We start from the raw sequence: 72,089 nt of genomic DNA, 5'->3' as shown, positions 1-72,089 counted from the left end.
TATTATATGTGAACCAGCTTCAATCAATTTCGAATGGTTGCATAATGTTGCAGGTTCTTCTTAATTAAAACTTTCCGATTGGACAATAATCGTCAAAAACTGCATAAGAAAAATCGTAATATTGAAAAGCAATAAATTGGGATTTTTGTTTTCTTCTTTTCCAATATGAGATAAAATACTCAAATTTTCTGTTAAATAAAGTATTTTTCTGTTTTTATATGAGTAATTTATCCTAGTTATGGATAGATGGTAGATAGGCACAATTCAATTTAGAGCGAACGCGAATATTACCTGTAATATTTATTTCTATGATAAACAGTGTACATTGACCGACTTTGGGTTAATTTACAGATGATGCATAAAATTGAAGTTCTCTTAATATCATACTAGAAATCTTTATGTCTGACTGGACAATTTGAAGGTAAGGTTAAGTTTATAGTACTTCTTTACACTGTAAAGTAAAGTAAGTAATCGCCTATTTTTTTTCAGGCGGGGCTTAATATCCAACGACTGATTAGGTGGACGGTGGCCGAAGTACATAATATATTACTACTAACAAATAAGATGTACGTAGCTACAAGGTGGGATTGATTTGAACTGGGGATTTCCTATGTACAAATCCACTTTATTGACCTCTACACCAACACCAGCCGCTCTACTTAATGGCTGTATAGATGGTTAATTTGTGCCCTTGTACTTTGTTGAATGAACACCCAAAAAAAATTAGAAACAATAAAGACTTTTGTTAAGAAATTCTGACTATAATAGAAAGTGAGGAGTTTATATGGCAGCAAGTGCCGGGTGACATTGTAGTGACTTCAGAGGCAAGAAGAGACGTTGTCTGATTAAAGTAACCCGTGGCCAGTTAGCTTAGTATTGTGTCTAGAGAGGTGTGTGTGTCCAAAGAGTTTGGCCAGTTCTGCACACCTCATATACAAGTCCGGTCTGACAACACCAACCAGAGCGTATATTCCCGAGACTCGACAGTCTATCTGGCACTTGACCCTAATAATACAACAACTCCTACCTTCTCCAAATTAAATTGTAAATACTTTAAATACTATGTAATCGTTTAACCCACTCTAAAATATTTATTAAGACCAACTACTTTGACCTTGTCAAAATATTCAGTGAAATGGATTTCAAAACTACCCAGAAGAAATGTTTTTTTTTAATTTGTATTGCTATTCCCTTTTAATTCAGTACAAGTTGGTTTAATTTAACTACTTTTTTCTTTCAGGAAAACTAAATTTCATAGTTTTGGAAATATTTGGTTTCATGCCTGGAGTTCATGCAGATAATATGAAATATTCAATACAACCGTAATTCAAGTGTCAATTTAAATGATTCTACACAAAGTAACGAAAAAATGTATCAATTTTACTAGACTTGTTTATTTTATTTTATTTACATAATGCTTTAAAGATTAATCCTTTAGCATGAAGTTTGACAATACAGTAAATACAGAAATATAAGTTAAATGCAGAAACAGTAGTATTTATCAAAATTAAAAGGTAAATAAAGGAGAAAATTTCTTACATAATTTGAGAATCTGGCAGCCACTATAAATACCTCATCCCTTGTTTGGGAGTGAATAAAGTACCCACACACTGTTGTCCTGGCGCAATAAGATTGGTACATGCTGTGCCAGAACATGAGAGATAGTTAAGGCGTCAACAAACTGACCAAGAATGGAATTAGCTTCTTCATTAACAGATTCAACAATTTGTCCTAAGTGTAAGCAAAAGACACAGTGTAAAGGACAAAACACCATTCTTTGAAACACAACATCAGGGGTCAAAAATGGCTGATGGTTACGCCTTAAACTATGTACAATCAGCACTGATGAATTTAAGTTTCCTGATCTAGAGACCCTTTTGCACCTTTAAAAAAACCAGCTTGATTGCGTTGCAGTCGCTAGGTCGCAAAATGAGATCTTTGGCACATTTAGTCCAGAGGGTATCACAATGCGAACAACTACAAAAAAAATAGAAAGGCATTATTTACCCAAGCGATTAGCCTTCTTTTGGTTACAGTGCCTGGAGAGCAAGATATACCTTATGTTTCAATCCATCTACCTAGGTAATAAAACAGTACCCTAAGAAATAGTATTTTAAAGGAAAATCCAAAGACCTAGAACTTTTCCAAATCCAAAATCAACTTTCTCGAAAAACTGAAGAAAAATTGACTGGCGATTTCCGAATAGTTAAAACACCAAAGCAAAAAGTTTCAATATTTCGCCTAGATCCCATCAGTAGACAGGTAATAAGATTTTGGACAATATTGATCAACCGGATGGTCACTTAATTGAACATTTTTTGACTTCTTTTGAGCTTTTAATAAACCATTTACTTGTATCATCTTCATTCACTCATTACGTACATGAATATCTATCTAAAATTTGTATTATATTTTTGGATGTCGCTTACTTAATAATGTATATTGATTTTAAAATTCATCAAAGCTCATTTTACTGAGGGGTTTTGGGGCATCAATGTTTCCTCAGCATTCCTTTTAAGACTCAGAATACTGAGTCTGCATTAATGCAATAAATTCAAGATTGTAAACTAGTTTTACTGAAAACTAGCAAGAGAAAATCGGGTGTAGAGAACAGTGTTGCATTAAAATGTAACACTGTTGAATTCAGGGCACAAGAAATTATTGAAAAAACACTCGGAGAATGTCCACTTGCAATTAAAACAATAATTTAACTTCCATAATAAAAAAAAATGGGTCGCACTCACTTCAGCTGAGGGCGTGTTAGTGCCAATATATATCCGCAAATCTAAGCTAGATTGCGTGCCACTAATTCTTATACTGGTTTTTTAAAAAATATCTTTGTCGAATTACAGATTCCAATTTTTAATTTCTGTTGGAACAGATCATAGGATATGTAGTTCAACATAACAGAACAAATAGAGAGCATCTTAACGTCATATCTTCCCCTGAACCCCTTTTGGCTCTTTGTAATTATGATGAATGGGAAGGACTTATGGCCCGCGAAAGGGTTTAAGAAGTTTATTAAAGCGTTAGGTTACTTTGGTTAAAAATAAATTCTCTACCTAAAAAAGGACATACTTTGATGAGGTGATCACAGTCCTCTTGTGACAGCATCTCTTTACAAGGCTTGATGAAGATGACGAATTAGCTCTTCTAAGTTGTTTGTTGTGCGTAGGGTATGGCTTACGCATTGACCTATTATATTGTACATATGTTCTATTTGAGCATTCATTTTCTTAGGTAGATGGTGCGAAAAACAAAATTTCTTTTGTAGAAAGGTGAGACAAATTCACAATGTAGTCAAACGCTGAGAGTGACCGTTCATCATAAGGATGAAAACAATGTACTGATCGGTGTAAAATAAAGATCAGTGATGACCTTGAGACAATACTTATAGCACCCCATCCTATAGAAAAATGCTCTAACGCCGCTGAGACCTCACAACAAACCAAAATAAAATCTTTCATCCAAAAATTTTCTCCTCGCCAATTTTGGATCATTTCTACAGATAAATCCGTGATTCGGCATCTGGAAAGATAATGTGATCCCATTGATAAAGATCTTGATTGATTATTAATATCTTATTCTTAACTGAAAAGCCTGAAGACGTCTAAATGGTAAGGTTAAACGCGTTAAGGTTAGAGTTAAGACTATATGACGTTATAACACTAACTGTTAACTGTTGGCTTAAACACCCTAATCTTAAGGCATTTATGAAATAGCCAGATAGCAGTTGAAGAATGGAATCTTTATAACACAGTTTGTTGCATGTACCTTGGTACAGTGTAGGTACCATTCTGAATAGTTAATGATACAAGTCAAATCCGATTAATCTAAACAAGCTATCTTGCAATACTATTCAACTGTGATACAAAATCCCATTTGCAACAAGTGGATTACATAGCTTTAGATTATGCCTTGTATCCGATTTCAGCTAAATCCGAGTGGATCTAAAGTGGGAACAGAAAGTTAATTAACTGTTAACTAGAAAACGAAAGTCCAATATCAGCAGTCTTAACGTTTTTTTCCCTAAACAGTTTGTTGAGAATAATTGAATCTGTTACGTATGTGGTGTGTTCGCGAGCGGTGACAATAGCCTGCAATTAGTGATTTGAACCAATGCCAGCAATACTAATGTTAACCGACTTTATGTAGTAATGACGCTTTCATCTGTGGACACAAATGTTGGCTTCCATCGTAATGATAGCCCTAGTAGAACTCAGTTCCTAACGAACTCTTCTTAATAGTTAGTTGTGATAACTCACACGACTTTTACTTAATTTATTTCAATTATAAAAGATAAATTTATTTTAAATTTCTAATTTAGCTCAAATAAAAATTTGTATGTAGAAGATACTGACTGCTAATTTACCTTCAGGTTTAGAGGATTAGAATGTGTTATTATCCGTGAATTGGTAACCACGCTCCTAAATATTTGGAGTTAACGTTGGAGATTCTCCAGAATTCTGAATCCACTTTAAGTAGTTTTTTTATAGGTAAGTGGTTCAAATAAAACTGATAAATAAAATGTGTATAGTTATTACTCTAGAATGAAAAAAATAACTGCCAGTTTCCGTCATGATATATTTTTATTATGCCGAGCTTTCGACCTAGGTAATCTTCAGTGCTAATTGGCAATGCAATATTTTACATCATTAGAAGGTATCCATGGAACAGACAAGGCAGAAGACATACCAACCCTCTAATGATGTAAAATAGTATATTGTAAATTAGCACTGAAGATTACCTAGTCCCAAGGTCGAAAGCTCGGCATAATAAAAATATATCATGACTGAAACTGGCAGTTATTTTTCCATCCTATTGCAACTATGAACCAGTCACCACAATTAATGTACATAGTCATTACTCTAGCTTTAAATCAAATCAATTCAGCAGTTTCCAAGAAAATTAAAAAAAAAAAATTGTCCATTTTGTAAAGTTGTTCTTTCGATTAAACAATGTCTATCGAACGTTGCTTAATCGAAGTGTTCATCTAAAATTTAATTTACTACAATATGAACAAGGATTTTGTAGCACTTATTGTAATGGATTCTGGCGGTATGTATGTTTAAAAGAGTATGATGCTTATCTACCGTACAGGGCGTTCCGTAGTCTCGTACAATCAGCATTGCTTCATCTGAAGAGAATACCAAATCTGAAAGAAAGTTGTAATTTTCAATGGTGTTCCTTTGATAATGGAACAATATCTGGCTGGTTTTTTTTTTGGTAAAAAAGATTTAATAATTTCACATCTTTATGAATGATCATTTAAAAAAAGCAGAATTTCAGTAATGCCTGTATTTTCTAAGGTTAAAATCACCAGCCATAAGGAAGTCCTTAATAAGAAAAGCAACTGACTAATTTTTTTGGCCTTGGAGAATTTGGAAGGAAATAAAATAGACAACACCTATGCCTATTCTTACCTAATTCTAAAAACTGATTGCTCCATTGTGGGCACATATAGGCCTACAACTCTGTTCAGCATCTATAAGCACCTTCTCTCTGTTTTTCGCAGTTTGTTGTACGCTCAGATCATTTCTATGGATTTCCAAATATTGATGAAATATTTCTGGTTATTAATAGAGAAATGAAGTTAGCCATATCTCAGTGAAAATGATGATATCACAGTCGGTAATGTATTACTCTCTAAAGCAGGCTACTCGTATTTGGAATGAATTACCTCTTGCATTTTGGTAGTCCACTATAGAGATTTTTGCTCATCGATTGCCATGATTATTAGCTTCTTTAACTTAATATTATTATATTTTTAGTCAATTGTTTTGACAAAGAAATCTTAATAAAATTCGAATGAAAAAAAGAGAATCTATTACGAATCTGTTTGTTGTAACATACGTTATTTGTTTAATAAGATTTGTTGCAAAGTTATCAACGTTTCTAGGGAAATAATTATGGCTTTATTTTTGGAAATTAGTTCGATGAAAATCCCTTAAAGATTTTTGTTTTAACTTCGGGTATATCGCCTGCCCAGATATAAACGAGAGACTTCACTCTTCTCACAACACTCTTCATTGTCTAATGAACCCTATACTAAAGATAAAGTCATTAGCGATTAACAAATAAGAATTTTGAAGAAAATATTGAAAATTGTGGTAACAGTAAATAATGTGAATGTTAACGCTAGCTTTATTTTAACAGAGTAAAATTGTAATTTCGAATTTACTAAGAATTTACATTAGTATGTGGTGTTGTTCTGAAATAGTTATAATTCAAAATGCATATCACCAGGCCTAGTACGTGACGCGGAAAAATCTAGCACATCCTATGGCCGCCTGGAGAATTAGTAATTTATTTGTAGATTTACGTCTGACCTAGCAGAAGTACTGGAAGAGGAAATATATATATATATATATATATTTGAAGAACCGAACATTTACCAAAATATAGGTTAGGATAAGCGGTGAGCTTCTCGCAGAGTATGGAAGTCATCTAGCATTTACTATTAGTCTCATTAAATACAAAATGGAACCTGCATACCAAAAACCTTTTCCGTCTGCAAACATTCTCACTTTGGTTTTACTACACACTATATGAATCTAAAAGCAATTTTATAGAGTTCACAACCGCTACATTTTATATAAATTGTGCCCAAGTTTGGTACATTGTTTTGTTAAAAAAAGGTTTGTGAACTACAGGAAGTTTGAATTAAAAGGAGAGACGATTTCCAGTTTTTATTGAACTCTTCCGTTGTTTAGAGTGACAGCCGAAACAGGCAGCTACAAATTAACCCAATAAAAGATTTCACAGTTAGATTCAGCCTTACTTGTCCCAAATAAAGTTAAATCAGCGAAAGCATCACGAATTTACATTTTTACACATTTAATTAGAAAGTACAACTAACTTCATCGATAGCCTTGGAATAAATATGTGGAAAATGTTGAAAAGTGTAATTTCTAATCAGAATTGATGACCTTTTACCCTGACCTTTTTATTACATAACACTATCAGAAATTAAACTAAACACAAACACCAGTAAATTAAATATACAAATCTAATTCTGCACAGAATAGTTTTGCGCAGAATAATGTACCGATATTCAGGAGCTATCCGCCCTTTAAACTGTTGTTTTAGCGATATCCTCCTGTTTGGTATTCCTGGCAACGATTATCGTAAATTTAGTGAAATACTATTCTTTGTAGAGTTAATGCCAGCCAAAACTAGGAAGAAATTATACAAAAACCTGAGTGTATTTTATACCAGAGTTTCGCAAATAATATGCCAAGGTACTCTGAAGTGACTTAAAATAGGTGATTCATTCCAAAGAAAAGCTATTTTCATTTCCTAGGTACCAGGCTTCAGCATGACTTTTAATCTTTCTCTCTTTACGAGTTGATTACCTTGTCTTTATAATTGTTGGTAGAGGTTACATTCCCTCTGGTGGTATAAAGGGAAGGCGAATGTTGGTATCAGATGGTCGTTATCCTCAACTGTCTGGATCCACAGCCTTTTTAAAACTTGCTTGTGGATGAAACTTGATCTTAATTAGCAACTATCCAGTTTTTTAAAATAATTTTGGGAAGCCTTCATCAGAAGTCATTAGAAGGAAAGCGAGTGTACTCCCTGACAACCATCTCACTTCTTTCAAAAACTCCCTGACTCTTGATCTGGTGAAGCTTCTTCAGAAAATGTAGTGGCGTTGTAAGGAGAAAGGTTTGTCTTTTCAGAGTAAGTTATCTCCAACTGCCGGCTAGGGTTAGGTTATCTTAGACAGCCTGGGTAGATATACTTGTATAATAAAGAAAGGGATCTCTAACTTATCTTCCAGTTTCTTTTTATTTTGAAGGAATCTTCTTAAGAATATCTTAGAGGGCATTAGAGGGAATGCGCATTTTGGCCCAGTAAGTGGTGATTTCTGATTTCCGGCTTCTGTCGCTCTTTGCAGAGCATTGCTGAGGACATGGTATCATCACCCAAGAGTGCTAAGTGTAGCACTCAATAGATCTATTTTGGTCATAGTACAATGTACCTCCTTAATAAAAAAAACAAGCAAAAAAGTTGATAAAAAGAATTCTGAAGGGCACTGTAACATCTCTGCTTTATAGAACAGAATTGAATATAACTGCATTAGTGCTTAAGAATATGTTCCCAAAGTTTTGAAAATACCTATTTGTAATGAAATGAAAGTTTTTTTTTGGCCTACCAGACGGAATTAAATGTAAAATTTGGTGCGTCAAATGTGAAGAAAAATGGTCTACACTGTTGTTGACTATGATTGCAGTTTTTCAGCTGTAAATCCGTTAGAGTTAATCCTAACTAAAATTATCACAGAAAATAAATTGTAGCTAACTTTAATTCTCTTGATTGTTGTACAATCTTGAGGGAGTGCTAATGTATACAAAGAAAGGAAAAAATAAGTAGGAGTTGCCTGCCACGTAGTCTGTTATTTCTATCAGAACTTTTGACAGAATTTAAATTTTGAACAATTTTAATCTGAACAGTTTTACACAATAATACTAACCAAGATATGTGACAAAATATTTAAACTTTAAGTCCACATTGGCTCTTTTTTTTAACGCTCCATAGAGAGTAGTCCATAAAAAAGAGTATAAAATATATGTTATAATATACTTTATTATCTAATTTTAGTTGTATTTTTATGAATGGTATTAAGGATAAGTAAGTTATGATTCGAAAAGTAGAAGACCACTTTATGTGCAACTTATTCTGTTATAGTTCTTTGGATTCAGGCAATAAATTATAGAGTATTTTTTTTTAAAGTTGTGCTCCCATTAATTGAGTTATACATTTAACGTCCCTGCTAGGTTATTAAGTACCGAAATACAATTTGGACGATGTCCTAAAAATACAAACAAAATCATAACCTCAGAGAGAACCTGTTTTTTCTGCCAGGTTTGTACACTTCCCTATTTTGGAATGTAATAAGGAACAAAAAACCGGACCGGTAAACATAACACTCTGTCCGAGTATGTAGATTACGCAAGCGGCGGGCGGAAGTTGAATTGGCCGTGGTGACCTACATCTTTTAGTGTCACACTTACTGGAACAACCCTCATGGACGTCGCTTACCATCCAACGTACTTCTTATTAAAAGCTAGCATTTGATATTTATTTTACTAAGCTTACCTTCAATTTGCTTTCGTGTACCAAAAATTCGGAGCATGCTTAATATTGTAATTACCTTAAAGTCTTACAGCGTTCTGCACCTTAGAAGCATGCTTTTGTTCCTCTAATATTATGTACAGAGTAAATTTGAACATTTGTAGAAGATTGTACTGATATTAAGTCAGCATTCCCGCTTAACACCTTATAGTTGTATGGTATAACTGTTAAAGAAAAAACTAAAGTAATACCTATTTTTTCAGGCGGGCTATACGTCCAACTACCGATTAGGTAACCATAAATTCCTTTTATTAACCATTTAATAAAATCCATGGTCTACACCAGGAATCGAACTCAGTACCACAATATTTCTTAGCTTTACGGGCCTCGCTTCTAACCGCTCGGCTACCGAAGCGCTTAACTAGTGTGATCTAACTGTTCCCTGTAAAATTTACACAATGAACACGAACACGAATTTTTTTTTTTACGATGAACTGATCTACTTATTTATTTATTAAATAAATATAGTGGCCAGTATATGGTAGGATCTAATGATAGGTAATCAGTTCATCGCAATATTTACTGCTCTTTAGAGAAATATACCTGTTTTCAAAGGCTCGCATCTTAACAGTAACTGGACAGTTTAATAAATCTGTGTCACTATATTGTCTCCATAGTTTATTGAAAGCTCTAATTATTAAAATTACTAATTAATACAGATAAGCAACGCTGAATGGAGTACTGATTAGCTAGTAACTCGTCCCAGTTACTAATGAATTCTCCTAAGAAAATATCGTCTATTATTCACACTCAATAAGAAGGTCAAAACTATTTTAATTCTTCAAACACTTTTATTACAATACAACTTTCAAATGTCTAAACTAATAGTTCACTATACAATACCGCCTAGATGAATATGTAGATAAATAGATAAATTAAACGCTCCAGGTGAAAACAAATGTGAGTTGTAATTATTAAAATACGTACGTGACTTGAAATATACACATACCAACTTTGATTCAGTGATATATCCTGAATTTTGATCCCAGAAATTCTATTTGCAATCGTAAGAAGCACAAATATTTGCTTACGACGTTTTAGCTTTTTTAATATTCATTACATTTCAAAAGATTAATGCATTTTTATACTTAATTCTATTCTTGATTTAACTACCCTAATGCTTTCTAAGCTACATACTACAAATACATGTGTCAAGACAGTGGCATTTTCAGCAAGGGTAAGCAAGTGTAATGCGAGACAGTAACGTAAGTGAAGTCGAAATTTCTACACCAGACTGATTATCTATCTCTGATAGAAATCCGTCAGGAATACTAAGGATAAAATTAAAGATATTAACTAGCACTGTAGACGTAAACACATTTTCAATATTTTTTATCCGCAAACTATTTGATTAGATTCTCAAAACTAATCTAACACATATCTGTTTCTCTAATTAAAACTTATTACTCTAAATTAAGTACACTGTCAAAATGTCCCACAATATAAATGTAGAAGATATAAAATCTCTGAAGCCGAGTTTTTACTGCCAGTTCACAGACAATAGCTGAATTATTTGAGTTTGCTTTTCATGAAACGTAAACCTGTAAACAAAATATTTTATCAAATCCAAGCATGTATAGACAGGGCTGTAAATTATTTTTTAAAATTGTCCTTATCTGTATGTGTTATGTTAAACCTATGAGTATACAATAAAAGAATATTTTACTATAGTAAATAATACTTTCAACTTGCTATTCAATATTTTCTAAACAGACGCATTTGCTATTAACTTTCCAGCGGTTATGATTTTTTTCTATAAGGTACGAATACAGTTCATTTCTCATTTCTCACAGGAGATGATATTTGCACAGGACATTCAAATAAGTTGTAATAATACAGAAGAAGAGTATGCACTGTTCATGTTTTTTAATTATTTGATTTTTATGATATCTGCGCCCCCCTGCAAAACTTTGATATCTCTTCATGGGAGGAACGCCACAAACTTTAGATAATTTGTATTACACATTATTTACTTAAAGGTGAATAATGATACCTAATTAATTTGTATACATTGTTCATAAATTGAATATTACTAAAGAAGAAATATTTATATAGATAGCAGGTTTACACTGAAACCTTCCGTGCCAAATTCAATTTGAATTATTCTTAATTCAACAAAGTTGAGTTCAACCATAAGATCATTAATTAATAATCAAAATATGATCACGATAGTTATTATCGAAGTAGAGATAATGCAAATCTTTGGGAGAATTTATGAGCACCTATACTTCGATGTTGAAACTACAATTCATCTTTTTGAAGATGATCGGTCTATGACCTTCTATCTCTGGCACTTTGATACAAATTTCTCATAAGTAAAGTAGGTAAATATACTAATGCACCTATCCAGATATTTTATTAATACTAACTTTGTTTACAGAACATAGAATATACCTATACAACTTTCTCTTACTAAATTTAACACAGATAAAAATCTCAATAAGTTTCAGGTGAACGTAATTGACTTACTTGTATTAGAAATGTTATTAAATATATCGTACACATTTGGAATTTTAAGCACGATTTTGAAGAGAAGGAAAATAAACTTTATTAGCCAAATTCCCAGGATGCAATTTGACACTTGAAATTTTATATCCGAAATTATATGTTTTTCTTGTCGTAAATGGCCATCAGAGGAAAATTCATTTGAATGTAAAAACTTGCACAAAAAACCTACTTGAGAGAGTCTTACTTTTGAAATTGATGCCAATTTTCAGAAGCTTTGAGTTTTTAAATGGTATCGCTACATTTCGAAACATTTTCAATGTTTCAAAAATTTAAAACTTTTGTCCATAACAACTGTATTGCGGTTAATTTTTTTTTATTTTGGGGTTTTAACAACCCTTGGTCTATCACTTGTACCGACAACGGAACGACGGAAGCATTGAAAACCATGTTTGTTTTCTGTTTTCTTCTTATTAAGAACTAAACCCTATCTAGTAAGCATCAACTAATTTCCTAATCATATAACACATTTCATTGGCATTCGAATTAATGGTGATTTGATAGTCATCATTTTGCAGGGAGAAGATACATCCCTTATCTATTTGCGCGAGCATGTCTTTTGCTAAACCTTAAGGACTCGCTCTAAATAAGCATTAAATAGCATAGGAGAAAGGCAGCAGGCCTGCTTTAATCCTTTGTTAACATGGAAGCTTTTGGAAATGCATACAGCAAACTTTACTGCTCCTGTTGTGTTTTTGTAGAGCCCTTGAATGCCTTTAAAGTTTAGATGCTGTTGCTAAAAACTATTCAAAAGTCATACCTATTATATATCTGTCTGAGAATGTACTTGAAATGCTCCAACTACTTCAGAATTATTGCAAATTATGTGAAGTATGGACCGTTCTTAAAGCACATCTCAATGTATTAGTTCCCAACATTGCCTAAATAATTTTTTAAAACTTAATTTAATTTAGAGGTACATTGTAGTTCATAACTTTTAACCATAAGTGATAGAATCAGTTGTGTTTTAGTAGAACTGAGCTGTAACAAGTACCGTTGCAACCAACTATTAAATGAGCATAAAGTCAAATTTTTTATTTTTTAAATTTTAGAACCATCAGTATTACTGATTAAGTGAGTTGCGGGAGTTGTAATCAGAAATCAGTCATTTTAAATTTTAATAATTCAAGGTTACGTTAGATGCCAGTTAGTGTTTACATAGCTTTGGTTTTAGTCTAGTTATTTTCCTTTTTTGTTTAAAATTAATAGCATCATTTTGGAAGATTAGAGATAGATAACTGAATAAAGGTAAAATCCGAGTAAATAATGCTGTAAATCAAATTATATAACGAAAACCAATAATTGTGATTTATGTAATTTCTCACCGCAAAGGTTAGAATTATGTTTAAACACTAAAACATCAATGAAAACCTGAGTTTATTAATCATTAAATTAATTTAATATGTTTTGTACTGTGCACTTTTTAATTTTTATCAAGAATACTGGTAGAAAACTTCAATCAAGTTTTATTTCATTTACAAAGGGTTTATAAAGTACCCTTGTTTCAATATTAAAGATAATTATATTTTTACCATATAGTGGTGCCCAAATTATCTTAATCTGGCCTCACTTCATGCAGTGGTTATTTTATATATTGTATTTTTTTTTTATTTTTTTTTTTTTGTGCCATTGCCTTTTTAACAGAACAATAGGCTAGGAACAAAGCGTCACCACAAATATCTTTCTGATACATGCTGTAGTTCCAAAATTGGACATATAAATCCCACTGACCAATTAATTCTTTCACTAATGGAGTGTTTCGAGTGAAATGATTTGGCCTACCTGTTTTTGTCCGATGAGCAAGTCAGACAATTATTAGCAGAGCAATCTCAACTTTTCTAGCAGTCTTAGAGTACCATTAGATACCATAAATCAGTCCCATTGACTTGAGTTGCTACAAAATCTAATAGTATGATAATACATATATATTTACTGTCTGTATCTATGTTGTAGAACCCGTAATAATTGGAATCTACAATGTACCATTCACTAGCCGTATTATGCATTATACAGGTTTAAATTTGTTAAAATGCAATATCACTGGCTCCACTAAACCTGAAAATTATTTTGTGCAGAGGCCAGAGAATCTATGAAGAGAAGTTAGAGCCCAAAAATATAAATATTCAAACATGGAAATCTAGAATAAAGGTTTAATCAGTAAAACCATTAATGAAGAAATCATAAAGAATATATATTTGCTGCGCTTATTACTCAAAGGCAATGAAACAAGAAGTTCTGTACGCTAACTCAATCTCATAGGTAAAAATTACTTTTTACTATACAGCTTCTTATATTGTCGTGGACGGTAACTACAATCTCTGAAACGCAGTATTCTTAAGTAAATAATGAACTGCGTGTAAAAAAAATATATATGTATATACTTATATTTTTGCTTTCTTTTATCCCACGTAAGAGAAATTACTAGAATCGTTCGGATTTTCAATTTTAAGATATCACCTGAAATGCAAATTTTAAGATACATGAAGTGGAGTAGGAAGAAGGTGCCTCAAATTAGTCTGTGAATTTGTGAAAAGAATAAGCCAAAAATGTAAAATAGCAAAGGTGAATTTTATATTTTCTTTAGGTACCACAGGTACAAAAACATTTTAAATAAAATCTATCTATCGAAGGGGTACTGAAATGAAAGTTCAGTTTTATGTTGAGTGTTTTATTAAAAGTATTATTTTAAATAAAAAAAATCACAGCGTTGACAAAGAGGAACATTTACTTCACGTTCTTAAGCGATATTCCAGTGGTAGAGACAACAAATGTCTATTAGATCTAATTAAGATTGTACCATAGCAGCATGAAGTTTTAATGCTTTAAAAAATAAGTTTTATTTTATTATTGGGCAGTTGCAATAAAAAAAAAAATACTATCTTCAGTGTTGGATTTGGCACATTACAAAGCGACACCGTACCTTTAGTGTTTTTATTAAAAGTTTTAATGTACACTGGCGAATTACATTCTTATTTGAAAGCCAGAACGATTCGAACAACGTAATTTAAGTCTATCACTAGCCCACTCTGAGATTTTTAAATTTACTGGGCTTGGTGTGTAATGTATGTATATAAAATGTAATTCTTTGACGATTTTGTATTTACATTTTCAGAAAACCGAAATTACCGACTGTGATGTTAATACTCTTAGACAGCCTAAATAGATCCAGCTTACAAGACACTTGTTTTTTGCAGATGTTTATTTAATTATTTTATATTTTTTTATGTAATTTTTAATTATACTTTGTTTAGTTAGTGTACTTATTTTGTATTATTTAATAAACGCTAATGCGAATAAGCAAGTTCGTGAGTGATGAACCAGATATTTTACCAAATTTCGGCAATACGTATATTTGGAAATAGCAAGACGTGCCTTATTTTAGAGATTCATTCAGACATTAAATTTGATTTGATTACCGCTATGAATTTTATCATAAACAAAATGTTGCACAAAAGTCATGATATGCAAGCATTCTTATCTATAATATTCACAGAGCTCCAAAATTTGAGTATTGTCACAGTAGAGAACATTTTCCATTTAATTGTAATTCAGACAGCTATCACCAATATACCATTCCACATTTTCTGAAGACGAGACATTTTTAATTAACTTTCCAGCGCGGTTATGATTTTTTTTTTATAATGTAATACAAGGGTTCAGAATACATAATCGCAGGAGATGACATTTTCACGTCATTCAAAGAAGTTGCAATAATCCAGAAGAAATGTATATACTGTATGTTTTTTTAATTATTGGATTTTTAAGATATTTGCGCTCCCCCTCAAACTTCGATATCTCCTCAAGGAAGGTACGTCACATACTTTAGATAATTTGTATATTATTTAATTAAAACTAAATAATTATACCTAATTAATTTAATTAACTTTTATATATTATGTATTCATAAATTGACAATTACTAAAGAAATATTTATATAGATAGCAGGGTTACACTGATACCTTCCGTGCAAAATTCAGTTTGAGTTATTCTTACGTATTTTAGTGAATGTTAAGCTCAAACGAAAGAACATTAATTAATAATCTGAACATGATTACAATAGCTGTCATCGGAGTGGAAATAATCCCAGTTATTGGTCGGTATATATTCTTCCTTCTTTTGAAAGAGGACCGGTCCATGACCTTCTATCGATAGCATTTTGATTCGCATTTCTGATAAGTAAAGTAGGTAAATATATTAATGCACTGTTCCAGATTTTTATTAATACTAACTTTGTTTGCAAAACATAGAATTAATTTTACTAAAAATTAAATTACAGGTAAAAATATAATTTTTATTATCATTATTGTAATCATTATAATTTTATATCATCCAGGTTATATAATTGAATTATGGTAGAAAATTTAATCAAATATATCATACATATTTAGCATTTTATCCACGATTTTGAAGAAAGAGGAAAAACAAAACTTTACTTCTAAATCCAAATTTACAGAATGCCTTTCGCAAAATTGGAATTTTGTGCCTAAATTTTTATATCCAACATTGTACATTATCTCAATGATCAATTTCTAAACAGTATACCAAATGTCCGTAGATAATTTTTCAAAGCTTCGTCTAATTTAAACATTCAAGTATGTATATTTGTAGTTCTGTACAGTCAACTTATATTAGATTCTAATTTATTATTATACAGCTGAGATATTACATGTGATAATGCAGCCACTATTAAGTAAGTTTCAAACAAAAACGTTTTTGCATTTTAGAACTTCAGAATTACTGCTTAAGTAAGTTGCGTGAATTGTAATCACCAATATTAGGCATTTTAAATTTGAAAAATTTTACGTTACCCTGGATGCCAGGCCAACTTTGTGGTACATGGCTGAAACATTAATTGTCAATGACAAATTTATTTTAAATAATAATGCTAAATTATTATTTTTTTCGCAATTATTATTACATATTAATCCAATAGATATTTATAATATTTCTTTTTATTATTATATTTACAGCTAACCTAATTTTTTTTATCACAGCTGTTTGAAAATTCAGCTGTGAGTGCACGCCCCTAGAATAATGAGTTATCCGTACCTCTAATGTTAAATTTGCCTCACTGCGAAATAATTATAGCTTAAATTATTTTTAATTTTATCTTTTTTTTATATCAAATTCATTATTTCTTAATTATTGAAGTTTTAATAATTAAAACAAATGTTTTTTTATCATCATAAGTATTTCATTTTATTGTTTGGAGTTATATTGCAATTATTCGTTTCTCTAACATCTGCAACTAATGAAGGTGAGTCAAATAAGTTTTAAATTTTATCTTGCTCTTAATATTAGTCTCTAGTTCCTTTATTAATTGTCTATTTAATAAAATGTTCACTTCAGCTAAATAGTTTAGGTGAAACATAGTATATTCTCGTTTGTAGATATTATGAAATCTCTATGCGCCTAAATATAAAAGTTGTAAGTTTATGAAAAAAAAAGTCCTAGAATGTGAAGTTTTTAACACCAAACAACTCTTAATAAGAGTTTTATTCCGTTTAATTGTAGTGTTGAAATATGCCAGAGTGTGACAAAAGTCAGTTGTTTCTCTATGCTCAAACTCATGATGTGCTCTTTTTCATTTATGCTCCATTTATGAACAACTGTCCGGTTTGAAGTTGCAAAAAAAACATGTTTCAAAATATGAGTGATTTTCGTTTCGTTAAACTGATTAGACGATGGATCTATTAGATAATGCGAGAAAAACATTTGAGAAAAAAGTACGATGTTCGCATTGAGTCGTATCCGTGAGTTATTCATTGTAAGTTGGACGCTGATTATACGACGATGGTTATAAATTAAAGAAAACGATGGCCTATTTCCAGAAGTTGGGATAATTGTTAGTAATCATGTTATTTTTAAATTATTTGGTGGAAAAGCGGACTGACTTTGGTTTTACTCTAGTTATTTCCCTTTATCATTCAAAATTAATCGTATCGTTTGGAAAGATTGGGTAGATAACTGAATAATGATGTATCTTATTCTGGTTTCACTTCACGAAGTGGTTATTTTCTGTGTTGGGTTTTTTGCTATTGATTTTTAACAGAACTAGGCTAGAAACAAAAAGTCGCCGCTGATAAATTCTGAAGTTCTGTAATTGTACATATAAATCAACTGACCAATACTCTCAGTCATGAAGTGTTTAGAGTGAGAAGTTGATTTCGCTTGCTTGTTTGCTTGTTGTCTGAGGAACTCTAGTAACTAGAATTAAACAGAGCAAAGCAGACCAATATAATATAAGCAGTGCAATCCTTGACTTTTCTAGCAGTCTTAGAGCATCATTAGTTATAAAAAAATCAGTTCGATTGACTTAAGTTGCTACAAAATCTAATAATAGTCTGATAATATATATTCACTAAATCTGTATCTATTTTATAGAACCCGTAATTGTTGGAGTCTACAATGCACCGCCCACAGGCCGTATTATGAACTATAAAGGTTCAAATACGTTAAAGTGCAATATTACTGGCACCACTAAACCTGAAGATTATTATGTGCAGTGGTCCAGAGGATCTACGGAGAAGTTAGAGCCAAAAGATAATGATCCTCACTTTGAAATCAAGGACAACGATTTAATAATTAAAGCAATTAATGATGATATCTTAAAGGATATGTTTAGCTGCGCACTTTATTCAAAGGCAACCAAACAAGTAGTTTCGCAAGCTAACTTCAATCTCATAGGTAAAATTACTTTGTATTATACAGCTTCTTATATTGCGAACTGAAACTGAAATCTCTTACACGCAGCATTCTAAGTATGTGAATGGCGTGTACAAATAAATAAATAAAAATATTTTTGCTCTCTTTTGTCCCACATAAGAGAAATTCTAGTCGTGCCGATATTCGATTTTTGGTTTTCATCTGAAATGAAAATTTTAAGGTAGATTAAGTGGAATAGGAGGAAGGTGCCTCAAATTGGTCTGTGAATTTGTGAAGTGAATAAGCCAATATATAAAATAGCAAAAGTGAATTTTATATTTTCTTTAGGTACCACACCTGTTAAACAAATTCTATCTATCGAAGTGGTACTGAAATGAAAGTTCAGTTTTATGTTGAGCGTTTTATTGAAAATATGTACGAAGCCATAAACGGGATATCGCAGAAGTTCAAATTAATATTTTGTTTAGAATCCAACAAAAATATCAATACCGACTGGTATGGCCACTTTACTAAAGTTTTTTTACTAAAAATCAGTTTTTTGGTTGTACTTTTATTATTTTTGAATTAATATTACCTACCCGCATTATAAGAGACATTGCTAACGAAAAGTATAGGAATTAGAAGTGAGTGAAAAGTGGCTTAGCAATTGTTTGTCTATCGATTCATTAACTGTACATATTTTAGTCGATTCTAAATATAAAAATATGTTCTTTTGGTTCAAAATTTGCAAGTACATAATTCCATGTGCACCCTTTATAGGCTGTAAAGAAATATCTTTATGGCATTAAAAAACGAACTAAATATACTTTTGCTATTATGAAATGACAGAAACTAATTGACATTATTAAAGACGTATCAACCAGAGTGTAGAAACATTTTCTACACATATATGTCCGAAAAACACCATTTACAGTTGTGCTAAGGGGTCTGGCGCACTCATAACGCCTAATGATTGCCAAAAAATATTGCGGTTTTATTAAAAAATTTAATTAGAACAGTCAGCATTCGCAGTAACGATTCACACAAAGGGTCTTAAAAATAATATTTTTAATATTGTTAAACTATCATAGTACGAGCATAAAAGTGCTGTTCAATCCCTAATATATATAGTTGTATACTTTATTTTATTTAATTTTTTACTTTTTTAAAAAATTATTTTTTGTTAGTTTAAGGCGCATCAACAGAAGATTGGCGCCGGGGCCTTTTTCCCATACAGCATACAGTATTCCCTCGTTAACGAAAAACTGTCCTGTACGGTAACCACTGAGCTAATACCTTCCCTTTCAGACTGCAGTTTGAGTAGAAGCCAGTTCAAGTCACTTGATGACTCCCTGAATGTACCTTTCTTTCCAAGGTCGCAATCTCGTTTTTCACTTCTTCAAAACTAAAAGATGAGATATCCTAATGTACTTCTTACTAAGCTATACACTGCTTTGTTTCTTTCATTCAACAGTTACGTGAAATTTCTAATAATGTATTAGTACGAGTAGAGGGTATTCTTCCAGATTATTTAAAAAATAAAGTTATCGGACCATTTCTCAGTCAGATTAAACCTATTTAGCCAACATACTCCCTTAATTTGAATAATTTTACTGCTTCCATAATTCTTTTAGAAGTTATTTCGCATAATTTGATCCATTTTATACTTTTTTTTTTTTTTTTTTTTGTAAAATGAGGTAATAAATGTAAGGTTTTCTAAAAAAAAATCCTCGTTTAAATTGAAAGATTAATATCATATATTGTTCGTAAATATCAGGCCATGTAGATGAGTTGGTTTTAAAGTCTATGGATTTTTTTTTAGTTCGAAAAACGTCATTTTTTATAATTCTGTTATTGATGCAGCGTGAAAGTCAGCATTGCGTGCATGCACTACTGTTTTACTAACTAACGGCTGCGTGTTTGGTCAGGCGTTTTTATTGAAGAGGTAAAAGCTTTGTACAATTCTGTACTTATAATTTTTAGGAAAACCTACCGTAAAGATTGTTTCTCAAGGAACTTTCATTCAAGGACACAAAATACTACTTGAATGCCAGGCCCAAGGTTATCCGAAACCCCACATTGAATGGAGATACGGTAAGTAATCACTTTTAGTTTCTATAGTGTACTCGCTCCTTTTCAGCAGTCTTGGCGTCCCTGCGGATTTCTAAGCCTACCAATCATAAATGGGTTTGCAAACATATTTAAAGAGTGTAACTAATTGATTTCGAACCCATACGATAATAACTCGTAGCTTTTTATCACATATCCATTGCACTCTTCTAAGCAAGACGTAAAGAAATAAATACTTTTTTTTTGTGTGTGTGTGTAGGAGTTCCCCTATTCTCAATTTTCCTCAACCAAATATTTCTTTTAATTTCAGCTTTCAATTGGATTTATCCTAGATATGCTCTTCTCTCAGTCCGTAGCCGTGGAGGCTTTCTCGGACGCAATCTATCCACTTTTCCTTGGATCTGCCCTTTCGTCTTCTTTCTTCGGCTAGTCTAATTTCCTTAGCCATTCTTCCATCTTTCGCTCTTTTTATATGGCCGTAATTCTAAGTTTTTTACCATACATACATTTAAGAAGCTAAATGTTTTAGATAGCAATATAGCCATTACCTATACAATCTAAAATCTAATCTCTGAACTGAGAAATACACTCTTGTCCCCCATGACTGTCTGAGATCAAGTAGTAAAATTAAAAATTTACTCAGAAAAACATTGCTTTAACTGTTTTAGGAGAGTGTATTATAGGAATATTTACCAACATACATTCATTATGTTGCAGAAAATACAACATTTGTGAATCGTTTAGGAAAGTTTCACCTTAAAGATAACTTAGAAAAAGGATTAATGAATTATTATCTTCAAGTCGATGAAGCCGAGATGACAGACCGTGGCGAGTATGCTTGCCGAGCCTATAACGATTTTACTAATTCTACAGAGGCTATTATGTATGTCCGTGTTAAAGGTACTGTATGGGTCAACAACTTTTTGTAATTGTGTTTACACATGTTTTTGAATTAAATACATTTTTCAAGGTCCTCTAAGTAATTAAAAGAAAATTTGTAGCGCATAGAATGCATATGTGTCGACAAAATTGAAAATGGCCTCAACTATTTGCTTCTTAAAGTAGTTCCATTCTAAATGCCTATTATTTTTATTTGTAATATTTTTGGATTTCTTTATTTATTTTTAATGCAGTTTAAACCATTAGCATTCCTCCAGAGTACCACTTCCAAATTCGAGTACATAAATTATACCTCTCCTGTGTAATGTGTAATATTTTAATATAAATTAAATAATAGAGTAATAAATTGTTTAATCCCACACCTGTTCTCCGAGGTGTTCTTCAGGAGGAGGTGCTCAGCCTTTTATTGTTTCTGTTATTTGTGTCTGATTTGGTTGGATTTTTTTGGGGAAAATGGGGCTTTATAAAATGGTCCTAAATGTGTCCAGTTCTACCCCCAGGTCAACTAAAAGTTTTCAAAATTTACAATATTAAATTGTAATATATTCCAGTTAGCAAAAGTCATGTGAGTAATTCACATCAGTTCTTTTTTTACAGATAAGTATGCAGCACTTTGGCCGTTTATCGGTATTTGCGCAGAGGTTGTCGTACTATGTGCGATTATATTCGTCTATGAGCGCAAGCGCAACAAAGCTGAACTTGATGAGAGTGACACGGATCAAAGTCCAGAACAGTAAGTACTCTTTTTCCGGAAGAGTCACTATGTGTGCTTGTGTGTGGCACTCTAGTGCTAGGCTTGATTGAACTCCACCCATGGTGTTCCAATTCGTTTGTCGCAGTACGTACATCTTCCAATTTAATTGGAGAATTTTTAAAAAAGGGGATTGTTAAAATCAAACATCCAAATGTCCTTAGTGGTTGGCTGTAGTAACCCTCTTTTTGCCAGCTATTGGACCCTTCGTGATAACATTACTTGGTTTTAGTAAAAAAAAATCTTTGGTTAGGCATAGAAGAAGTGATTAAATTTTCTCCCGCGAAGAAAGTGTGCTGGAATACAACCTATAATCAGGGTGAAGCTAAATTGACCTACCAAATTGAGTGTAAAAGAAGTTGGAACCCAACTAACTTTCCAGATTGTCTTAGTGCGACGAGAGGTGAGTGTGGCCAGGCGTTATCATTCTCGAACAACTTGCTTGCGATTGACCGTAGATAATTTCATCCCTCATTATACTGGAAAACCACAAAATCGACAGCTTTTTGTCAAATCGATTTGTTATTACAGAATGTAGTAACTAGCCTCTCTTCTGGAAGCCAATTGTGCTTTTTATAGTTTATGCGACACTATCCTACATCATTTCTCCTTTCATAGACTTTGAATGTAGCCGTGTATCTCTATGAATTAGAAACCGCTAGTTCTGTAGTAAGTATACCGCACTTGTGCTTGGACTTAACATACGGTAAAACCTTGTAAACAGATGTTTTTTGTTTTAATAATTTTTGTATAGTTACGTCGAGCAACATGCTGGCCTTGGATTCTTTCCTTCGTTTCACATAGAACACTGTTGGCTTCACCCGCTATATTACTTCCTCAGCGGCTAAACTCATTTAATCGTTACTCTTCACAATTTCTACGTCTGAAGCTAATTTTTAGTCTTTCTTAGTTATCAGGCTATAATTTTGTCATAAGAATTAGTTGTCACGCTTAAATTTTGCCCATCTCTGCCACAGAGTGCAGTTACCAACTTAATTTAAGACTATCACCAGCCTTTCTAAGATTTCTGTATTTACTTGGCATGGTGTATATGTAATGTTGATGAAGTGTAATTCTTTGACTATTTTTTATTTACATTTTCAGGAAAAACACTCCCGATCATGGTAAAGAGTCTGTAAGACAGCGTAAATAGATCCAGTTACCAGCCATTTTTTTTTTTTTTTTTTTTTGCAGATGTTAGTTTAAAATGTGTTTTAATTAATGTATTAATTAATAATCTTTGTTTAGTTAGTGTACTTATTTTGTATAATATAATAAACGCGAATGCAAAAAAGCCAACAGAACACCCTACTTCTTTGGATATCGGACGTTTCCGACCTTAGAAGGGAAGCACCTTAAGAAACGTTGAAGTGGGCAAATCTTACTGTTGGCTTCCTGATCATTTTTTTGTCCATTTGGTGGCTGAAAACAAAGTAGGGATTCATTTGCTTAAATAAAAGACTCCGCTATTGTCGCTCTTTGTTCAAAATGAGCCGTGATTGGCACAATCCGAAGCTATTCGAATAATTAAAATCTTTTTAAAACGCATTTCTTATTTAGCTGATTTATTATCATTGTTTAAAGAATTTCAACTTTTTTGTTCCCATTTATCTTTTTAAGAACCATCTTATATTCGGAAACATCGTTGTAACAGGCTTCGACTTCTTTTAAAAATAATACCCTTATTCTTTTCAACTGATTTCCAAATCATTTGAGAGAGAGAGAGAGAAAGAAAAAAAAAGAATTTAGTGGAATAGTGGTTATTATGAAATGAGCTTCAAATTGTTCAGAAAGGAGTACAAGGAAGAAGAAGATGAATGTATAGGGAACAGTGTTTTCAACCATTTAAAAATGAAGTAGAACAATTGGTAAGCAGACATTATTTTGCCAGGTTATGCGAGTAAACTAAACCGATTGATTAATATTAAAGAATACGTTATGTGTTTCATTCTATTTCGAATAGTGCCCATCGCACAGAAGTTCTGCTATCTGACTCAGACTTGTCACCTGTAAATTGTTTCTGGGTTAAACTCACTTCTATATTTCAGAGAAAAGTAGTGTGACACCATCAATTTAATCATTCAAATTACTGTTGCTTTAGATAAAGGTTTAACATGCATTTACATATGTGATGTAAACAGTAATCCACAGAGAATATAGTTTTACTCTCAATGTACTAATTTCCAAAACGGTAGTATTCCACTTTTTCTTTCTTTTTTTTTTGCACTGGGGAATATTTATATTTAAAAAAAATTGACAATTTCTAAATTGGTTTGAATTTTTAAATTGTATAACTGACATAGGTTAACAGAAGGTTTTGTGAGAAAATTTAAGTTCTGAAATCACTATGACGAAGTAAGAAAAATCTGCGTTAGGCGCCTTACAATTAAAAAATGGTTTGTTAACTTATATTTTAAGCTTTCTGCTTTCATCAGAGCGCAAATGGAGCCATCTGTGAGCCAAATATATATATCCTTCCAATACAGCCGCAGCTGTCTTTTCAGGTATAAATACTCTAAACATTTTGTTTCTTCTACTCCATTGTACGAGTATTCTTTTTGAATAGGGTAAAGTTTGGGTAAAATTAGGAAAAAAATATAGCTCTTAAATTTATATTAATATTTGCGCGTGAGTGTTTAAAGAGTCTTAAGTATATAATGTCGAAATATAAAAATAGTTACCAACTTTTAAATAAACAAATATAAGTATACATTTAAAAGTGGCTAAGAAGCCTTTATTTGCTAGATGTTTGTTTAAAAATTAATTTATTGCTATTGTAATTAAACAAAAGACAAAACAAAAAACTGTCAGTGTAAATAATAAGCATTAAAAAATTTGAATGACATTTCATGGAAAGAAATAGATGTTTTTAATTGAAAGATTTGTCTTAAATATATGGTTGGAACCATAATATTGCACAATGTCGTTGATTTTATCTCTTGGGTTCTTTTAATTCTGACTCTGTTGTCATTCACCTTTCGAGTTAGAGAGAAAGAGAGATTTTGTTTCAACAGGTTTCGTTTGAAGTGACTTCTGTTTAAAACAAAAACTATTGCCACAGATCTGGTCTTAATGTTTGTAAGAGAAAAATTGATCGTATGTTTCTTATAATTGTTGAATATATTCTGTGACATCTTTTTGTCTTTTTGGCAAGTCTGTCTTTGCTATGTAGAAATGATGCGCATATCATAGATCGTCTGCGTATTCTATCGTGAACTACTGTAGGAAATCGCGGTTGAATAATCAATAATCATGGTAGGCTTCCAAAACTGATTCCCTGGGCTCTCTCATCTTCCTAAATGTATTTTATAGGTAGGTATCGTGTATGTATTCAGGAGGTCAAATGAGCCGGTATTGTAGAAGTCAGGCACGAAACTAGCTTTCTTAGACATCTGTAAATTTATGGTATATGTCTAGCGCTTTTATTGTATCAGTCATTCTGTCGTTAAATATTTATTCAATTCTATTCTATTCCATAATCAGAACTTCGTTACTTTTACTGTGGTTATAAAGTTGTATTTTATTATTATTTTACGAAGGAATTATTAGTTTTCTGAGTATTGTCTTCCTTTTCCTTTGTCAAAGTATTTTGCTTATCTCTGACCGGACAGACACTGCTAGTGGTGTCGGGATTGCAGTTTCAGTGTATACACCAAGGTTGACATTCCCCTTAATGATTATCTTGTGCACAGTTTACACTCCTGGCTCGACTACGACACTGATCTCCAGAATGTCAGAACCTCAGACAAAAAGATTTTACAAGTACTTAATCTAAAACTCGTAGGTGTTGACAGTAAGAAGTTCAGTATACTACCACAGTGATGTTATACAGTTTTTTAAACAAATCTGTTGAATCAAAATCTCATTGGAAATAGTAATAAAAGTAGACGAGCTTGCTGTTAAGGATAGATAAAAATCCGTAAAAAAACTTTGAGGCATTGCAGTGTGTTTGTGTAATTACAGAATTTGGCTAACCTAACGAAAGATATTATTCATCTTTTCTACGACTAAATCGCTAATCCAAAAAGAAGAAGATTATTGCCAATTTTAGTTTATTTAATTTATTATTATTATTACTTGTTATTTAAATTTTGCCAAGCTTTCGACCTAGGTACTAGGTCATCTTTAGTGCTTATGCTTATTAAAAATTCTAATTCGTTTTATATTGTTAACAACAAAGGTTAGTGTGTCTTCTGCCCTGACTGTTTAGATTATGTATTAAAACTGTCCGGTAGGACAGTTGTATAAGGGTTGATTTAGTAAATATTGATGTTAATGATGTAAGACAAATTTTAGCTGTTAATAAGCAAAAGCCCAGAAGATAACCTTGTCCCTAGGTCGAAAGCTTGGAAAAAATAAATAAATAAATTATGACTGAAATTGGCAATTACCTTTCTCTTGCTAACGAAAGAAGCTAAGATTGATTTTACAGATCGCAACGCTTGTGCTAATGAGTGTTGAGGATATTGGAAATGTACTATTTTTAACCCTCTCAGTTGAAAGTGGTTTACTAGGGGTTCTAGCTGTTGGCAATCTTGGCTGTTCTGTTTGCTCTATCTATGAGCCGGCCTTATCACATGTAAGAATCGCTTTACACCTCGGTTAATTTTAGAAAAGACAAGCTTGCTTTTAGAAAATTTATGCGACCTCTATCAAGCTAGTCCAAGTGAATAGCTCTATCAACAAGTTCAAACTGCAAAACACTTCCAAATAAACAAAAGAAAGACTGTTAATTTTACTTGGTTAACCTCAGATTGGAGTGTAAGCCTTTGTACTAGCAACTGCTTCCGCTTGTGTACATACATCCCGAGGATAACTAGCTTCCTGAGAAGGCCACCTCACCATCTTTAAAGCCTTCAGTAGTTAACAAAACTTAAGTAATCTAATTCGTACATTTAAGCAGTTCCTCAACATCCGGAAGGATAACCTTGATGGTTCCTATTTCCATCCATTCCTGAAAAAACTTATGTTTTGTTCGGGCTATGCAAGATCAGAGAAATCTAAAGTCAGGTTGGCCTTGCTGTATTGCAGAGTATTCTATTTAGTCCATAATTGTTTATTTAGTATTTTAATTCCTTATGGATGAAAAACAAAAAACTTTGGTTGCGATTGTTAATTTATTGTTTCTTAATATTTTGTTTGTTTATAAAATATTAAATAAAACCTATATAAAAAAAATGTTATTTTATTCTTCCTTCTTTTCAGACAAAGTTCTTCACTCGAGATCAACGGTATGCTTTCAAGTAACGAAAAGGAACTTGAAATGGGTTTTACATCGGAATATTATTCCAATCGTTTTTAAAGCAACAAATGCCCTTTTGTTTTCTACTATTTTATCATTTTAAATTAGAGAAATTAGTATCATTCTGCTGACAACTTAGTACTCTCGCATTGAAAGCAAAATTGATGTGCATGTTTCGTGGATAAAGTTACTTAGGTTCTTGGTAATTTGCACTGAACATTTACTTACACACTTGTAGGTATGTTGTATGGATGCGTGTGTGTGTATATTGTAATGTCTTCTGTGTAATAATGTACTTCCATAATTATGGGTATACACGCGTGCGTATGAAAGATAATATGTGTATGTACTATGTACGAATGTGGATTATTTACCTACGTAAGTACGTATGAATGTTTATGTACCCTGGAGTAGATATGTATGTTAATGAAATTATGTGAGTGTATACTCGTACATACATATACATAACCATGAACTCTTGTTAGTGTGCATGGAAGTAGGTACGTGCGTTTGAAGTTTATGATGTACACCATGTACATCATTGGATTGGCACACCCAAAGTTTTTGTTATTTTCTGCGCAAACTTGTGCTACTCTTTAAATAGAATTCGTTTAAGTTAAAATTTTTTATTTTGTATTTATAAACTTATGTGTAAAACGTGTGCCACATCTGTTCAATAGGTTTTAGTTTGTAGACTGAGATGAATTTCCACCTGTTCTGGCATGTTACGTTGCAACCATTCCTGTCAATGTGTTGTTTAAAAAAAAAATGTAGCGATCTGCAACTTTTCAGCACGGGCTCATCTATCATTTGTCAATCACTAGTCAATGTATTTCTCTGCATTCATAGTATCTTCTATGTAGGATAAATTTCTGCCCCGTCCTAAGACTAGTTCTAGAACACCTGCATTATCGTATTTTGCCGTTGGTTATTAATTTCAAACCTGTAACTCCGTATTAGGTTTTGTCCAAATGTTTTGAAGCCGACTGATTCAAAAATATTTAAATATACTCTTTTCAGGGATGTTAATTTTTTCTAAAAGTCTAGATGTCTTCTAACAATTTTGCAAATTCCATTTTTACTATTAAACCACAAGAAAATCGCTTCTTTCTTCTTTGTTTAATTACTACAACCGTAAAAGACGTTTCTTACTTATTGAACTGAAAAATGCTTGCCTGAAGATGATTCTACCTCCTCAGTAATGAAAATAACTGAAGTAGAACGATTTTATTTTATTTATTTTTAATCGGAACTTATTTTTGGGAGGAGAACTTGTGCTATGTTTAGTGAGAGTGGCACAGTTTCGTTTTTTTTTTTTTTTTTTTTTTCATTTTTTGTGATATTTTTAATATGCTGTGATGGCAAACTAATTGAAATGTTTATTTCAGTTTTGCTCTAGCTGAGCAGCCTTTAATGTCTAAAAACGGATTAGATAGATAAAAGCAATGTAGAACCATAGGCGTCTCAAAATTCCATATTGTTTTGGCCTTATGTTTATTTTTAAACATTTATCTCAGATTGTGCATTTAACACATTCTGTAAACTCCACTCTCAAATAGGTAAGTAGGAGGACCACTTTGTAATTTGAAGGTAATTCGTGGTTTTACCTTCAGATGCAAGGATCATGGATAAACCTTTCTGGCGAAACTCTTCTAGGACAGACCACCCACATAAACTGATAATGTGAGAAAGTACCTGCCCTCATATCTATTCCAAATACCTTTCAAAAAGTATTTTTTCAGTGGACTTTCACGCTAGTATGCGGTCATGTGATCTTTTTCTACACGTATTATCTTTTTAGGATCGAATTTAAGAAAAAATTCTGTGTGGTTGACGTCACCAAAGGAAATTTATGTTTTTAGCAACAGTATTTTTGGATGAGTAAAACAGTCCACATTTTTCTTGGATTCGATCGAAACATAGGGCAGGTCTAATCCCTATTTAATGCAGCCAGATGGCGGCTTATTGTGCTGCTATACCTTCGAGAGTCTCCATTTCTTATAGCGCCAGTTCAAGTGTCTCCTCGGTTTCGGCATTGAACAGCTAATACCAGGCAGGTTGCTAGTGAAGTGCCTCTTCTGTCAATTTACCCTTTCACCTCATAGTTCTTGAACGATAATGCAATAACGAAATTAGGACAGAAAATTAAAAATTAGGTTCTGCTAACAGGAAAAAAGTATTTAACACAACTTGATTCATGCAATCATCCTCAGATTTACGGTAATACTTAAAAAAATTATTTTAATGTGTTTTTATGTATCTGTACAGGTAAGTATGGTTTTATATGTATATTATGAATTTTCTGGTTTGTATTGTATACTTTTTGTGTATCTATGCTGTGTATATACAAATAGTAATATGAATTTTTATTTGCATATAAATCTGCATGTACCTAGTTACACAAGTACATGCGAATAGTTTGCGGGCTTCGCCTCTAACTGCTCTCTACCTAATACTTGTATTCTAGCTATGCAGGCTCTGGATTGGTATATTCGTCGTTCCTTTAGACAAGATTTTGGATCTGACCAGTAATATACGATAGAGAAAGAATATCGATTGTGAAATCTAAACGAAACAAACTCAGGAAAGTAGTTAACTATTTTGCTACGAGTGCATCACTAATTACGGCAGTTGTGAGTGAATACTGCAATTTAAAGAGCCTTGAATGAAAGTAAACGAGCAGTGACGTCACGAAGCCGGCTACGTCATAGACACGTTGTTGTCTTGTTGTATTCGAAGAGATTTGTGCTAGCAAAGGATGGAGATAGTACAGATAGAAGAATAAAATTATAAAGTTGCCGTGCTAGTAGGAGGGGGCATAGTGAGGGGGGCGGTCAGCATAGGGTTTCTTTACCATTGTTAAGGAGTTAAGCTAGTGTCCCACCTTGATAGCTTAGAAATTTTTTTGCTTTTTATTTTTGTTTATGACTAGTTTGATTAGTTGTTACCTGGGACGGGCGGATTGCGGTCAAAGTGAATCTATTGCTTTGGCTTTACCTGTGATCCTCGACAAGTGATTTTTATATAGTGTCTTTACACCGTGACAACAACTGCCACAACATCTCTCCGTGGAGCACTTCCTAATCCAAGGTGCTGGCTACCAAACTGTTTGATGAAACCCACTTGCCTATTTTCTTCAGTTCTGTAATCGCTTATTAGGCGCACCACATAGCAAATCTCTTCCTTTATTTTGAATATCTAATATAAAAAAGGAAAGTATCTTAAAAAGTATCAAATAAGCTCGCAAAAACTGCAAATCGACTCTTTGCATACATAAGGAGGGAGAGTGTTATTCTGGAACTTGTCCAAGCTCTATGTGCAAAACGGCAACTATGTGTAAGTTCTAAAAAAATCCCGACCAATAAATACTTTACATAGTTTTAACTTTCAAAAAATAAAAATCCACATGAAGATTTTTTAATTTTTGTTATTTTTTTTAAACTAGGTATGAGAGTTTAAAAAGATCATTCAATTCTTAAAAAAATCCTAAAATTCTGTTTTCAAGACAAAAGTAAAAAAAAGTTGTATGTTCTATCGAACATTCAAATAAGCCTAAATTTATTTCAGATATAAAAAAAAATACATTCGTTTTCGTCAGTATTTATTGAGAAGTAAAAGACACGTTTGGCCCTTGTTTGAAAAAAAACAGTTTGTCAGTTCGTTCAAAACTGTACAAAAATCTTTGTGCAGCGTTTGCTAGGAAAAAAAAATCTGTTCATTCATTCAGTTTTCCTGAATCAAAATAAGACGTTAAAAGTAAAACCAAAAATTATTCCTAGTTTGATTAAATAAATAAAATTTTTTTTTGTCAGTTAAATATTTTCAAAATGTAAATAACCGATTTAAAGTTCAACCTTAGTTTGATTCAAAATAATAATTACATACTTTTCTGAGGATTATTACAATTAGAACCAAAACTTTTGTCTTCTTTGTCTTTATAAATAAGTTATATATAATAATATAAGTTAATAATATAAATTTCACCTTTAAAATCCACCAACTTAAAAACTAATTTTAGCCATCCGTTTCATTACCATTTAATTTAGCCTTTATTTGCAAAATTTTCCTGAAATCATTTTTACATAATAATTGAACCCGGTCACACTTTGATATAAACATTCTGAAATAATTCTGCTTTTTATTAGCCACATTTAAAATATTCCTTTTAATTTAAGACTAAATAAATATGCTTCAAAATTTGACCATTTGGAATTCTTACAAATTCGGGAACAAATATAACACCACAAATAAGGCTGGCTGTTGACCTTGTTTTATTTGAAAAATTATCTACGTATAGCTTCCTTAAAAAAGTGTTCACAACTAAAATTAAATTGATCAAAAAGTTCATCAGTTCGTACAAAAAGAAAATAGCGTAGCAAGTGTTTTTGTTAATAACAAATTTACTTGATTAGGTAGTTAAAGTCTCTCTCAGCAAAGTTCAATTAAAGTTTCGTTCAATTCATACTTCATTCACTTCGTTTAAAATGTTAGTTCGTTAAAATGCTTTCAAAAAAATTGCCCCAAGGTCTAGCCGTTGTTTGATAAAATTGCAATTCGTCCAATTGTCCTAAAGCAAATTTGGTTCTTGTTTGATTCAAAAATACAAAATAAGTAACGTTTTGTACAAATTTCAAAAATAAATTCCTAAAACTATTATCAATCATTGTTAAGTAAATATTCATTTCATTCTATACCCAACATAATATTTGGATTTTGTTTGTTAAGAGTTTATCAGTTCATAAAATGTCTGAGACGAGTAAAGGCAGTTTGAGATTCGAATTTATTGCTTGAAGACCAATCTACCAGGAACTGAGTTGCTTTCTGACATGGTCTCAGAAGATTCGCAGCTTATCTAGAAGTCTCGTAGCTCGAGGCGATGGATTGTGGCTATAAAATCGCACGGCCTTCACAATCACAAAATGGACGCCAACGTAAACTTTGACTTTATATCAGGTAAGGTCCACACACTCCTGGAATGTAAAACATTTCTTTATACTCTATTTCTATTTTTTAATAAGTTTAATTTGGAGCAAAATGGATTCGTTTCGAGAGAAAACTTTCACAACCCACGAATTGATAGCTTCAATTTAATCTGAACTGTTTGAGTTAGATATTTGTTTTTAAATACCCTTGAATACGCTATTGTCTAGGCAATTCGCCAACTGGTACGTTTGGGCTTATCAGGCATATTATCTGAATTTCGTTGACATTTGTATATTTTAAGGGGTGTGTGGATGTGGTGGTCTTAGGCTGAATCCTCTGAACGAAACCCAAAGTTTGGTTATGCGTTATGAAGGCTGGACCCCATTTACTATGAGCACTGGGACCATCTGGTCTGATAATAACTTTGTTTACGGTTTTATTAAATAAAGTAGTTCTCTCTCCGAACTATTGTTGCAACTTTTCTATTCATGAAGTTTTTCGGCGCTCTGGCTTCGATTTTCACGGAACCACGTTCTGCAGCAAGAAATATTTGTCGTAAGAAGATGTTGCAGTTTGCCCTTTTTGAATATAAATTTGTCTCACATTCGTTTTATATTTATAAGTTCCTCTCAACATTATAATTTGCTTCATGATTTAACCTTTACAATTTTTCTACGATATGAACACATTTTGAAGTCTTTATTATACCACAAAAGTCGTTTGTTTTGAGCGCCTAAGACTCATCTCCCTGCAAGAGACAGAATTAACATTCTGAAGAAGAATTCTATTCTGAGGCAGTTTATTCGATTCCTGCTGCACATCTACACATTTTTGCGTTGCCCGAGCTAATTCAGTTTAAGAGCGATTCCATTACTTGATTATACTCTTAATTTACTATTAAACTGCTATGCAGATAACATGTTTGAGTGGACGCTTCCAATCTCGAGCTCTCTATTCAGAAATCTCTTACGTGTAAAGAACATTGTCTAGCTTTCCTTGATTCAGCTTCAGCCCCATTCATTGCTTTTTGCTTTCACCAGCTACTGAAATCGGATATGCCCAATGTCAGTAGAGTTATGACGTCAGTGCAATAATTTCAGAAAATGTCATGGATAGTTTCAGCATTGGTGGAGCGCACAGTCATCGCGATTGGCTTATATTGCGACTTGAATCTTGCCTTGGTTACATCAGATGACTTCATATTCCTCCCTTATATTGTTGATGGATCCTTTATGCAGCTCACTCTGATAGTGACTGAGTCGGAAGTTGATAACGCGCAATAAAGTATAACAGAAGAGTAGCGGTCTCGAAATAAACAGAACTAAGTGGTAATTTGAACTGAATGGCAATTAACTTTAAAACGGCGGTGAGTTCAGCACCGTGTATGTCCGTCACTCACTACGATAAATTCTCATCAATTTACTTTCATCAAAAGCATATTAAAATAGTATTTATTGAGCTTATAGGTTTCAGAAAGTTCGGTGATTACGAGGACGAGCCATGTAGAGTTATTAACTATAAAATTCAGGATTAGATGGTAAAAGTTTCAATTAGTTTTTTACGTGTTAAGGAATACGAGCGAGGCTAGCATAATGTTCGCTGTGGACCACATGGCATGGCTATGGTAAAGAAGGTGAGTTTATTTTCAGTTTGCAACATAGAATAATGTCGCACACTTCATTATAATAAGTGTTACTGGTGCAGTTGCCTGCAAAGAAGAGCTCCAGTAGAAGATTCCAGACGGTAATCGCCTCGCCGCTCATCAGGAGATGTCCTACGAGCCCGGTAGTGCTTCAAGGGTGGCTCTCTAAGCGAGGTTCCGAAGGTCTGATGCTCTGGAAGAAACGCTGGTGTGTTCTGTCTGATTACTGTCTCTTCTATTACAAAGGTGAGTCTTGCTAATTAGAGCGAATTGCATTCTCTGGTGTATGTCCAGCTTAGCTGAAAAAATAAAAGTCGCAGAAAGTTAAAATTTTAAATACCTTATCCCCCGTTGTATATTTATACTTCAGTTTTACACGGTAAAACTTTATGTGCAGTGCACATATTTTTACAGGCATTTATTACCTTATAAGTAAGAACGTGAATTGATGAAAATTAGGTGATTTTTCAGAAGAGGAACACGATCAGAATAAAGATTTTCATTGAAACCAGAAAAATACTATTTTAAATTTGCAAATAGTGCCAAACAATGCTGTTATGTGGTAATGAAAATAAAACCAAAAAATTAAAGAAAATTTTTAATTTACTTTCTATGGGAAATGTCATATGTTGTCATTAAAATATAAATTTGTGGTCGAATTTCTAATTTTTTTTCCTTCTTCTTCTTATGAAACCAAAGATTAAGTCATCTATTCTAACTAAGCTTATTACATCGAATACCGCAAGACTGAAATGTATTTTCAAACTAAAAAGAAAAAGTAATCTTCTTATTTTTTCAGACGGGGCTGAACTAACAACTAGGTTTCATAAACTTGGGCGGAAGCGCATTCTTTACTATTAATATTTAACTTTTATTTTTTATATTTTTAATTGGCATTGACATTTTATCACAATATTCAACCTTATATAATACTAATACCATATTTATGTATTATTTTTGTGCAGATTATGAGGAGGAGAAGTTGTTAGGTTCGATTTTAGTGCCATCGTACAAGATCTCCGTGTGTGGGCCTGAGGACCGAGTACACCGCAAGCACTCTTTCAAGGCGGAGCATATCAACATGCGAACTTACTTCTTCGCCGCTGACAGCACCAGCGTCATGGCAGAGTGGATTAAAGCGCTCACTCTGGCGTCCTTGTTGCAGGAAATGCCCAGGTATTGAAACCAGGGGCAAATATTGGGTCCTGTAAAGGGGTTAAGGGGTAGTTTCTAATCCTACTATAACTGGCATCTGTATTTTTAGAAATGACCGAAAGTCTGGAACTAATATGGTCAGTGAAGCTTTGCTCAGTGAACGTAACGAGGCGAGCAGTCCTTGCGCTGACAGTGTAGCGTCTCCAGATCAACCGCTCTATGTAAACGCACCACCCAAACCAAGGCGAATGGCGGAACCTTATGTAGAAGAGATGCATGAGTTACCAGGCCCGATGCACATTAGTCTAATGCCACAGCACGAACATCCATACGGAGTCAAGTAGGGACTTTGTCTTTAACATAACAGTACTTAATGGATTGTCACTAGAGTTAAATTGATCGAGCGAAATATATTCTACCTATTTGTAAGGAAACTATACGCATAAACCCATATGGTTTGTATACGTACCCGAAACATGATTAACGACCCAAGACAGTCGGAGAAAACGGTCAGTATCTATAGGAAAAAACTGCCCTAGTTCTATCTTCTCTATAGATGCTTTATCAGTTTTCTCATAGCTCTATCAATCTGACATAAGATGTATTGGTATTTCTTCCTCTATTTTACGGACCCACCAGAGCTTTAGCTAATAGTCCCATTAGCTGTAAAAGTGTCTCCTTAAAACATACACCATCTAACAGTTGCCCTGAGAGAGGTCCTTGAAAAATCTCTTAGCATCTGACTCTGTGCCTTGAACGTAACGCAATCGATATCTCTGTCCGTTCGCAGGCCTCCGAACCCACTCATAAGGGTGGACGATTCGATGCTGTTCGCACCTAAAAGCTAAATTTTGTGGTCAAACGACACTTCAGCTCGTACTAATGAGGAAGTTAGGCGCTCGAATTAGATAACCGATGCAACCATTCGAAATTCCCTCATAACCTTGCATTATTAAGACAGCCCTTTAATAGAAGATAGCCTTTCAGTCCGTACAGTACACCAAAGCCAACCTGAAGGAAAACACTCTTGATTTCATCCCAGCCTGACTTCCGAGCAGGTACACACACCAGTAAAATTAAAAAAAAAAAACAGCAAGAATAGCGTAAAAATTAGCATGAAATATTTACATTCACCTAGAGACATCACCAAATGAACTTCATCGAGCATTATAATCTAAAGGATGTATATCTTCTCTACACTAATGTGCTAATATGCACATGTTGCAGACCAAGGATGAACGCCAGAGGCCCGATACTTCCTGTGCGACCTCGCTCAGCTGACCTGCTTGCTGGCCAAGACTGCAGCCGGTCTGACGATGTCTCTCCCGTACAACCCAGGCCCAAGTCCTCGCTGAGTCGACTGACACCTCCACAGAGCGGTCTAACACTGGAGCCATGGTCCGAACAAGGCTACGCAGAGAAGATGCGTCGATCTGCGATGTACGTTGCGCCAAAACTGCAACAAATGCGGACTCCGCCAGCCATCCCATCTTCGTCAGCGCACCAGTATCATCACCAAACACCCAGACATGTGTACCACTATGTGCAACCTCCAGCTGGTCATATTCCAAAGTATGATGTAAACATTATCTTCTTATTTGTTCAATTTATTTTCCAGATTTACTCTACCTAAGGGGTATCAAAAGTCTATTTTTTGTGATGCTATTCCTCAGAAAAAGTCCATTCAATTTAAAAATTGTCGAACTGAATCTAAAAATTCGGGTAATTTTGAGACACTTCTTTGTAAATAAGTAAATTGACATTAACGCTCAAATGCCGCTTCCGAAAAGTAAAAGTGAAGTGAAGTAATCGCCTATTTTTTAAGGTGGGACTTATCGTCCATCTAACGATTAGGTGACGTAGACGGAGGCGGAAGCACATAATTCACTGTTGACATTTTTTCTGGCAAATAAAAAGTAGCTACATGTTGGATTTGAACTAAGGATCTTCCGAAATTAAGGAAGTAGAGGGAGGCTCGGTTTGTACCCGAAAAGTAAGCTTAGTTCTATGCATTCACTTTTCCTTAGTTTAATTTTTCCTGCAGAAAGCTTAATAGTGAGTACCTTTTTGAACTTTTAAGTGAAAAAATAGTTTTCTTACACCTTAATATTCATTTATTTTAATTTAAGGCGCGTCAATATGTTAATTGATAGCGTCTGGAGCTTTCTCGGTCCCTCGTTACCCCGACAACAGTGTCCATTACCGGATAAGTGAGCAGTAGAGGATGCTAGAAAGAGAAAATGAATACCTAGCTGGACTCGAACCCGGGATCTCCGCATTCTAAATCCAAAGATTTCTTAGCTAGTCCCCTTCCCCTAAAATTGTTTTATTTTTGGACTTGTGTTTGCTAGAAGTAAGGAGTTCTTTGATAAACTTTTCAAAAGATCTGCAAGTGCCCGATTGCCGTGTATGCAGGAAGAGTGTCGCCATAGCAGCCCAGGCAGCTCTATCAGCCATGACAGGCCGGATCCCGCCCAGGAGTACACCAGAACACAACAGGTTTGCAACACATTAATTCAGAAATTAAAGTACTTCCATTATTGTTACTGAAACTGTTTTAAGCGTTTTAAGATCACAAACTCCTCAATAAGAATCGAAACCACAGTTAATATACTTCTTGCAACCAGTGCTTCCGGAGTAGCCCTGGCATCTATTGATGCCTAAGTAATGTTGGTATTCCTCTGAGTTACTTCTCCCAATACTGTTAAACTTCCTTACAAAACTAGTCTGTGGTATAATGGGGTGTATAAAAAAATGACCGCTTGCAATAAAAAGTATTATTTTTGAATGCATTTATTAATAATGTTCGAGACGGAACCTATAGTGTTGTTAACTATCTTTGGCTGCTGCTGGATCTTACCTTACACTATTATTTATTTAATATCAAATTCTACGTTAATTTTGACTGTAGGAGTGTTGCCGAACAAAATGTCGGAACAAGATGATGTTGAACAAGTCAGCCAAAGCTGAATGAATAATCCTGGCCCATTTCTAAGTGAAATTCTATCTAGTTTTGATTAGATCGGCTTTTTCTCGAATTTTCTTCTTGCACCAACCGGAAATGCAATTTAACTGCGCCGGCCCCAAAATTGATTTCAGGTCCAGTAAATCCTCTTCCTATCACTGCCACTATTATTGTACAGAATTACATGTCAGCTGGACTTTTTTGAGGGAAGTGGACTATGTATCCAATTTCCAGACGACCTGTTGAGGTTAAAGTTCATGCAGCGCTGTTTTTTTCTCCGCTTTACTTTACCAATAGTATGGAGGTGGCAAGGCGTGTCTTTTAGACACTCGCAGTTCTGCAGTAAGAACACCTTTTTTAACTTGAAACTCATCACGGTAAAATTGAAGAATAGAAACTGCCCGTAAAAACCTCATCATCGTCACATCATTGCCTTAAACCCATCTTTCTTTCTAAAGTCCTATCACCATTATTAAATATTTCAGAAACAACAAATTCTTGGTGTTATGCAGATCTAGGACAGTTTGTAAAAAGGAGTCTCTATAATTCACTTAATGCATAGAGTCGTTGACCGCTATACTCTGTTTTATCAGTAATGATGAATAATTTATTACACATGTAGTAAGGCACAGTTATGATGTTCTAAAAAAGTTCCACATAGAACTGATGGAAAAGATATAATAATAATGTGTAGGGACGTCTATAAAGTCTAAAATTAAACAATAAGATTTGTTAACTTTAGACGAAGTTGGTTAAGTTCTAAAGCCAATGGAACTTCGGTAATAGAAAAAAGGTCATTTTGTTTTATGCACCCCAATTATTTAAGTACTGAGTTAAATATTTGGGAGTGAGGTTTTTACCTTTGTCTCGTAGGCCACCAAGCGAGTACACTTCTTAAAAATTAAAAGATGCTGGCCATCAAGCTTCCAGCCAAAACAGGCCATGTTTGGGTCTAAGAGAATGATGATACATCGATCAAGGTAAAATTATAGCAGTTTGGAACTAAATGCACATCCACAAACAAAATGATATGCACTGTAAATATTCTGTTACCAGATTATTTGGACCACCAATTCAATTGTGAGACTGGGCGATTGCCAGGGATTGTAGTCGCAACTCAGGCACTAATCTCACGCCATGCCTATATCTTATTGGGGGCGGTCATAAATAATGTTACAAAAGAATAATAGATCAATATCTGTTTCAGTAATCAGAGTTATTCATAGTCATAAATACTCTACCTTACAGATGAAGTTTTAACACGTTAACGTCGGGGACTACATTTGTTTGACATTATTTCAAAACTATTGTTATCCCAAGCAACTGCTCACTGCCACAGCCGCCTTATTGCAACAGTTCAAGTAAAACTTAAAGAGTGCTCTCATACCTATTGAATGAGGAAATCTAAAACTAATCGAAATACTAAACCAATGATCATGAAATCAAGCCAAGCACCTTATTCTTTTAAGTTAAAGAAGAACTTAAAATATTGGAATCATTGGTTACAATCAAAAAAGCTTTGAAAAAAGAATTTATAGGACTGTGAAGTCTTCTACATCAAGCTTACGGCTGAGACAGAATCATTCATTAAATTTTGGGGCGCAGCCAATCAGCTAAAGATTCAGGCTCTTGCAAAAGTTAACATGGGAATTGCTTAACCGACGCCAAGGGGCTCATGATTATGTACCTACATAATCTCTACAGACCTTGTACTGAAGCATTAAAGGTGTAAACCTGCTGGTTCGGTCGATAGAGGCCATTGTAAATTATGTTTGACTAAGGATGTAACAGACTGAGAGTTCGACTCTTCATGGAAGAAAAACTTACAGCTTTTTACTCAAAACTCCTTTTTTAAACATTGTACGATTCATCAAACAAACAAATTTAATCTAGTAAGTAGGTTAGAATTGTTTAAGTTGTAGCAGCCAGGCCAACTCGCCATCACTATCAGAATTCAATTTAATGAAGAAGCGAAACCTCTTAATATCCTTTGTCAGGATTGTGAAGCCGTGGTAATAGCAAGCTTACTGAATTAATACGCCCAGGACGTCTAGCTATACGGAGGCAAATCTCATGTGGCTTTAGGGCCTGCTTGAATGTTATGCCCGACTATAAACATACTTAAAGCCACTGGCTTACGTTACTTTGGTCTCTCCCTTCAAATGTGCTAATCTCGTATCTTGGAGACCACACACTTCGGACTCACCTTTGCAATCACATTATGGCTTTACACAGTCTACTTTACCTTCTAAACATCCTGGAACAGTTAGTACAGGTTTATAATATTCTGCCGATTGATTGTTATTATTACTTTTTAATTGAAACATAATTTATAGCATATTAGATATCCGAATATATATATATATATATATTTTTATAGTTGCAAGGTTTTTTAAAGTTTGTTTGTATAGTGCGTGCTAGATTAGTACCATGAGATGCGACAGCCAAATTATTAAGAACTTGCAACTTGCCTAAAAAGTTTGCCAGTTATGAAAGAATTGGTCATAAAAGTGTTGTGTTTACTTGTTAACAATATTTACCCTTAAAAATGCAAACGACACAGGTGGTGCGTGTTGCAAATAGATGCTTTATTTCGATTATATTTATCAGACGCTAGTGCCGCGTCTTATTTTATACCTTGCTGTTGTTGTTGCTAATCTTCTTTGGGAAAAGATTTTAAAAAGACTATCGTTGCTCCGACTGTTGCATACAGCGAGAAGAAAGCATGAAGCGATTGCTCGAGTGGAAACAACGAATGCTGCACTCACCCCTGACCCAGAAATCAGACCGCACTGGTCAGAGTGAGTATGCTAGACTATTGATAGATCGCAATCAGATACGAATGCTCAGAGACAGTGTACAGCATTCGCAGAAGCCAGCTAAAGAAGATCGGGTGATTTCCACGCAGAGGGAGCTGCATGATCCGGTCAACCTTGCGGACAGACAGACCATCATCGACGTACCGTATAGGAGGATGAAACCATTGAATAGGGATATACCTGGTGACCAGCTCTGTGAAGGTAGTTTTCCAATTTTTTGTAGTTTAAACCATCACAAATACTAAATTATCAAATATGACTTCTTTTTTCTTTTTTTATTCATGCTTTTAAGCATCGTGATTCTTTTTTTTTTAATGTTGTGGTAAATATAGTATAAATACAAAAATCAGAAAATTGCTGATGGTGGAAGAGCCTTTGCCGGCATAAACCTTATTTACTTGCATGCGAACCATATCCGAGAGTTTACCTCTGCACTAATACTGTATCACAATCCGTCTTGAACATCAATCTTCTTCTGTCTTGGTCGCGGTTCGGTTGCAGTGTTTGTGTATCAGTATTACTAAAGGACTAGTAAACTGTCTCTTGTTTAATTTTCTGAACTTGTACATTTTCTCTGTTTGGAATGGTTCAGTTGTCCATTTTGTTTGTGTATATTAGGATATTTAATTATATTCTTTTAACTAGTACTTCAATTATATCTTTGCATTTTCTCGACCTACGTTTTTTCAATTTATTTATCTACCAAATCATCAATTTCAGACATTTCAAATCTGATATTTCATTTAGGTACTATAAGCGTTCGCGCCAATAAGCCTTTGTCAAGGCGTGCTACTTTAGTGATGCGATTTTCTTAAAATAATAATAATTTTGTGTACTCACTAGTATAAGAGGTCACTTACTTTTGTTAAAAATATTTTTCCATGGGGTCTGAGGGAGAAGTGAATTTTGATCCCTTCTTTATAATATACTTTATAATCCAAAAGTGAAGCAGCACCATAACTGAAACATGTTGAGGATGGAAATTGGTGATGAAAAGTTTCTAATGTTATCGTGGAAGACTGTTAACATTTTCTTCAACACGTCACAGCTCGGAATTAAATTTTCTTATGTTTTTAGTTCTCTCCATGCCCTCATATGTGCATGAACTCAATATCTCTTTGTATCCATTTTTGGTTACATTTCTGATCCCAAATCATAACCACACGAACAACAATCTTATTGTCTGACATCTTTTTTTACGACTAACTAATGTAAGTGACTAATGTTGTATTGTCTTGTTTAACTGCTGTGCGCTAGCATAAGGCAGGAAGGAGCCGAACCAAGGGCGTAGGAAGGCCAGTAGAAGGCAGAAGGTTTTTCCTGATTTTATGGACTCAATCATAAATCTGAGTGACGGAATGTTCATCCAAAAAATTTGCTTGTTTATCTTCTATATTTTCTGTGCACAGGCAAGAAAATTGGTGAATCTAATTGGGAGGCAAATAGCCAGTGCACTCATAGAACTGCGTGCGTGAAATCTTGCGTTAATCAAACAGATAGAACTACCACACCTTCAACCTCAAACCAACCAACGTACTACAATTTGAGGCACACAGTACCTGTAAACGAACCTATGTCACAGAATTTCTCACAAAGAGTCACATTTTCATCATCTCCGTCCATTCCGGATGCTGGAGACTATCTGAAATTGGACGAAACTAAGGTAGGTAAATTTTACTATTTTGTTGTTACCTGTCATATCACGTTTTTTTGTTTCCTACCAGTTTCCGATTTTTACCCTTCATAGAGGTTCATTCAACGGTTCGGTGTAAAAGTTTAGACTTTCACATAAAACGCTTCTGACACAAACTTTGTATTATGACCAGAAGCGCACAGATTTTGTTCCTCATGTGCTTAGCTTGAGAAGTAAATGCATTACTGTTTCACTTTAAAACTATTGCATTTCGGATACATAGAACCACTGTCTTAATGAGACTGTTTCTGATAATATGTTTACAAAATAATTTTGGCAACATGTTCTCTTTAAGCTATAAAATTAACTTTGATAATTGTGAACCATTAATAATTTAGTAAATACTTTATGCTCATTACCCTGTGAGATTTCCGGACAGGCTTAGGAAAACTGACCATAACATATTTGGCAGAGAAAATTGCAATACACTGATAAATCTGAGTTTTTAAAAGAAGGATAAGCAATCTTAGATTCTAATTTTCTCAGACAAAAACTAGCTCTACTAACTATCACGTTTTACGAAGGTAATTCAAGACAATGTGAGAGTGCCTAGATGTACATTCTGATGAGTATTAGTATATATGTCTGGTGCCCGGACATTCAGGACGAAAGCGGAATGAGAAGACAGCCAACCTGGCCTAGGAAGGGTTCTTAAAGAATCAGAGGCATTCACGGCATTGCAAACTGCGGATTTAGGGAAGGCAACAAAGCGAGGATGCACAAATAGACGTAGCAATGGTATTGACACTTCCAGAGGCAAGCGAAAAAGTTCATTAATAGCCCACATGCGAAAGTTTACTACGGCTTTGCGTTCTTGACAGGCCTCTGAAGGATGGGCCTGTCCATAGATGGCCTGTGTAAGTTTAAAAAAAAAAATCTTCATTTCAGTAAAGCGTCATTTCCGGTTGAGCTGATCAAAATCTCATTGATATAGTAAAAAAGTAGAGTACAATATTCCCTATTTTTTCAGGCGAGTATCGTCAACGGGGACGGAAGCACATGCTTTACTATAAACAATTTTTTTCTAACAAATAAAAAGAAGCTATACGCGGGGTTCGAACTGGGGATCTCCACAAACCCCTTAGCAACTCTATTAGCAACCAACTATTACCAATTCATTGAAAATCCAGTTTTCATTCCTGCTACTATTTTTAATTTTAATAAATTTATATTTAAATTCCAGCATTTCTAAAATTGATTTAAATTATCTATAATGAATTGAAGTTTACTTGATTTGTTTAAAGTAATGTCAACATTTGTCGCAGCTAACTCTATCCCTCCCCTTAAGAATATGTAAACATTCAAAATCAAATCATCTTTTTTCCTGTACTTATATAACTTTTACGAAGTTAATTCAAGACAATGTGAGAGTCTGTTTTTTGTTGTTTTTCTGTTGTCCTAAATAAGCAAAGTCCTTTGTACATTTTAAAATCAAATTTAACTTAATTTCCGGCTCATTTTCATGCCTTAATACATTTAGTTTATCTTCAGCCTTAATCTAAAATTGCTTTAACCTTGGTCCAGCTATTTTTTTTTTAATAACAATGATAGTTTGTTAAATCTTTGTGAGTTCAATTGGTCCGCGATAAGATTAATTACTGTAGGCTTGTGGTCTGAGTTATTTTTATAGACGACCTCAAATTCCTTGACGGAGAATGCACAAATCTACCCGTGAAGTTCCTCTTTTGAAAAACAGGTGTTGTCCCCGAATTTGTCTTGTTTTAACGACCTTTCAAAATAACCAAATCATTGTCCTTACACAACTGTAAACTCAGGAACCTTTTTTTATTAAGTACTCAATCTGTGGATAATTGAACCATTTCATTAAAACAATCGACTTTGTGCAACAATATGGAAATGATTTATCAACTATTCGTGCATTCATAACCTCCAAGAGAATGCAAATTTCTTCCTTAATTACCTCCATTAGTACACTCTTTATCATATCCACTTGCCACCTAGAAGGATTGATATAAACAGGCACAATGTAAAATTTAACTTTAGACGTTAAAATTTCTACCATCTCCATCCATGCAAATTTAGAAATTTCAGCTCAATTTAGAAGCAACTTTACAATTATTAGAATTGTAATGAATCTTTGCTAGCTCTCCCCGTTGAAGAATTTCATTAAATAAACATTATTTTTTTATATATTTAGTTTGGTAGGCTCTTAGACGATATCACATAATAAATCTTTGATAACATTATGTCTAATATACCTTATAATTGATAGAAAATAGTGTGCCACTTTGTCAAATCCAAATATTTTTCTTTATAATGAAGCAGTGAGTAAAATTGGTCCAGGGTGAAATCTTTCCAGAAAAATTAGTTCCTAGTTTTCTTCTGAAAACATTTTTCAGAGAAATTACTAGATAATTTTTCATATGGAAGGGGTCTGTACAGTTTTATATTTTTTTATTCACACTGGCGCTATCCCAATACGTCAAACAATTTGCTAATGGCCCTTTGCTCTTAAAAGGTTGCATATGTCTTTATTAGAGGTTGTTTCTAAATAGTCGTAGGAGAGTTAAGCCTCTTAACCTTGCTTCAAGCCAAAATTTCGTAAATAATGAATGTAGTCCATTTTTCAATCACTTTTTATAGCATTTTAGATGAAAAAAATTATTCGTACATATATTTTTCTGATAGGAAGTTCAACCCCTAAACCCTTTTGTGGTTTATAGTGTGATGCTGTCACATGTCAGCATTTAAGTGCTCGTCAAAATCTCTCCATATAATTGATGAAGCAACCGTGATGATTGATGAAAGTTCGGAACCGATCAGAAATAAGAAAAACTGCTAGATAAGCAACAGAGCATTTTGGATCAATGGTTCCTGCACTGCGGATCCACCACACTTTCAGTATTTATGGCCCAAATAGAAGTATTATTGTTGCAAAAGTTGGGAATCACAGCTTGCTTGTTCATTAGAATTTGTTTTGTACAGGTGCTGAAGGAGTTCTCCTATCACTATATCAAGTCTGAAGAGGACCTTTCTGAGCACAAAGAGAGACTGGTGAAAAGTGGTATTCTCAGTGTTGATCAGCCGCCCGGTGCTCTGAATGAAGTTCTGCCTATCCAGGATATCTCGTCCGCTAGGAATGACGATAAGAAAGTGAGTGTTTGGAGTTAGCGCCAAGTAGACAGTAGGATATTCAATTTCGACCCAATACTTGCAATATTCAGTGGTATTTTCACAAACTAATTTTTGTGAAGTTTTAGCTCTTCTGTAACAAAGATCCCATTACTAACCAGTTTTTGCGTTCACTTACTTATTAAGCTTACCAACGCAAATTGAACACATTGGTGAGCCAAAAATTCTATTTTCATCTGTAGAACATATTCCATTACCCGGTTTCACCTGATAAATAATAGCTATTTTTAATCAGTAAAATTGATTCATGGAATGCTAATCAGTGGGTGCCAAGTTTGGGATGTACTCTGGGCAGATTAAAATTTCAGTCTTTCATCAATAAAAACGGGAAAGTTTGTGGTCATGCGCTGTGCTCTGGAAGAAGTTCTCTTTTTCAGTCATCTAAATATTCAGAAAAAATAAAATATAATAAAAAAACCAAGTGTACTCATACTAATTACGAAGTTCAATATATTCCCTTCAGTAGATACAGTCTGAGGCCAGCAACTTCTTAGCAGCTTTTGAACATACCACTGGCAGTCGGCGGTGTTTGAAGTTGAAGACTAATTAATGCTTCCCATTCTAACAATGAGAAACACTACTGACAGTTTTCTTCTTTCTTTCGATTCAACGTTTGCATTATTTTGCCAGATATCAAGTGATTCGGAAAGGGATGAGGAAGTTGCTGCAGTACTGTGTCAAGGCGTGATGTCGGTCACTGCGTCCTCTCCAATCCAGCTCTCACCACAACTTGAAGAGAACTACATGCCAATGACACCTCGAAAGAAAGGATCGCCAGACACCAGCTGCCAGCCAGAGACCTTGCAATCTGTATCGCCAACTCACGATGAAAGCCCCTATGTGGAAATGACGCAGAAAGAGGGGAAAACCAGGTGGTTGTGGTTTCCTTTTGATCAGATTTCAAAACTGATTTTTTTATCTTGAGATCTTCTAAACCTGAAAGTTTTTTTTTCTCAAGAAAGTAGTCTTAAATTTATTAAGCACAATCAAAAAACGTGAATTGCATGAAATTAAAATTTGAACTTCGGTTTTAGTGCCAATATTTTAGATTCGGCAGTTTTTTTGCTCAAAATCAGTAAACTAAAAGTGCAATCTACTGCGTGCATTTTACCGATTCTTCCGATTTTATCGATAAAAATCCGAATGATTTTCTTTGTACTTCTTATACCTAAGTACCTAAATGTAGTTCTATAACTTTAATTAGTAACATTTTACCAGAAAAAGTCTTTTAAAGAATTTTTGGGAGAATTGGCTTCTACATATCTCTCATTAATGCAGTTGCATTATCATATTAAGAAAATTGACCACGTGTGTAATTTCAGGTTTTCCCCCTCGTTATACCGGATTTGCTCGTTTCTCCCGCCTTAAACGTTTTTTCCGTAACATTTATCTCTCAAGGATAATCTAATGAGCCATTTCATTGCATTGTAAAATTTTATCCATATACTATTTTTAAGTACGAGTATATATTGAGTTGCTAAATTTGAAGGACATTGCTTTAGCGCGAGTATTAATTCTAAATTATTGATTTTTTTTTTAAAGTTTTATACACCCTCTACTCAAAAAACATTCATTTTTGTGTGAATTACTTTCATGAAATATTTTAAAGAAGTTTTGGAAAGATGGGTTTGCCCAAGTATCGTTTAATTGTAATTTAGAAACTAACATTGAAAATTTGAAATTTGGGGGGAAAAAAGTTGAAATCCTATAAAAATAAAGCTGTGTAGTAACTAAATATGTAAATTAAAACTATTGTAAGAAAAAGGTGTGTGGGAGTTCAACCTAGCTTTTGTTCCACAGACCAAAAGAATCTACAAGTGATCAGTTGGAAAAGTTACCTCCACTAGAAAAAAATGGTCACGAGCTGAGGCCTTGTAATGCTCTTGAGTCTGAGGATGCGTTGAAAATGGGCACCATAGAACATCAGTCCGCGCCCAGCACAAATGCAGAACCACTCTACATGGAGGTGCGAGAAAAGTCTAGCGATAGGCATACTCTGCCGGATATCCTGAACACTGCCGGGTCTTTCAACCATGGTCGACAGGCCAGTGACAGTTCCGATGCAGACGATGAAGCTTCTAAAGATTTAGATTCATCAGATCTGAGACCAAGGTAATTGTTGTACTAAAGTTGACTAATATGGTGTATAAAATTTGTGTGTTTTTTTTTTAAATTATTAAACGTACTGTTACCAAAAATTCTTTAATGCGTTTCGTACACCTTGGAAAGATGGGTAATTTAAAAAAATGACTGAGTTAAATGTAGATACTTGGGTGATTTCGCTTTCGAGAAATGACGTAGAGACAGCCTCCGGTTCAAACTGCTCAGGTCAAAATAAAAAAAAAAAAACATTCAGGTGAATTGTTACACTCAATCATAAACTGCCACCTGCAAATAGGCCGTCATGCTTCCCAGATGCATTCCACATCGAACTTATGACCTAGCAAGGAACACGTCGACTAGAAATGTGTAAGTCTCTACATGAAATCCTCGCTTCTGTAATTAATTATAAGCTCTCTGATTTGCACAGCTAACGCTCTATGCCTCCCATCTTTACCGGGTGAAAACGGGATGATTGGAGTTCGTTGCATGCCGAAATAATCTGGTAGTTTAGGAAGGGCATGGAATTTTTGACTCACTTACGGGTTCAAGAAAGAAAACTTACGAATTCAAGTTACAGAAAATGATGGCTTATATTTCCAGCAGTGAGTAAACAGTTTTGAAATTTTAAGGTGCAAATGTACATACGTGGTTACATCATAGAGTTGACTAACTTTACTAGAAAATAGACTAGTAGCGTATTCTTACTCGAGGTTACTGTACAACAGCTCTTCTTAACTCCATTCGCACATCTATAAAGCTTATGTACTTTTCTTCTATTTACAATTCGAAAACTTGATCTGAAGCTTCAAGTGCCAGTCATCAATGTATTCTATAATCAAATGGTCGCTTTGGAGCAGGTTCAGTTTGTCGGACACATTTCGTCCAGCGTCATACTACCTTGGAGGTAGCGGATGTGAAGGAACTCTGGTGCCTGTGGACTCAGATCAACAAGACTCAAGCGACTCAGATCTGGTCTGGCCTCCTCCAATTCCTGCAACTTCACCCCCATTGGATCATCTCCACACGTCTATTGATTCCATCAATAAATCTCCATTGCCATTCATCAATCTTACAACCGGACAAAGATCTGTAACGCCCACGTCTGATGATGAGTAAGCAGAATAAACAAAAAATTGATTTTCATTTATTTTCTCTTACTGTTAACGTCCCTGAGTAGCAAAATCTTATTTATATGTAAAAACGTATTACCAAATTCTGCAATCAACTGGATTTGTCAAATTTAAAATTTTTATTTTCCCTAACCATTGTAAGATCATAGTCAGACTCTGCATATATTTTTATTTTATTTTTAATCTGAAAGTTCATCTTTTGAAGTAGCAACTGCGTTTAAAGTTAACTGCCTGCTATGCAATTTTCTAATAAGTTCTGGGTAAGGACACCTAAACGTTTATTTGAATTGTCTACTAACAGCTTGTGTTAACTCTTACTTAAGTTCAAAATTTAGGGATTTTCTGATGGAACTGGATCACTTGCCCCTTAATCGACTTTTTATTTTTAATAAATCTGTTTATACTTTCAAGGTCAGTAAAGTGGCGCAGAAAGACGTTAAAACGTAGACCACTCTCCGCTGATATCCTGAGCACTTTAAATGAATTCGGTACAGAATATAGTAAATGCGATACAAATGGGCACAGCCGAGTGTTTTCAGAGACATCACAACAAGGCCAACAGTCTTGTGATATGGACGGTGAAGATGTGCAAGATGTGGACAAGCTTGTGAGCAAGGATGGCAGCGCCCCTTACTACTACTCAGATCTGCTCAAGGCGAACCAGCACAGGTAAGCCCTTTCTCATGTTATTGCCACCTTGGTAAGTTTGTGTAAAAGTGCCACTCAGTATACACTGATTGCAGAAGTGAGAGCGGACGTCAAAGGCAGGGCCGTTGGAGATCTTTAGAAGGATTGGTGGATGGTTCTGACGAGACAAACCGAGTAGGCACAGCCAGCGATGTTTGGACTTCACCCGAGGAGGGAACCATTTGCTGGACGGAGCGGCAATCGTCTGCAGACCGCCGGACCAGATCGCTTGAAGAACTAGACCGTCAACCGCAAGTGGATACTGTCCTACCCTTGCTTTCAGCTACTCAAGCGCATGTACATTCTGTGCACCCTCCGGATAAAGGTAAAATCTAACTATCAGGCTCAGTAAATAGAAATTAAATATACAAATTTCCATGGAGTTCAAAACCCATGGACGTAATCAATTTTATTGTGGAACTCTTTAAGGAAGGGATTATTAGCTCAGTGGTTAGCGTATACAGGATTCCTACGCGGAGATCCTGCGTTCGAATCAGCTGCTGGCCTTTACATTTTTTCTTCCTAGGAACTTCTTATAGTTCAGTGATAAACAGTGTTTTCTGTAACGAGAGAACACTGAACGGAGACCGGAAGTGCATTGAAAAAAGTTCCGGGCGTCAATGACCACAAATGTTGACGTGCCTTGAATTAAAAAAAAAATTGTGGAACTTTTCTGGAAACCATAACTTTGTCTTACAGTATCTTGTTTATGGTAATTAAATTTAATATTAATGAGAAGTCAAAATGAAAAAATATATACTATATACAGTGGTTGAAGCCTGAATGCTGCATGTAAAATCGAAGCACAAGTCCTTGACAGAGCTCATTCTCTGCATTGGTTTCCAAAATTCATTAGTGAATTCGGATCTTATGGGTCGTGCGTGATATGAATGAGGTTGTACTGGGAAGCTGTTTGAGTCCGATACTATCAAAAATATTAGTGCATTTGCTGCAGAACTAGAACTGGAAGAGATAAAGACAATGATAACCGCGATCTCCGGGCTTTAGTAAAGGTAAAAAGGAAAGTTAGGTTAGAGGCGCATGAACTCCACCTCATCAGGCCGTCAGGAGGATGAATACTTGCCAAATTCTTAAAAATTAAGATAAAAAGTCTATCTGATACCTGCATTTCCACAGAAGAACGCCTAACCCTAAAAAAAATGAAGGTTTCCTAGACAAAATTTCTGGGACGAATGGTCAATGGTTGGATCGCGGTCAAATGCATTCCCGGTTGGTACAAAATGACCATTTAAAGAAAAGATTGATGTTTTTTCTTCTGAAAATATGAAAAAGTAATTCATTATGAATTACTTTTATTACTACTTTTACGGAATTTCGGGCTTTTACTGCCAACTATTACATAAAATATCCCTCAATAATGGTCCTGTGCTATCCACCTTTGTGCATAACCACAAAAAAGTTTTATACCTGCAACGTCATGTTCCGACACACATCTCAATCCAAATTTATATTATGTTAGATATAATTTAATTAATTGTCGTCTTCAACACATTATTGTGATATTAAATAGATAGAAAAAAATTAATGAGGGCAGTTGCTGTTTGTTAATTTATTCACTTATATTTTAATAGGAAACACTAAGAACCCAGAAGAAGGTAATTTGCAGAATTTGAAGATTCAACATGAACCGAATCATCAGTATCCTATGGAAACTAAAGAAGTAAGACATTTTATAATATTTGTGCATTTTAAGTACTGCAATATTTTTTGATTTTCGATTTATGTCTACTTTCCAATGATTTATATTTTTCAGTTTCCTTAGCAACTAAACTTTAAAAATTCCTCTTAAATGTGTGTAGAATTTCGTTTTCAATTGTATTTCTATTGCTTACTTGATGTCCTATCATTTTCCTCATTACGTGCACGTAAAAGAAATAAAAAAAAAGAAGAAGTAAGCATCGCACACATTTCTCTATTGTAATTACCTACTACGTACTAGTGGGAACTGCAACCTAGTGTGCCACATTCCGTAAAATGTAAAGTTTGACCCCTGTGTATATAATTGTAAGAAAAAGTAAAACTGCCACAATGATTATAGTTACAGCTCTACCATCTATAGAGTGATATGAGCATCTAAAGCAAGTATTTAAAGTGGTCAAGTCATTACTGCAATATTTTTTGAGAGAATTAAAACAAGTAAGGGAACTAAGTAACAGAATCAGTAAAGTGCACACATCCACCTTAAATTTAAAGGTTATATAATTCCTATTTTTACAAAAATCTGTTAGCAGGAACTTTGAGATTTTTCAATATAGTTGTTTAAGGTTTATACAATTTTCTTTAAAAAAGCTGTTACATATTGTTAGTTTAAAATATATTTTAAACAATGGGAGGGGGCTTTTTTCATAGGATTGCTTAGATAAATAACTTGATTTTATTTATGTTTACTGACAGAGTTATATTTATCAAAATGGGATATTATTAACTTATTGGAAGTGTTTAAAAATATTAAGACTTTCTTAAATAATTAAAAAATAAACGAATTGTATAATTGTGCCATATAAACAGGTCATGTAGGGAAGTATCTATAAAGTGCACATATCCACCTTAAATTTAATGATTTTAGAATTTCCTATTTAAAAAAATAAGTTAACCGGTACTTTTTCAAGTTGGCAGCAGATACTTTTCAAAGTTGGCAGCTGTGCACTTAGCTCTGTTGAGCTGAGGCCGTGATCTGATAACGCACTAGTAAAATACGTTAGCCGGTTTGGACGGCAAGTAGAGTATGTATCGTTTAGTTAAAATTTAGCCAATTAATTTTGTAACAATTTAGACTTATAAGTTCAATTTCTTTTTATAAAAAGAAATATTTAAATCACACACTCCTTTTTTTGTGAATATAGTACAACAGCAAATGTCAGCCTAAAGGTAAAGTGATATTTCCTTACTGCCAGAAGTTTAAATAGTGAAACTATTTTGAGTGGGTAGGACATTTAGATACTTTCATAGTTCGTTTGTTTAAATAATTATCCTTTTTGAACTCAAAGTTTACATTAAGTTAGATAAAATTCAAAAAAGATATGAGTAATAGTGACGAAGTGAACGTTGAAACCAGAAAATGATCCAAAGTACTATATTATGATGCAACATCCATCGTAAGATGTACACTATTTAGGTTGAGCGGTGAAGCGACTTGCGTAAGCAGAGAGTAAACCGCTCCTTTGCGCTAATTTCGACACTATTGCATTTAGGCAGGTTAATGTATATTTAAATCTTTTTTAGATAAAGAAATTTATTGGTAATTTCCCTTTTTTTTTTTTTTTTTTTTGAGGTAATGTAAAAGTAAAGCATGAAAGATTAAGTGAGAAAAGATTCCAGAACGGAATTCAGATTGTACAAAATTATTAAATAATTTTTGAACTAACGCTTTTTTTTACTTACTTTTCTTAAGTATTACAAATAGAGTCATATTTGAAAGCAGTTTGAACAAAAGTAATCAGATTAACATTGATAATCGTGACATTATTGCTTGGATAGCAGTATTTAGATCATACGAATTATGTAGTATTTGCTTCCCAAGAAGTACAAATGAATACCTGAGTTTTAAGTTTCCGTCCATTCTGAACATCAATCCATCTGGACCCTCTTATATTTAGATCATGTAGGCTTTTGTAAATTTCCATCTACTGTGTCAAAAAAGCGTAATCGGCTACAGCTCGAAAGTCTATTACTTCCTTAATATTTTTGTACTTGCTCGCAGAAATCTACATCCGTGAGAAGTTCAATAGTTTAATAATTAGTCCAAGACTAATATATTGAGCAACTTTACGCACGGATTTCTGAGCTCAACGCACACACCAATAAATGTTCAGGTCCCATGAGTATCGGGTTATGAGGCTCTGAAATTATATTAAAAGTAATAAAAGTAAATTAAAAAATATATCATTTTTAGAGTTTCCTTTTCTTTTGTTACATCCTAGTATTAACTCTGAAAACAGCCTTTAATAAATTATATGTTTTTCGTTTAATATATGTAATGGTTTTTTACTTGAGTAATTACATCACATAGCTGTTTGTTTGCCTTGTCCAGAAGCTCTAAGCTTAAGCTATTTTCCGCGCCATTTAGAACTAAACCAACTTATGAATGGACACCGCTAACAAATGACCTCTAAGAATAAACTAAATTGTAAATATTGTTAAAACTTAAACGATTTAATTGATTCATTGTTAGAACATTTCCCATTTTTAGTGTTGCCTCGTGGTTTTTTCATGTCTTAATGTTGGAAAATTTTGGTGCTGCTGTTTGAGTAAAGTTGATCTGCCTTTTTTTTATTCAATATTCTAAACTTGTGCTTTTATACTATATATATATATATATTCAACGGTAGTTACCATAACAAAATCAAAATCAATCCACAAAAACTGTTTCACTGATATAGCTGACGGGGAGCATAGGGTGTTTGGTCCTTCTTACAATGCATTAAACTTCCTGCAGACTTCGTAACAAAACAGTTTGTTTTTATTTTATGTGAATTGTTTCATTACAGAGACCACATTGGAACATCAGACTGTCTGCAGGCGAACTGTTAGGAAGGACGCACGAAGAGTTAGTATTGCTACTGATCCAACTAAGGAGACAGCGAGCAAGAATCTGCAAATCCATGGAAGGTTGCCACCGGGAGATCGAAGCGCAAGTGAGGAAAGATTATTTGAATTTTTTTTAGATTTGCTAAAAGTGAACTAAACTACTAGACCAGGACTGTCCAGAAGGCGGCCTCTTGAGGCCAGATGGAACGGCGCTCAAAGTACTTTTATTTTGGTCACAGAAATACTCTGAAGTCCAAAAAAGTTGGACTTGTCATCTCACCCTTTTGATTAGATTTATTGCACATATTTGTGTCATTGATCTGTCAACATTTTTTCTCAATTTCAGCGATAGTGCACATGAATCAATAACATTCAAGACACTCAGAATGTTGTGAATCAAGTTACAGGTGTGACCTTAGGCTGGTGTGTCTCGCATTGGCTTGTGGGTGAATATGTGACTTTTGCAGGTCCTAGATTCAAAAGCTCAATGGACAAACGGGTACCTCCTGGGAAATCGTCGGGTCTTCGCCACTTGGCCAGCTAGAGATAGCACATGTCCAAAGTCAGTCCAAGAGAGACCCCCCGCATCGTCTTAAACTTAGTTAGCATCCTTGACTATAAACAGAGCTAAAAACTAGGACCTGCTATTTCTTTGAGACTCCACTACAGTTACGGATGTGAAGTAGAAGTTTAGGCATAGAGAAAATAGCTACTTATTGCCAGTAAAGGGTTTTTAAAGCTCTGCTAGAATTCCAAATTTTAATAAAAAACTAAAATTCATGTTAGTGTTTACTCCAAAATTTTTCATTTTACACTTAGTTATGGCAAAAAAATTGTTACATTGTTTGCAGCAATCTTGGCTGTCTAACGTGGACAACACAACGCGTGTGGAACACCTAGAGCGCCTAGAGCAGCTGAAGTCACACTTGACTGAGCTTGAACGACAAGTAATTTTTGTTTGTAATAATTTTTTTAGTTGTAAGATTTATCCATTCATAGCTTTTAAGGTTTGGACAAATCACTTTTTGTTATATTCACAAAAAATGCGCTGTCCTAAACTTTATACTTGTTTTGCATGTATCTTTATATAGTGGAGCAATTTTAGTTAGATACTTTACTGACATTTGTACTAAAGCAAAGCTAGTACGACTCATAAAGAATCTATTCTTTCAAGCCTACAGAATACAGAGATGTATTTTCTGTCTCATTAGCACTTTAAAAGAATTTAGTTATATGAGCCTCATCATGTGGAAAATGGCGTTCATAACCGCATCTTCATGGAACTTCTTGTGACAGTGCGTCCCTGAAGGTATCCCAGCATTCAACCTTTTTACTGACAACCACAGCATACTCATAGTGGCCTCGGAGAAAACTGATGTGCGACACTATTACTTGGCTTAGAAGTACTCGGTATAGCAGACTTTCCAACCCACACACTCGCTTAGACTTAATACATCATACATAATTGCACAATAACTTAAAAGCACTTTTGTGAAAGTATTTATGTTTTAATTTCGACTGTTCTTTCACCTTCTCTAGTATGAAAAAGGAAAGCCGCTGGTGAATCTTGTTGACAACATGGTAAAACTGGGCTCACTTTACCAGGGTGGTCAGGGTCGGCCAGTGCCATCTTCCAAGTTGGAGTTCAATCACAAAGTGGAGGAAGAAAGGCTGTTGGCTGAAGAACGCAGGGACTGGGAACGGATCCATCCAGATCATCACGACTTGCAGGTAACGTAATAAAAAAAACAAACAAACTAGGAACTGCGATTTTCCAAGATGAAGTAATTTCACAACTGGAACTTTTTGAGTTTTCATCGGAAATATCCGTTTTGCGGTCCCCTGAGTCTAAAATAGTGGTTTTTACAAATTGGAAATGTGTATCCACCGTAACTCCAAAACAAAACAAAAATCAGAATGTTCAAATTTGATACTTTCGTATAGGATGGACACAGTAAGATTTTAATTAACCGAAATATCACTTTTCTGAATAGATTTTTCAGTTCTCTCTAAAACAGCCTCTTTGATTTTCTTTGAAGTCAGTGTGTTAATTGTAGATACAGTGATCTATAACTATTATTTGAAACATTTTTCCAGAATATCTTACTAAGGGCACTTCTATGAGAGGGAAATAGTTAGATTTTTCTCTAAAGTGCTATTATTATTTATTTTACTGGTTTGCCACCTGTATAATATTGATAAATGTAAGACAGAATTTCCAAGATTGATGAAATTCGACTGAACGAAAATGCCATTTCTCCGAATAGAATGCTGCATTTTAAGATCTTCTCGCAAACGTCTTCTACGATTTTATTTAAACTTAGTACAGTGATTTCGGCTACATAAATCTCACATGTTTAACAGTAAACACTTTTCCTTGAAATTCGATTAAAGGACCGCTCTGAGTAGAGATGGGTGCGTAGATTCCTTTTTAAGTAATAATATGTATCAAATGTTCGAAATTAGAAGAGAATTTGTGAGAACTGTAAGTTAGAGAAAGTCGTGTGAATATTACGCCAGATTTTCTCTAAAGGAATCTCGACAAAATTTTCTGTATTATAGCTATTTAAAAGATGATAAGCCGACCTACCCTCAGGTAGACCTCGCAGAGCTTAGGAAGTAGCAATGGTAAGTTAATCAAGAAAGGTGGCTGTGTGGTAGAAAGTGAAGGTTTATATTCTGGAGAATAAGATTTAAGTCATCCGTGCTTTTACTTTTTACTTTTCAGTTAAACTAGGCTCTATGAACGAGGTGTTAATTTATGCCAATCTGTTTTGTTCTTTATGTTTAATAGGCAAAAGTTGAGCAGTTGTACAGATTGGACAAACTTCTGCAGGAGGAGTCCGGAACATTGCACAGCCTTCAAGAAGACAAGGTGAGTTCAGGTTTGATTTTTCTATTAAGGCTTCCCAACAACGTATCATTTGAATGCGTCTTAAGAGATTCACAGTCTTTTGGATAAGACTGGAGTTTCGAAAAACTGCCAACATACCTAACACTACCCAGCTTTTCTGCCCGCATTATGTACCTCATGCTGTGTTATGGTTGCAATAATCTAGAATCTTGCTAAGCTTCACAAGGGCTCGGGTTGAGTGAACGGTTCAAGCAGAATCATTTCGGGCTAGGCTCAGAATGCCCAGGATCATTCTTTTTCCTACTCAGTATATTCTTCAATAGATACTAACCAACATTTATTGCAGGGTTTACTTGAACGAGCATTGGGTGGCCTTAAAAATAAACTTCAGACAGTGCATGGCAACTCGGCAGAGACAGAGTGGTACCGGAGGCAGCAACGCTTGCTGGAAAGAGAACTGACTAGGGTTCGTTCAATATTAGCACTCAACTCCAAGGTATGTATATATATATTTACATATTCATACATAACATTTATATATTTATGTGGCTGTATGGTAAAAAGCCAATGCCAAAAAAAAAAAAAAAATAAATAAATAAAAAATAAATTATACTTCTGTCTTAATAGCCTCTTATACTTGAAGTACAAAGTAACAATAAATAAAATTAAAAAGTCCATAATTTCTTCGATAGATATAGGAACAAAGTAATCCTAATTATTTATGTACCTAGTGTATAATTGATTTACCCTTTCTTATCCGGGCCATAACTTTTTCTACTGTAAGGTTTTCATTGTTTCAGATACAATTAGAGGGCAATTATTTATTAACTGCATGTGCTGGTGTTCAAATTGACTGTGTTTATAATTTTATCATTTTGAAATAACATTAACCTAACTCATAGTTTTTATACAACTTCCAGGGATGGGTGTTTTAAAAATCCTAGGTTACTTCTTAGGGCAAATATTGTTTTTAAAACCGCATTTTGTAACGCGAGGGAAAATGCCTTCAAGATGCTAGTTTTGGGTTATTGCTAGCAGAAATGAAAATTACTGTTTTTGTACAAAACTATTAATGTAGAAAAACACCCATTGATGCTTCAAAAGGTATTAATGTACTTTATAAGGAAGTTTTCGAATTTCTCCTGGAATACATCTCCACTTTTCTCTGCACTTCATATCAATAACTGTGCACATACTTTGCGCTTATTCAAAACATTTCTTTTTCAGAAACTGGAAGAGACGGTGGCTGAAAATGGCCGACTAGAACAAGAACTAGTTGTGCTTAGACAGAAGTTACAAGTGTCTAGGCGGTCAGGTGTTGGTGGAACTGACGGATTGTGTGGAGGTATTGCCATGGCCGGCGGAACTGCAGCTTTGGAGTCCGAACTGTGGCGAGTCCAAGTGCTCGTCGGTAATTTACTACGTCAGCGACACGAACTCAGTCTCCAGGTCAGTCAGCTGACCGAGAAGTCCAATTCATTGTCCCAGCAAATGTGCAGTAGTCCTCCAAGTTCTTCGCCGCATCATTATTCCGGTGAGAGTATTCAGTAATTCTTCAATAACTAATGGTTGTAGAATCCTGTTAGGGACGATTGGACTGTCCATATTTTCATGAGGACCTTGCTTGTCTAGCAATGTGTATGTCCATTATTATTGTACCAAAAATACTTCTGCTCCAGCTTAACCCAAGCTGCACATCTCTGAAGCTAGTTTACGATGTTTATTTCATTTCTAGCAACAACTGTTGGGTGATAATATTTTGTTTTTTCTTCAGGAGATTCCGGGAATGTAGCCAAGAAGCCAGTCAACAACATGTGGATAGAAACTGATCTAGACAGTGAGAAAGCGGAAGTGCCTAGTAGCGGAACTGTAGCTTCGCCAAGACAGCATACCATCTATATTTCCCCACTTTATGTCAACACTGATTCACAAAATCATCAGCGTACGATGCATTAATTTCTTTTTTATTACCCAGGAACAGTAACGACAATATCTGGGATGTACAAAATAATTAGTAGAATGTTATTGTAACTACTTGATGAACATTCTTGATAAACTTTGTTGAGTGGTTTAAAAATTAATGCGTCCTTAAATACTGGAGGAAGTCAAGTTCCTTTAGTGTAATAATAGGAACAGTTTTAAAAGATGTAAAATAAGCCAGCTCATTGATCGTGATAGAGGCAAAAATTCGTGTGAGTATTCAAGTTAGCTTTAATTTTAATGACTACGTGATTGGGTTTGGGTACGTCCAACCCAAAAAGTGCACCCAACAACTGTCTCGCTGGCCCTAAGCAGTGTATTGTGTGAATGTTTGCGGATGGCAGTGCTATTTATTGAGCTCTAAAGGAACTGGACTTATTCCTTTTTAAGTTTTTAATTTCATGCAGTTTTTCTTATTTTATTTAGACATTGTAACTTTCTACCAATTATTCGAAAAAAACTTATCGAGTTCCACTATGTTTGCTTCTCTGCCCTAAGAATGAAGGGAAATTCAATCTCGTGTTAAATGTTTGAAAGTAGTTTCAAAGAAAATTGGTGAGTGAGTTCTGGGTTCACGCTGTTCCTCAATGAGAGTATATCGTTTTTTTTTAAATTCAGATTTTTATTATTCTACTACATTAATTTGTATCTTGATTATATTGAACAGAGAGCTATGGTGAGACCGGCGGCTATCCTGAAGATTTCACAGAAGAGAGTTGTACGCTGTTGGCCAGAAGTCCTGAGTTGTACAAATCTTACGATACTGAAGAGGATGTTATGAAGAGGTCTCATGGTAAATGTTCTCCAGATCACATATAAAATTACCACCAGTTAACACTATCTTAGTACTGTTCTCTTTACAAAAGAACAGCATTGCATCTTACAGCTTTCCCTTTCTCTTTTGATGGCCGAATTGTGACTCCGCCTTATTCATAAAATAGTATCCAGTTATTTTAGTTCGTTAGTTATTACTAATTCATCCTTTTTGCAGGTCTGTCATGGAAAGATCGGCCACAAGAAATCAAAACAGTGAGAATAGTTAAGAGGGAGTCGGAGCGAAGACAAAGGGACCGTGACCGCAGCGGCAACCTAGGTATTCCAGTGGCGTGCACCACCCCTACCAAGAAGTCAGTAACCGCAGATGCGCCACCGCACGGCAGCCATAGCAAAGAAGTAATTGGGCTCATAATAATTTATTCTGGAATGGTTTTAAACATATCTGGTCTTTCCGCTTGGATTTTCACCTTACTTCGTCTGAACCTTTGCTAACTCCACGAAATAACTGAGTGAATAACTCAGTGAAATCGAGTTTTCAATACTGCTAACTACACTCAGACAAATGGATACTCATTTCTAAAATGTTTTGTTTATGAAGTAGGAGATCTCAAAACGTGTTATTTCTAAGTAAAACGTTAATTCTTCACTAAAGTATAAGAGCAATAATTTTAGCAATTAGTAGAAAATCAAAAAATTCAAAGTTTTGAAGAAACTTTGTCTAATTATTACTAAATAGCTTATTGTAATAAGTAAGAGTTATTCTATTTTTGCAGAAGATTTGCCTCGACCGAGTGATGTTGGAATCTGCAGGCAGTATCAACGAATATACAGAGCCACCAACTCCTCCGGCTCCGCGATCAGATTCTGTCAACACTGTGAGGAACATTGTTAGGAAGAACAAGTTGAAGGTAACAAAATGCTTCTTTTTATAGGGTTTGATGTTTAACTTAACGTTTTTAGGAGCAAGCCAAATGTTTTCTCAAAATTCCTCATTTTGGTATGATTTAGATTAAAGTGTCCGTTTCTTAGGGTAATCTTCTGTGTGGAGCCTCAGCAGGTGGAAGTCTGCCCATAGAGAAATCCTTGGATCAACCCAGCTCTATGGACACATCGGCTATTGTCACATCGCCACAGTTGTCTCCCGTATATTTAAGCGAAACTGCCAGACGGATTGTTGAAGAGGTAGCCTGGCAAGGGAGACGTCTGGGAACGACAGAACGCAGACTGGTGCCCAGGGAGAAACGGCGACATCACACAGTGTCAGGACCTTCAATTTCCACCCAACATTATGTGTATACTCAGGTAAATCTCATGTTAGTCTGTACTGGCGTTAAGCCTATGAAAGAAAGAAAAGGCTGCCCTTGTCATAAGTGAGAGCAGACACTACCTCCATATTGCGCGACTGAGTTACTGATAGCTTATACTTTTCAGCGCAGCTCGAGGGACGACCTGGATATGGAGCGAGTGCTAAGGCCGCGCCTTACCACGCCGGATGTGGTCAGGTCCACGTTACATCGGCCGGACACTTTCACCAACGAGACCATAGACCGTCTACTTGGTGCCCCTGGCAAGATTGTTATACCAGAACGTTACATACCAGAGATGGATGATCAGCCACCTTCAATCGAAGAAAAAGCTCGAAGATCTAGAAAAGCAACAGCCATTAGGAAAATGCTCACAGAAACTGCTACAATTACACATCAAGGTAAACGTTTCTTACTTTAAGGTTGCTTAAAGGCAAGCCTCTAAAAGTTGTTCAACAATATAAACACGTGAGTGATTTTTAACTATCGGCTCTCGTCTGCCTCAAATTGAAATAAAAAATATAAGCAGCATTACAAGAGATTAGAGTCTGTTCTAGGATCCTTTCTCAAAATATGTTCTTTATTCTGCTAGATCCTAACACTTGCTCAGTGTTCTGTTAAGCATGCCAAATTGGCAAACTGTATTTAAATTCTCATGACATCAAATAAAGTAAAATACAAGACCAGGAATCGAAACACTACCACAGTACATCTTAACCTTGGACGCCCGCGCCTATCCTTGCATCCTGTGATGTATTGCGGCGATCTGTTATGCCCCTGTTATTTGATTTGTTTGATCTGCATCTTAGAAATAATAGTTTTGTAGAAGTTTTAATAAATGAACATAGTGAAATTCTCAGTTTATCTTTAAAGTAGTGATCGAAGAAATTTATCTATAGTTAAATGATGGATATAAAGGGTCACTTTCTTGCAGAACTTTTTAATCTGACTTTTCTCTGCGAAGCAGTAAAGATTTCGCTGTTCCAAATATGGCGAAACTTGAGTCATCATCTGAAACGGAATTTAGATATTAACTGGGATCAAGTTGAACCAAAATGTATTCCTACACAAAGCGGTTAATTATGGAACTCTTCAAACGTATTCTAGTCAGTTAATTTGTATTACTTTTTTCAGACCTAGATGAAGACGAGGAAAAATGTATCCCGTTGAAAGATAAAGTAGAAGAAGAGAAACGAAACCGCGAACACCTACTGCAACTCAGCCAGATTCTGGCCCAAGAAGTGATGGAGAAAAGCAAAATAGTTGCAGGTACAGACTTGTTTGTTACACATTTGAGAAATTTGGGTTCTCTTGTGAGTGCTGCGATGAGTAGAATACTTCGCACTACAACTGATCTCAACTAACAATCAGCCTTAGCCACTCTTGGCTGGACTTCCTTATTACCTGCTGCTTGGATTTTAATGTTACCCCCGAAGAATATTATATGAGAAATGCTTTGATTAGAGCTTTGACTCATGCAATATCCTCTACGTAATTCTTAGCATGCTTTTCTGACCACAGGATGGTATACCATAACTCGGGTACATTTTCTCACTGATTATGCTTCATTACACCTGTCTGACAAGCTGAATTGCTGTTCCGTGCTGAGGATTACAGCAGCAGTGTTAACGCAATTATGTAAGAAATTCATGTTGAATACATTAAGAATCCGAAATGTTCACGCACTAAACACATTAACATGCATTGTTCCTCGTACGAAGTTAGTATGTCCTAAATTATACGCGTCAAGTTTGGATGACAACCTCCAAGTTTTAGCACATTCTACGTGCTGCGTTTGTACCGTCTATCTGCAAATTTTCAACGTTCTTGCTACAAAGTTGATTGAAGTTATTAATTAATTTTGATGTATTTAGCCGGTCTAGAGGTCTTTTAAGTTTAGTGTGCATGAGTGCGTATGTATTAATTGTTTGTGTGTGGAAACGTTTAAAGAGGACGTCTGATCTATTTAGCCGGTCTAGAGTACTAAAAGGTCTTTTAAGTTTAGTGTGTATGAGTGCTTAGTATATATTGTTTGTGTAGAAACGTTTAAAGAGGGCGTCTAACAATTTGATTGGACCCTCAGTTCTCTCCTGGAATTTAGCATTTTGGTGCTTCACTGGTTATATATTTTATCAAGTGGCACTAGCCTCTATGATCTAGTTTCATAACGGTGAACTTAAAAGTTATTAATTAAAAATGGCCTTTTCAACTTGAATTTTTGTTTTTTGACTCTTCCCAATCTTCTCTTCGCTTATCGTTAATGTAGTGTTAACGCTCACGACCTGCAAAATTTCAGCGTTTATGCTGAAAATTAAGAAAGTTCTTACGGAAATTAATTAGCACATTCATGGAATAAGCGCGCCACTGAAGAGCTAATAGGCAAAAGAAAATTGTAATAACTAAACTAGAAATTTGTGGCCACTTTAACTAGAGCGGATTCAGATTTTACAGGTACAGTTGTACTTGTACTATACAGTAGAATACAGCTCACCAGGTAAATGTTCATGTTGGTTCAGTGCAACCAACTTTTGAATAAGTATTGAATAATGTGTGGTATTACAAAAGAATCATTTTCAATTAAACGAAATATAGTTTTTTATAAACTTTTTATGTATTTTATATTAGTATGAAATTTTAGTCGTTGTGTTTGACTGAACTTTCATGTTGCTGTTAGATTCCCCTTGTAGCTTCACCAAAAAATACACATTCCTCAAGTAGTGACATATAATTGTTGATCAACGATGAAACACAGTCATGCTTTTTAAAAAAAGCTCCCTAGTTGAACTGGCTAATGAACTTGAACCAAACATGTGTAGAAATAGTCTACTTAGTAGGAGAAAAAGAGGAAAAGGACACTTTTTTTTTCTGTTTTTGATTGTACTTGAATTAAAACTACAATATTAAGTAACCTAATTGCCGATTTGTGTGTGTGTGTTTTTTTTAATTATTTTTAGTTTATGATTTCTTTTTATACTAGCACGTATTGATTATATTTGATTTTTGCCTTATGTTTGTAGGTGTAAGTTCCTCATACAGCCAGGACTAAATATGAGGAGCTGTAGTGGGTTTTTTGAATTTTCATTTTTAACAGGTGTGTTTTAATTTTTTTTTTTTAATTTAATTTAATTTTATTATTATTTGTTTAGTGAAATTTTGAGCTAAAAAATAAAATTATTGATGGTAACTAGCTGTAGATTGGACCAGCTCTACTAATTGTGCAACGCGTGCATTTGCACGGAACGACAAAAGTGGCGAAACTTTCATTATTTTAACTAACATAATGTTAGTTATTTTCTTCCTTGTTGAAACCAGATTGTTTGATTACTGAAGAGGTGTGTCGCGATGGTCTAATAATCAGATGATTCACAGTAGTTTTCATTTAGACATTTGGTTGACACTTTCTAACGTCTTGCATTCAAGTCTCAAAACGTCTTCTGTGGCACTTGTGTGCCTTATTACAGTTTTCAAAGAAGTGTATTTTTGTTATATGTAAACAAAGCGGTGCAGTGTACTAATCTTTAATCGATACATTATTTTCACAGTATTAAGCTTGCATTCTGTTTATATCGCCATTACATGTACGGTTACCCGAAAAAATCAGGCGCTGATGTTGCAATCTGTTGGCACGATAGTCAATAATTTTCAGAAACAAAGCGAGGTTTTGCTTAAATGCATGAAATGCACGTATTTCTGATTGCAGTGATGTATCTACCTGACTATATATAACTGTCTGAGTTTTTTTTTTTTTTTTTATAGACTAGAATAGAATAAAAAATAAATTATAGTGCCTTTATTTAAAGAACGTGGTTTCATATGATTAGTTAAGAATGGAATGAATGCTAATATTAAAATAATTAAAATTTAGCATTGGACAAATAATGGTTGATAATTCCATCTAAAATCGTTAATTTTTTGTCGGGGGCTTTGCCATATTGGTTGGGGCGGTAAAATACGTCACTTTACAACACCGCCAAACTCCTCGGGCCGCACTTGACTCTCGGCTTAAGCAGTCTAGATTTTAGATTCAAAAGAAGTAGCCATATAAACACAATCCACAGCTACCAATAATTTGTATTGAAACTTCCCAATGTATCAGTGTTTGAGCATAAATGCAGATATCTGTAAATGTATGTCTGTAAATAAGTGTGTGCGATGAGCTCGAGTCTGTGTAGATTCCCTTAACCGAAATAGTTGCACGCATTTGCTATGCCTGCAGGCCCTGGTTGTAATGCGTGAGTGTTTGTAATTATTATTCGATTTGTTAGATTAGGATATCTGCAGGGTACCGAGACCCCTGAAGAAGTGGTTGTCCTCTTCCTGAGGGGATAGAGGAGTCGTTAGACTGCAATTCACATTTCTTAGCATAATATTAATGTTTTAATATGCTAGTGCGAGCAATGGCGTGTCTCCCGCTGAAGGAGGAACCGCAGCCACAGGACTTGGACGACCTGTCACCAGTCACAGCTTTGCCGCTCTACCAGCAACGAGACAACTTTTATTCCTAATATATAGATAAGGTTCGAGCGTAGTTAAGAAACCAAGCAGCTTAGGCTATTCAGATTAATTTCTGTGCGCTTAGTGTGTGTAGCCAATCTAAAAAAATATATATATATATATAAATTATAAGAATTGCTTGTTGGAAGAAAATGTACTTTGTATGCAGTGGTTTAACGTCTCCGTCCTAGAAGTTAAATCAGTTCAGAAATCGGTCTTTGACAAGTTAGGACATAACTTTTAACTCATTTCGGAGGGCGCAAAAAGACCTGAGAAGTCAGCAGAGATATGACTGCAAATATTTTTAATTCAGTTATCAAGGCCTTTTTCGCTCAGCAAAACTGATGCAATTGGAGAATAGCGTGTCGTTCCAGTGCGCCTTCAGAATCTCATAAAAAAAGAACATCCTCGGTAAAGAAGTTACAAATGTGATCCGCGTATGTAGGTATATTTAATAATACACCAAATTGAATGTTTTCATCTAAAAACTTTGAAAAATTAGAAAGGGATTCAGTAGAGTCTGAACTGTTCGGGTCTCACTGCTATCCTTCAAATTGTAAAATTGTGGATACTAAACAGAATTCTTTTATTAATATGGTAAATGTTTTAGAACCGTTCCATTGTATTAAAGTCAGAGCACATGATTGACAATCACTATCCAGTTTATTTACTTATTTGTTAGTAACTTTTCTTATAATCAGAGGTCCTCAAAACTAGCGTTGCTGGGAAAAATAATTCAAAGTAAATCTAGATTGCATTTTTCCTTTGGAATACATGTTTTGAGGTCCCTCCAGAATTAAAAAGGAATTTTTTAATATAATGATTTGCGAGTGTGAATATTGTATAAAGTTTGCTGAATTTAGAACATACAAACAGTTCTAACACCTGTTCAATATCAACTCATCAAGGAATTAAATTAAGTCCTATTTGTTTATCTAACGAATTATTTCTCATTAGAAGGGTAGAAATTAAATATTTCCTGAGACCCAAAAAGGACCTAGTTAGTATTTGATAAATTATTTGTTTTACTGAAGCACAGGTAAAGAAAGAAGATTCACTCAGTGGTGTGTAATAGGAGTTGATAATGTAGTTAAGAGAAATGCGGACCCAGAATTTAATCCAAGCCCCTGCTCCTATCTACAGTCAGACGATGGCAGTAGTTCCGGTAGTCCATTTTTTTTGTTTGTGATCGTTCTGTCTTGTTCAGGTACTTTTGTCGTTCCAACAATTTACTTATAACAATTAACAATATGTAACCGCTCTTCACCCTCTATTTTATTATTATTATTTTTATTTATTATTTTATTTCTCAATAACTTGTTAGCTGTGTCCTCTCACCTGTTCATTGTAGATGTTTTCACATTAACTTTTGTGAGAATTTTTAAACTTTTTTATTATTATTTTTTATAAGGATGTATTGGGAATTTTTTTCATATGGTACCCCTGCTCTGGTCAATGATTCACTTTTATACGAATAATTTTTTTTTTTTAGATTACAGTCATTATTAATTGGAATTCTGGGGTGAACTGGAATGTTTTAAAGAGTTAGTTTTATTAAAATGAATCTGCATAAAATTTTGATGTATGAAAAAACCTCCTTGAGTTTTGGCCAGATGTTTTGGAGATGGTCTCAATATTAACAGTTTAGATGCTTAGTGGTTAAACCACAGCGAGTTGTGATTTCAGCAAGATGTAGTCAAAATTGATGCTAGAGCCTACTTCTTGAAAATAAGCAAAAGCTGTGGGAGAAAAAATAGTTGATGAAAGTATAAATAAGTTTGACGATCAAATATTGACAATTACAAAACTTGACTCGTATTGTTGTCGAGTTCATTTTTTTTAAATGATATTATTTTGAAGAAGTTTATTTTATATTCTATGTAGAATTTATTTTAGAATTGTGATCTTTGTAAGAAGTTTTTACAATTTTTTTTATATAAATTGTAAAGAAATTTTAAGAGAACTATTCCTCCCTGTTCTGCAATTATAGCAAAATATTGTAATTGGTTTTAAAAGTAACTTTAATGTAAGAATTAAATTTAAAAATGTAGTGCCATTTTTTAAAATGTTTTGGTGCATGGAAGCAGATCGCACTCTCTGCCATGATCTGGATTAGCCCTGGTGTTATTCAGAAACAAGTAGTAAAAATTTATAACATTCCCTTAGGACTCTACTATAGTGGTGTCAGACTTGAGTAGTCGGCGAATAACATTAAATTCTATTAAATTTTAAATAGTATGTTTTCCAACTGGCCCTTAGATTTTTCTTCCTAAGAGTTTCTTACAGCTCACTGTCCAGCGATGGAAAACCGAAAGGGGTAGCTCGAAATTGGGTTTTAAAAAGCGCTATAAAGTTAGTCGTTTGGGGGAGAGCACCCACGAAGAAATAATGAAGGAGTGACTTGGAATCATTCTGACGGTTCAAGACAATAGGAAAAAGTTTGCCTGGCAGTAGAGCTTGGGTGCTATCCAGTATCCTTAGGGGTTTTGGCAACGGTTTTCTTGGCTGAGATAGTTGGCATCATTGAAAGCTGCTCCTGTTGACAGAGTTTATTTATCATAATAAAGAGGTGAGAATATTTTCGAATAGTCCGACAGCGCTCAAGGCTTTGAGCTAAAGTCGTGTTGGAGCTTTAAATTAGTTAGAATGTAAGATAAGGAGGCCTTGTTCAGACAAAAAACTCAAAGCTTAATTAGAGATCTAGACATGCCATATAGCAATGAAAAAGCGGATAACGAGAGAGTGGTCGATAGCTTAGGTGGAACTCTTTAAATTGTGATAGGAAAATCAGTATTAAGATATTGAGGTAATTGGAGAAGCTCAGGAGGACATAGAAAAGCACCACTTCCTGACAGAAAGTTTTGGAAAATAAATTAGGTTTGGACTAAGGTTTTAGTAGGTGCACTGACCGGGCGTGCTTGGGTGCGTGTCACTTTCAAAAAATAAGAAAGCTGATCGGTTAGAATTATGAAGAGGAAGTTACGGGTCAGAAGCCCAGTTTCACTAATTCTAGGTATATTTTATTCGAGTAAAAATTACTCTCAAGGAATGCTTGAGGGTTTGGTTTTTTTTTGTTTTTTTTTGGAGTGCAAAGTACTAGTTTTATCAAACATAATGTGTTATGTAATGTACGTCGAAGTTGAAGCCAGAGAGCAGTATGGATCCCTGGTTTGCTGTTACTTTATTCCCAACATCTTTCTTATCTCTCTTTGCTACTTTAGGAAATACAAATCTATAGTGTATTTACTTGAAGAGCAATTCACAAATTTCTTACAAATTTTCTTAAAGCATATCTCTCCAGTTATATAGGTTCATTATAGTAATTCGCTACTTTGTGGTTGAAGTGGCGTTCGGTACTAAAAATTAGTGTAACAATGCCTAAAATCCGAGAAGAGTAAAGCCTAAATCATCCCTTTCCTCTAGACCCCTCTAAAAGTACTTTTCAGAAAAAGTAGTCAAATAATACTAACGGACTAGATAAATATAATGTATTACAAAGTATAAAATCAGTGTATTTTCCTCCAATGCAAACCTAGCCACATTTTCAAAAAAAAAATCTTTTTCCTATAAGATACCTAAAAAATTAAAATAAATTAGTTAAAATGTACTTTGAATCTGCCAAATTTTTACAAATCAAATAAATTTTATTCGTATTAAAGGTGGTAAAATTGTATAATGTACTGGAAAGCACATTTGAAGAAAGTCTAAAACCACTCTCCTCGAGAACCCCAAAAACCGTTCATGGATAAAGGTATATATATTTTATATCCATCTGCGTGAAGTATGTATATCAAGTTCAAAGGATAGCAAAAAAAAAAACTTGGAATTTTAATGAAAATCTTTTCATTAAAGTGTTAAAGTTGAGTGATATTTGGTGTTTTTTTTTAATGAATTGACATAATGTTTTAAGGGCATACATGGGCATTTGAGGAGGACATTTATCCTCTGTACATCTATTTCGCCCAACAGTTGTGGTCCGCCCTCAGTCTCTGGTCTGATACCACTACCTTAGATCATATGCAATTCGTACATAAGTGTATCTTAAATCCAGCACACCTATGATTTTAGCTGTTTATTGTAAAATGTGAAAGCACATTTTATTGAATCACTACAAAAATAAGATTAAAGGTGCCTAATAATGTTTGTGATGTAGATATTTTGATGTTCAATAAATAATCGTTTGGGACAACTTACAAAAGATACTACTAACAATTAATTTGCAATTTTGCCTCAGATATTTTCATGAATCTATTCTGGAGCTCTGTTTCTGCAAAAAGCTTGAATTGAACCATTCAAGATTCAATGCGAAAAGACAGATTTACCGACAGAAACAGCCTGAACTGTTTTTATCAAGTTCCTTGCTGAACATTCTTAAATTCCATACAATCAAATAAGTGGAATGGGTGGTTTTTGTTAAGTTATAGTAACCATGAAATTGGGCATATTTTGAGTCCTATTTTGTAAGGATATCTTGAACATTCTTAAAAGCCTACCTTCCTACTAGTCTACTAGGAAACATTGCACCAATCTTGAAGCTGGTACTTCAAGCTTTATCACACATCTTATCTAAGCAATATAAATCCTTTTAAAATAGAGTTCCCGTAAATCTGAAAAAATTACAAAGCTCAGCCAGTAATTTAACTATTCAACAAAAGAAACCACCAAGTGATCACCTACCAAATAGATCTCGTCTGGTTATTTCAGGCGAGGCGACCTTATAAAAGACTTCTTTTGTAAGTTGTTCTGAGTTTCGTCGTTGAACTCAAGCCTTCTTAAGATATTTTGTTTAAACATTTCTAATCAAAAATTTTTTTTACTGAACTGCATTTTCTTTCTAAGAAACAGGAAATAGTTGTTAAATAAATTGTGTAATAAAAGGGTAACGATTTAGTTTTCAAATTCAAACACTTTTGTTAAAGAGAAGCACGATGCCGTCCAAACAGGCTCACGGCAGGCCTATGTGAGGGATATCACAGTTAAATAGTCCACACGGCAGAGATCCTAAAAGTCCAACCCAAGTGGGGAAATATTGCTCTAAATCCGTAAGGTGTAAATTCGTAAGCTTTTGCGAGGCTTCCCCAGTTTACTGCTTCGTTTATCGTTTAATTTGCAGGATTTCTCTCTCCAGATCTGAAATCTAAAAACCAGACAGCAAATATTGGACTTTTGCTGACCGTATCACTGTTAGCTCAATACTTACTGAATATTGTTATGTTGACTACCGACTTGTTACACCAACCTATCTTTGATATCCTTTGGTCTGAGGACGATCCCTTCCACCATCTGACTCATTTTTTATTCTTTTAGCTAACTTTTAAAGAACACGTCTTTTGTCATCCGTTAATGAATGTATCACCTGTTTATTTATAAATTTATTCTTTTCCAATAACTAAGTTTCACCCAAACTTCTCTTGTTGGATTTTCCCTTTCGATTGTTTAATTGCGGTTAACGAAAAAGTTGCATATATTTATTTTTTCTTAAATCACCCACCCTTATTCAGTGCATTTTAATTTCTAAATTCTTCCGAGAAGACAATTGCTGAAACCATAGGGGTTGTATTCTGGTCGACTTTAACTCCATGCGAGAGCCATTACTTACTAGAAACAGTCTTCATCCTTTTTTGTGCTTTTCTTGTAAAGACAGGTCGCTTTTCCCCCAATTATTGAACCTCCTACTGAAAACTCATTACTAGCATGCTAACGAAAATATAAATAAACATAATAGAAAACTGTACCGTTTTCATTGTATTTTAAAATTTGGCCGAGAATTGCTCATGGAATGATCATGACATTATTTTTGTAAAGTTTACTCCAGAACTCCAGAGTTCTTTGATTTGTGGCCATGATGCTATCTGTATAGACAGGGTAGCGGCTGTGCCCTCTAGTGCCAACATGTCGTGCATTACCTACAACTAAGATATAACTTCTGCAAGTGTTGTGAATTTTTATGTGTAAATAATTTTTTTAGCTAGGGTTTATTGTTAAATTGTGCGTAGTATAAAGATATGGTCTGTAAAAGTAACTGTGTACTGCCGATGAGTCTGGAAAGCAAGGTTGCTAGATGCCAAGCTGGGTAACACCGGCTGACGGTAGACAGAACTCATTTTAGCAATAATGTTTTTATTATAACAGTATTCTTAGAACCACACAATATTTCGTGAAAACACTTCTATATGTGTTTAGGTAGCTGTTGATTCTTAAAGAAACTATTGTTTATCCGTCAAAATGTGAAACTTCATTGGTGGAGATTGTCCATACCCTTGTAAACATGGGTGAAAAGTACGTGTTTCTTACTTTTTGATTTTTTTTTTTATCGTATTTATGCTTTAAAATCTGACTTTTGCACGGATGTGTGCCCTCATCATTAGCTGATATGATTCAGAGTCGTACTAATTTCATGTTTGGGATTTAGAGAAAACCGGATTTCAAAGCGTAAAAGGATAGTTGAAATGCTCGCCTGGCGCCTCTCTACATTACATCTGGAGGAGTTTTATTCACAACGTGTCTCCTGGATTTTGCAATTTCCTGAGCAAAAAGATAAAAGAAAATCATTGACTGGCGATTGTACTTTATTAGCTCTTAGAAACTGTCACTTTTTACTACTAGTCTTT

At 34.3% G+C, this 72,089-nt stretch overlaps 2 protein-coding genes and 1 long non-coding RNA gene across 7 annotated transcripts; all 3 read left to right on the top strand.

Annotated features, from left to right (window-relative positions):
- Positions 1 to 13,761: 13,761 nt before the first annotated feature.
- On the top strand, positions 13,762 to 14,902 carry LOC141459360 (uncharacterized). Its single transcript, XR_012461458.1, has 2 exons — positions 13,762 to 13,902; positions 14,756 to 14,902. It is a non-coding gene; the product is annotated as an uncharacterized lncRNA (long non-coding RNA).
- Positions 14,903 to 16,673: 1,771 nt separating this feature from the next.
- Positions 16,674 to 23,821, top strand: Bsg (immunoglobulin domain-containing protein Bsg). Its single transcript, XM_074138369.1, has 6 exons — positions 16,674 to 16,900; positions 18,028 to 18,330; positions 20,272 to 20,382; positions 21,076 to 21,258; positions 21,856 to 21,991; positions 23,114 to 23,821. The coding sequence occupies exons 1-6, from the start codon at positions 16,813 to 16,815 to the stop codon at positions 23,160 to 23,162; spliced, it is 870 nt and encodes a 289-aa protein (XP_073994470.1). The 5' UTR covers positions 16,674 to 16,812; the 3' UTR covers positions 23,163 to 23,821.
- A 6,380-nt stretch (positions 23,822 to 30,201) lies between these two features.
- On the top strand, positions 30,202 to 65,910 carry LOC141459357 (uncharacterized). 5 transcript variants are annotated; one of them, XM_074138368.1, is made up of 32 exons: positions 30,202 to 30,587; positions 31,977 to 32,204; positions 33,745 to 33,807; positions 33,879 to 34,062; positions 34,782 to 34,992; positions 35,081 to 35,311; positions 36,199 to 36,543; positions 37,323 to 37,470; positions 40,650 to 40,956; positions 42,165 to 42,418; positions 45,395 to 45,562; positions 46,232 to 46,473; positions 47,402 to 47,713; positions 48,562 to 48,816; positions 49,246 to 49,503; positions 49,578 to 49,846; positions 51,114 to 51,202; positions 54,030 to 54,176; positions 54,921 to 55,016; positions 55,609 to 55,800; positions 56,864 to 56,944; positions 57,270 to 57,419; positions 58,151 to 58,457; positions 58,698 to 58,865; positions 59,571 to 59,696; positions 59,895 to 60,076; positions 60,454 to 60,588; positions 60,710 to 60,982; positions 61,112 to 61,385; positions 62,119 to 62,253; positions 64,002 to 64,075; positions 65,374 to 65,910. In XM_074138368.1, exons 3-31 carry the CDS (start codon positions 33,790 to 33,792, stop codon positions 64,028 to 64,030), a joined length of 5,586 nt encoding a protein of 1,861 aa, XP_073994469.1. In that variant the 5' UTR covers positions 30,202 to 30,587; positions 31,977 to 32,204; positions 33,745 to 33,789; the 3' UTR covers positions 64,031 to 64,075; positions 65,374 to 65,910. The 5 variants fall into 5 exon arrangements, 4 of the variants coding, with proteins under 4 accessions (XP_073994469.1, XP_073994467.1, XP_073994466.1 ...); XM_074138366.1 differs by lacking the exon at positions 64,002 to 64,075 and having other exon boundaries at positions 37,356 to 37,470; positions 65,374 to 65,631; XM_074138365.1 differs by lacking the exon at positions 64,002 to 64,075 and having other exon boundaries at positions 37,326 to 37,470; positions 65,374 to 65,631.
- The last annotated feature ends 6,179 nt before the right edge of the window (positions 65,911 to 72,089 follow it).

This window comes from Rhodnius prolixus, unplaced genomic scaffold (genome assembly GCF_049639745.1).
Source record: "Rhodnius prolixus isolate KJV_2025 unplaced genomic scaffold, Rpr scaffold_11, whole genome shotgun sequence".
Lineage (NCBI taxonomy): Eukaryota > Metazoa > Arthropoda > Insecta > Hemiptera > Reduviidae > Rhodnius > Rhodnius prolixus.
This window is presented reverse-complemented; position numbering and strand designations above follow the sequence as displayed.

Bases quoted from the DNA above. Each gene is read 5' to 3' on its own strand.
- LOC141459357 (XM_074138364.1), top strand. The intron at 49,847-51,113 runs GTAAAATCTAAC...ATATTTTAATAG, and splicing joins TGTGCACCCTCCGGATAAAG to GAAACACTAAGAACCCAGAA. The intron at 62,254-65,373 runs GTACAGACTTGT...TTAATATGCTAG, and splicing joins GAAAAGCAAAATAGTTGCAG to TGCGAGCAATGGCGTGTCTC.
- Bsg (XM_074138369.1), top strand. From the start codon at position 16,813: ATGTTTTTTTATCATCATAAGTATTTCATTTTATTGTTTGGAGTTATA. The intron at 21,259-21,855 runs GTACTGTATGGG...CTTTTTTTACAG, and splicing joins TATGTATGTCCGTGTTAAAG to ATAAGTATGCAGCACTTTGG. The intron at 21,992-23,113 runs GTAAGTACTCTT...TTACATTTTCAG, and splicing joins ACGGATCAAAGTCCAGAACA to GAAAAACACTCCCGATCATG.